Source organism: Zalophus californianus, chromosome 10 (genome assembly GCF_009762305.2).
Source record: "Zalophus californianus isolate mZalCal1 chromosome 10, mZalCal1.pri.v2, whole genome shotgun sequence".
NCBI classification, from domain to species: domain Eukaryota; kingdom Metazoa; phylum Chordata; class Mammalia; order Carnivora; family Otariidae; genus Zalophus; species Zalophus californianus.
Window position 1 is genome coordinate 29,847,360 of NC_045604.1, and position 62,163 is coordinate 29,909,522.

Below are 62,163 nucleotides of genomic sequence, written 5' to 3' on the forward strand. Positions count from 1 at the left end.
TCACACTGGGCTCTTAAGTCATATGTGGTAAAGTTTGCCATAGGTCCTCCAGGATTTGTGGTTTGGCTTTTTCAGTCTTTGATTCCTTCTATTAATTTCCTTGAAAGAGAGCTACCTACTCTTCTCACCATGGTAGTTTATCAATTTATTTCTTCCTAATTAAATTTCTTTAGTATCCTCATATAGAGATTGGTCCTTTAGGGAATAGAAAAATATAAAACATTTAGCAGAGTGTGTCTGTGTATCAGGGTGTTGGACTGTGTGGGACAGATCTTATCAAGTTCATTGTGGCTAGAATGGCCAATCCGCAGAGAAGAATGAGGATTTGAATGCAACCTTCCCTGCAGGCGCTCACTAATGTTCTTCTATTACCTTCCTTCTGTGAAATGGGTTCTAACCAAGAGATTTATAGATTGTAAGTAAATTAACATTCCATGAATGGGGGGTTGGGGGAGAGAATGAAGCCCCAATTTATATCTATGTAGTGAGCTCATTCGGTCTTCTTAGCATTCATTATATGGATTCATTCAACAAATAGTACCTAATACAGTACCCCCCCCAACCATCTGAAAGTTTGTTTTATGTCACTTTGCTTTTACGAAAGACCTACATTAGTACTTGTTACTAACTGAAATAAATCTGAAGAGTATTTCCACTTTTACAAAATGGCAATTGCTTCTTTGCTTTAGGCTGTTTGAGCCTAAGAAAGGTTTCATAGGAACACACTATTTTCAGGTAGCAGGGGAAACTTCTACCTTTCCGGCACTGTTTGAGGCCCTGGTGTTATAGCAGTGAACAAAAAGTAATGTCTCTCCCATTAGAGTGTTATAGCTAGTATCTTTATTTTTTTAAAAGATTTGATTTATTTGAGAGAGAAAGAGAGAGAGAGAGTGAGTGCACAAACAGGAGGAGCGGCAGGTAGAGGGAGAAGCAGACTCTCCACTGAGCAGGGAGCCTGACATGGGACTCGATCCCACAGCCCCAGGATCATAACCTGAGCCAAAGGCAGACACTTAACTGACTGAGCCACCCAGGTGCCCCCCTAGCTAGTATCTTTAAAGCTGGTTTCTGAGTAGGATGTGCATTTAAATAATTTCATGAACAATTACTCCAAAATGGTGCTAAAGAAAATTCAGATGTTGGGGCACATCTCATAAGCTGTCACAGGGGATCACAACTTCCCATAAATTCCTGGGCTGGATCGACCAGTCATTGGATATGACTTCTTTCCCACTTCTCCAGTGCTTTACTTGATATAAACAAAGCCCATCACATTTTAATATTCATCATATACTTCCCGGAACACCTATATTACTCATGTTTCTGAGAACAAACTTTTAAATCTGAGTTGAAAGGTAATCAAGATGTGAAAATATTCATATTCTTTGACTTGGTAATCCCAGCCTGAGAATTTGTTTTAGACTCTAGTAAGATGTATCTGTAGTGTTGTTTCTGATGGTGTCCCGCAAACAAAAGAGAAATGCCTAATATCCCAGAGAAGGAGGATTAAAAAAAAAAAAAAACGCAGAATTTTATCAGGTGGTATATTTAACCACTGAAAATTATAAATAGGAAGTGTCTGGTAACATGGAAATACATAAAGCAAAAAGGACAAAATTCTAAATAGCATGTATATTATGAATGCAATTTAAAATTATGTTCATGTAGGGGCACCTGGCTGGCTCAGTCAGAGGAACATGTGTCTCTTGATCTTAGGGTCATGAGTTTGAGCCCCACATTGGGTGTAGAGATAACTTAAATAAAACTTAAAAAAAAATAATGTTCATGTATTGATAAGGAATGAAGTATTTGATGTGGTGCAATGGCAGTTTTATGCCATTAATCCTTTTTTTCTTTATACTGATTTCCATTAATGTTGCTATAATATTTGTACAAATGTAAAACAGCTGAGTTAATAACATCCATGCTATACCTGGTTTAGGAATGATTATTGATGCAGGCAAACATTGTGTTATATTGAACCCAGTGTATGGGAAGGTGGTGAAAACAAGTAAAACAGCTGAAAGTCAATATTGGACTTTTATGCTTTCTAAATTTTTAGCGAGGCTTTGAATTACCATGATGATGCCATGAAATATCAATCTGTACCATGTCTGAACATATCTCAAGAAGGTTGATCCTAGTGTGTATTTGTCTACGTTGTTAGAGTCGCATTTTCAACAAATGTTTTGACTGGAATCAACACAATCTTTTAACTCTAAGATTACTCAAGGTAGAGCTTGTACCATACACATGATGTACCCAAGGAACCGGACTATATTGTAAAGCCATAGAATAAGTCAGGGAATGCAAAATAAATGCACTGCAGTTAGTTAAACTAGAATTGAACCCCAGTAAAGTTAGAGAGGTCTAGATTTAATTTCATACTTACTGCTGATAAGGAAAGTTCCTGTTAGGTGAAATCTTTTCCTATAATGAAAACTAGACTATCCTAAAATTATAGGTTAAGGCAAAATGAAGAAATTAAAATGTCTTTGTCTGATAGAGCATCTACAAATTTACTGTTGAATTCGTGAATTGAGTATTTTTACTATACTACTGATAATTAAGCATGGCAGGGAATGTATAGTTGCTTGTTAAGTTGAATGGGCTTGCAGTGTTGTAGCTGGAATCTTGTTTTTAATACTTTCATTCTTAAAAAATTATTTTTGGTAATATAAGCCCCTCCTTAAATTTGAGAGTGGTTTAAACTTTGAACTGTCAAGATCTTTCTTAGAATCTGTCTGGAATGGGAAGACTTGTATCATTTATCCATAGATAATATGTCAGTTACTCAGAAAGCCTTTTTACCAAATCTTATTTAAAAATAGAATTCCATATTGTCATATAGCAGCCTAGTGTAGTGGTCTGAAAATACTTTTACATAGGCCTTCCTGTAGCCAGTGATAAGCTATTGACCTCACCCTTGGGTCTAGTATTCACTTACTCACTCATTCATTCATTCTTAAGAATTTGAGTATCTGCTAGGTACCAGGCACTGTATCAGGTGCTGGAATACACTGATAAACTAAGAGAGTCAAGGTTCTTACTCTCCTGGAAGTAACATTCTAGTGAAGTAAGCAGAGAATAGCAAACAAGATAAGTGGATTGTTGTAAGTGCTACCAAGGAAGGACACAGGATGGTGAGCTAGAGTAGAACAGGGATGGGGTGCACTTTAGATTGCATCCCTGGGAAGAGTTAAGATGAATTTTGGACTGTATTTCTTTTCCTAACACTCCTAGAAACAGCCTCTGAGCCCATTAAGTCAATTTGACCAAGAAACTTCTGAAACTCCAAAATGATCAAGTCTATAGAGACAGTCTCTAGAATAGCTCCAATTTGGTATTATTAATTCTTCCAGCCATGTTTTACATGTAGGATCTATGCTTAAATTTTAACACCCAGTTTTTAAATGTGGTAGGTAGCCAACACATTCATTTTTAAGCAGGATCCCTTTAATGACTTAAGGCAAGTATGCATGCCTCTATACTTTCACATTACAAATTTTATTTTGATGAACTTTGTTCCTTTATTTGTGCATTCATACATTTATTCAACAAATACTGAGAACCTAGTAGGTCCTGGAGATACTGCAGTAAACAAAATAAATAGTGATCACTGCTCTCATTAAATTATAGCATCTGGTTATGCCACTTGATTCCTTTTCTTTTTCTTTCTAACTTTATACTAATATACTGTTAATATCACTGCTTAACATAAGACCACATTTGGAGGACAATCTTTATGTGATATAAATAGATCTATTTCATGTTCTGCTGTTCTTAACACTTAAACATTATTATTATCAGTGATTTTTATTCCTTGGGATGTGGGTAATTTAACTTTTATTAAGGTAATTTTGCTATGTTAGATACTCAACTCTTTTGGCCATTAGAGTGCTTTTCTTTGTTTAGGAGCATATAACTACTTGTCCCTGACTGATTGTGCAGTCAGGACATAGCTAGTGTCAAGATCCAACTTTAAACACTGTGAGATAAATCATTTCCACATTCTTGCTTAAGTGGCCATTTTAGTGTAGAGAAGCACATTTTCTGTTGAAAGCCAACGTGAGTGTCTCCTTGACCCAAGGTCTCAACAGTTTTTGAACAACATAGGTGTGTGATGGTTTAGAAAGAGCTTGATAGATAAAAACAAATCCTGCAAAATTTAAATTTTTCCCTTCGAAGAATTAGTGACAGAAGCATTCATTTGAAACAGTATAATTATGTGTGTGTGTGTGTGTGTGTGTGTGTGTGTGTATAGAGATATATATGAAAATGGGGTCTATTTTCATTTCTTATTATTTACTGACATACTAAAATGACTGACTTCACTAAGCATTAGCTTAGCAACAGCTTACTTGTCTAGACAGATTTCTGAGTTCATATGAACAATTATCTCAAGACAGTGAAAATCTGTAGAATTTAGTAGGTGGTTTTTGTTTTTGTTCCTTTTTAATGCTTTATATAACAAGCAAAAACTCTGTCTCATTTCATGTGTGAACATTAATAACCAGTATCTGCATGAACTCAGAGGTCTAGTAATCAAAGTTAAGGCTCATTCCCCACTTGACTTGTGGGGGGATGAACTCCTTTTGGTAGCAGACCAGAAACAAGAGGAGAGCTCCCACCTCTCCATTTACCTGTGAAGAGCTGTAGGTATGTCCAGGTTCACTGGGTATGAAAAATCTGATTTAGAGGAATAAACATGAAAACAAAGTCCTCACAGCTGTGTACTTTCCTACCTTTGGGTCTAGGATCCAAAGTCCAGTCTAAAAAGGGCTTACTTGCCTTCCAGAGCCCAGGGATAGTTGCAAGGGGGTGGACCCAGAGGTTTTCACAAACTGGGTCCCCTACAGAAGTGGTAGGAGTTTGGGATGCTGAACTCCACAACCGGTTTCTTTAAGACAGGGAGCTTCCCAGGGGTGGAGCCATGTACCTGTTCAGTCTGACTGTATCCTGGACTCCGGTGAATCCGGTTTGACTTTGGAAAAGTTAGGGGGTTGAGGCAATACTGATGTGAGTATTCTGTCAGCTGTCGAATTTTGGGCAAGTACCCTGCCCCCAATTTTTAAAGGACAAATATTTGAAATGAGCTGTATATATTTTTTAAAGTATTTATGTGCGGTGTGAAGCATTTTACATAACTTTTTTTTCTTTTGAAGTTTATCAAAACAGTAAATCAACATTACCAAAAAGTTAAGGGAAAAGGGGGGTAAAAAATAACCCATAATCCTGCCTTCTGTTTTTCCTACATGAAAATAGATTTGAAAATGGTCTCAAACATAATGCACATACAATTTGTATTCTGCTTTTTAATCTAATAATGTCCTCAGCATTTTCCCAGATTGTTAAGTCTTCAGAATTCATTTTTAATGGCTGTGTAATATTTCATTAGGAAGATGTACCATAATTAACATTTTTCCTATCATTGGGTATTTAGGTTGATTCTGATTTTGTAGTGAACATCTTTAGGGGGTGGGGAACATTTCTTAAGATCAGTTCCAGCAATAAGATTACTGTGTCAAAGGGAATAGACATTTTTATGAGTCCTGATACACATTGTTAAACTGCTTTACAAAAGGCTTGACCTTCTTCTTTGCACAACTTCAAAGGTGAATCATCAGCCATGAGCCAGTGCTTACATTTTTGGACAGTTAATTATTATTTCCATATTAGGCAGGGAGAGTTCTGTGCACATCTGAACTTCTTCTAATTGCTTTCATTACATAGAGCTGACTTGTTGAGAAAAATGTCCTGGCTCTGAGACGTTCCAGACAACAGAGCCATCACTTTTGAAAAGTTTGGAGCAATCCCAATTTTGTAATCAGTTCCCAGGGTTGTTCATATTTCTTTTGGCAGAGATGTCTGTCGCTGTGGTCAAGTGCAGCTGAATGGGTGAAGTCACAGGGCAAGCTGATCAAGGTGCCTATTTTAGTGTTCAGTTGGCAGCCTGTGGCCAGGTGTCTGGGTATTTTGAGAGAAGTAATTTTGAAAAGTAATTTGCAATTCATAACTGTGAATAGCCTCAGAAGAGTCATATGCAAGTCTTCTCTGGAAATTCTCCCCCCTCTCCTTCCCTATACCGATTGGAAGATAATCCTTGGGTTTGGGTGGAGACACATAAGTGCAGGGAAGTCAGGATGCGTTAGTCCTGGCCACACATCTCATGGTGACTGTGCTCTGCACGGACTACTTGACCTGGGTTTCCCCTCAGACAGGCAAGAATGTTGGAAGCAGGAGTCCCAAAGTCCCTGAAATGTTTTAGGTTCTCTGTCCAGTGGATGACTCCAATGGTATCTTCACTTTTATAGCCAAAGATGTAATTTCCCTATTCACTGGTGCTTCTGTCAGACAACAATGGGAAAGAACAGGATGTGAAACATAAACCAACGTTAATATTTAGACATTTCCACTAAAAGATTGCATGGCATATATAATTGGAACTAATGGCTATAACTATTTTAACTACCTATGGCTTGAAATTACTTAGACCATTCCTGTTCCTCATTAATATGTTAAACAGAAAACCAGGAAAAAAAATAGCACTCACTCTCGCCCAGCAGGTTAAGAGGAAGTTGATCCAATCTGTGGAACTGGTCTTGAATTTACTGACCATTACTTTATTTGCTGACTGTAAAAATTTTAGCATAAAAAATAGCACTCTCAGCAGCAACATTTTCAAACACGAAGGCCAACAATATTTTATTTAGCATAGCATTTTTAAAATCTAAAGGCAATTTGATAAGAAAAACTTTGGCCCTTTAGGGAGGAATAAAGGGTGCAGTCACTTTCTGTTAGCTATACTGAATTATTTTTCATTTAGTCTCTTGTAATAGTAGTCATTCTTATTTTCTCCCAGGAAGGCACAGACTCAGAAGAGAGATTTAATCATGAAGCTTGGTGGTCGTTTTAATGTAGCTGCTCTTAGAAGGCTTTTCTGTGGACTATGGAAACTCCATCATGAGAAGCAAGGTGAAGGTCACTCTCCCTGAGCTGGAGCAGTTTGCTCAACTTCTCTGTTCTGTACTAGTAAAATGGGTTGTGTAGATTCGAGCTAATATAGTAAAATCACGGAGCGTCTCTCTTGCCTGTGAGGATACTATATTTAGAGAGGAACCCAATTCTCAACCCCTCCCCAGGGAATAGCTGCAGGAGAGGGCTGGATCTCAGGCCTGAAGAGCTGAGACTGTTTGGAAGTAGCTTTTAGCATCATAAAGCCATCCACATTCTTTCATCAAATTCAGCATTTTTTTTAATGCCTTTTATGAACCAAGTACAGTTTCAGGTATTAGGGGTACTGCTGTGAACAAAACAGAAAGAGGCCTTGCCCTGCTGGGGCAGACAGACGATAAATAAGTAAACAAACAGGATTCATCAGATGGAGATAAGTGCTATAAAAAAAAAAAAGAAAGAAAAAAAGCGGAGTACAGAGATAAGATAGTGATAGGGTGGGAGGGATGCTGTTTTGGATAGGGCTTTCAGGTCAAAGAAGATCACCAGAAGACAGTGGAGGAGTGTCCTGAAAGAAATAAGGGAGCTCCGAGCTTGTGATATGAATCCTGTTCTGTCCCAGACAGAACAGTCTGAGCAAAGGCCCTGAGGCAGCAGCATGCATGCTTCGTATGTTCCACCTAAAGAGGCCAGTGTTGTGGCCAGAGTGGAGTGAACAAGGAAGAGAATGGGATTAAGGACTAAGACCACAGAGCTGGGTAGGGTGGCCAGATCACGCAAGGCCTTGTAAATTAAAATAAGGGCATTCTTTGGCTTATATTTTGAATAAAATGGGAAGTCATAGAGATTTTTGAGCAGAGAAGTGACAGCACCCGACTTTAAAGGAGACTTTATAGTGTGAAGCAGAGTCAGGAAATGGAGGATAGGGTGGATGGGGAAGAGAGCAGATAGAACTGTGTTTTCCAATGCGGTAGCCACTAGCCACAGGTGGCTATTTTAGTGTAAATTTGTTAAAAATTTTTTTAAAAAATACAAATTCATATTCTTAATTGCACCACCCACATTTCAAGTGCTCAATAGCCACATGTAGCTAGTGGTTACTGTATTGGACAGTGAGATAAAAATAATTTCCATCTTCACAGAAAGTTCCATTGGGTAGTGCAGATGGAATCTTAGAGGCCTTTGTAGGGTCTTTGGCTTTTATTCTGGGTAAATGGAAAGCTATTGGAGGGTTTTAAGCAGAGGCGGATGTGCTCTGAGTTATGATTTCAAAAGATCACCAGGGTTGCTAGATTGAAAATAGACTATAAAAGGGGCAGTGGTGAAAGCTGGGAGACCATTAATCGTCTAGTTGAGAGATGATTGTGTCTTGGTTGAAGTGGTAGCAGTGGTGATTGTGAGAAATGGTTGGATTTTGAATATAGCTTGAAGGCAGAATCAGTAGGCTTTTCCGATGAAATTGATGTGTGATTTGAGAAGAAATTGATAAAATTGTTGGAGGTGATGATGACGGGACAGAATATAAGGCACAAATGGAAGGACTGAACACATAAAGGAAAAGTCCCATTCATCACGAACCAGGGACAATGGCGGGCTGTGGCTGGAAGACTGAGGTCTAGAGACCCCTCATCTGAGTAATAGAAGATGAAGAGGTAAAAGGGAGAGACAGGTGTGCTGGGGAGTACAAGGATGGTGAAGATTTCAAATAGTTGTTGGAAAGGACCCATTTGAAGTTGGTGACCATGAAATGGTCTACCCCTTTGATTTCCTCTAACAGAGTTTGCTCCCACGCAAGGAAAGGGGGAAGAGGTGACTGGGTCAACATCATTCAGGGCTGATGTTTTCCTGGATGGATTTGTAGGAAATGCAGAGGGGAAGGGAGTTTAAGTGAACAGGGACAGGGGTATTATAACATGGAATCTAAATGGATAAAGAGAAAAGTGAAAAAAGCCAAGGGCTGATGAATTGGGAGGAAGCAGAGGGATCAGTAGACCGGAGGCACTAATATTTCTAAGGACAGCTGCAGCATAGACCAAGCAAGTTGGAAGGAGAGATGCTTACTCCAACACTGAATGCCGGAGTCAGTAATTTTGCAGGTGGAGCTGTTTCAGGTGACGACAAGGTCGGGCCTTTGGAGTTGATGCAGCGGTATCTTCATTCTGGGCTGACTTGCTAAGTCCCAGAACGCCATAAAAGATGATCTCACTGCAGATCCCATGTAAGGAGGTTTGGTAACCAAAAGCCCAAGAGCATGGGTTTGGTGCCTACCCCACAGTTCCAGGCCTGTCGAAAACTGGCTGTGTAACCACTCACCTTGAGGAAATGAACTTCATGGTCCCTTCCATCTCTAATCTGTGACTCTATGGCCTCATTATAATTGCAGTCTCTTTCCAAACACTGACCTTCAAGAGGGACCCTGGGGGATTTGCCTATTAAGAATATGCAACTTTGCAAATATTTATCTGCTGTTTCTTGGAATATTAAACTCTTGGAAAGCTGCTTTGTGGATCACAGGGTGGAATCTTGACCATGTGGTCATCAGAGCTGGTGTGAGAGGAATTCTATACCAGCCACATCTGAGGCTCCGTGTCCTTCAGGCCCTGCTCTCTCCAATGCTCTTCACCTAACAAGCATTTCTAGTTCTCTTTCTCTCTTTTAAAATGTATTTAAATAAACTCTATGTCCAATGTGGAGCTTGAACTCACCACCCTGATTGAGAGTCCTATGTTCTACCAACTGAGCCAGCCAGGCACCCCATATTTTTGTCTTTTAATTTTCTTAGTGCCTTATAGGGGAGCTCCTTCAGCAGGAATGGTAGAAGCTGGTTGCTCTCAGAATCGGATGCAATGGTATGACCTGTAAATTCCTATGAACATTTGAACATTTTATTGATATTTATTCAGGAGAGATTCCAAAAGGCCAAACTGGGCACCCCCCCCCCCCCATCACTCTTCCCTCTCTAGGGCCAAGAGAGTGTTAAGAACAATCTAAGGTAAATTTTTAACAAGATGGTCTAGCTTGGGCTTTGTAGGCTTGACTAATGAAGTAAGTGGTAGTTTTTAGCTAAAATAACCTCATTGTTTGGACAAGTTTTCTCCTTTGAGTTTTCTAGGGTCATTAGAATGATCTAACTACCTTACCTGCTATTTGAACTGGCTGAGCCTCTGGAGGGACAGAAAACAAAAGAAGGGTGTAGAAATGCAAATAGATAGCTCTAAATTCCAGTCCCAGTCTGCCAAAATAAAGCTAAAGCTGACATGGAGGGTCTCCACAGAGGTCTGTGGAAAGGCTCTAGAAAAATCTCACAAGATGAATTTCTTTTCATGGATTGGAGTCCTTTGGTAGGTAAGAAAAACAAAAACAAAATAAAAACAAACAAAGGATTTCATACTTGGAAGTTGCTCAGTGCTAGTTGAATGGCTAATTGTTTCTTGTTTTCTCCACCCCCCCCTTTTTTTTCTGCCTGAATAGATAATCCTTACAAAACATCCATTCATTCTACAAGTGAAAATTTCAGGAATACTCGACACTGGCCTTGGCAAGACTAATGGACCGAGATTGAGTGATGGATTTGTGTGTGTTGTGGCTGACGTGTGTTTTGGTGTTTTGTATGCTAGTTTAAGAATATTTTAGCATTAGAAGATTTATGACATTTTAATTAATGAATACGATGAAGGCTTAAACTTGTAGATGAAATTATAAGATACAATATTTTTGTAGCTTATTTTTGAGCACAAACTTGATTGTTTTTGTTGCTTTAAGAAAGGACCTGCTGATAATGTTAGCTTTCTTTTCTGTTTCAGTGTGACCACTTTAACTGATATGTAAGCCATTACTTTTTAAGGGAAATAAAATGAGGCAATACAGCCTAGTGAAAAGGACACACAGTATCAGATTCTTAATTGCTAAATTAAATTTGGGCTCTTACTTGATTTCTGCTATGAACTGGCTGCACGACTTTGAATAAGTTATTAAGTTCCCCTTTAAAAAATATAAAATTGGAATGAGAAATATGTGATAGTGAAAAATATTTGTGAAAGTGTTTTAAAGTCCCATGAAGAAAGCACAATCAGAAACCACAGTTGGGTTGGCTATTTCACTGAAAATAATCTGATCTTGTCAGTAAACCTAAATTTTAGTAAGATTGGTTTATTTTTTTTAAGCCATTTAATTTCAGATGCTTAGGAACTCTTCAATTTGTTAATGGAAAGAAACGCTGTATACACCGGATGGCTACACAGCAACTTTATTCTGGTAAAATAATCTCTTAAATCCTTGTATACACAGTCACTAACTGTTGGCTTTATAAGGTCAGTGCAAGCATACCAGCCCTGTGGCTGTTAGGAGCTCAGCGCGTCCAAGATAGCACTAACTCGAACAAACACACAAAACAGCAAATAGTTTAAACAGTGCCAGCTGATTTGTGTGTAACCCAGTCTGAACAGAGGATTCTAAAAAAACTCACCAGCAAAGTTACATTAGTTATGGAGATTGTTAGGTTGTATCAGTGACAGTTAGCTATGCCTTATTAAAAAGCAAAGGTTAGAAAGTGGAATCTTGAATTCAGATACTCTTAAACTATTAAGGACTACAAGCGGCAGGCCAACTTTTACTTCTGACTGCTGACTACTTTTGAAGGAGAAAGCTTTGGAAACTGACATTCCAGTTCCCAGGTCCTCAAAGAAGCATAGTCTAGTGAAGAAGTAAAATTCTGCTGGGGTTAGCAGAAGCCTCGTGGCTTGCCTCGTGGTTTTAGGAACTAGGGATGCCAGGCTCCCAGGTTCTGAGTTCCAATATTGATTCTGTCCCTGAGTCACCCATACCAGTCACCCACTGTCTTATGTTTCCTTCTTTAGAGAAGAGCTAAGACTATTGACTTTTTTTTTTTTTTAAGATTTTATTTTTAAGTAATCCCTACACCCAATGTGGCTCGAACTCATAACCCTGAGATCAAGAGTCACACGCTCCACCAACTGAGCCAGCCGGGCGCCCCAGACTATATTGACTTTTTCAGAGGTTGCAAAACACATTAAAAAAGGATAGGAAGGCACTAAACAAACATGTAATTATGAAATATTAGAGGGGGTGCATTTTAATAAAGGTAAGTACATTCTATTTTTTAAAGATTTTATTTATTTGAGAGAGAGAGAGAGCGAGCGAGAATGAGTGGGGAAGGGGCAGAGGGAGAGGGAGAAGCAGACTCCCCGCTGAGCAGGGAGCCCGACTAGGGGCTCAATCCCAGGACCTGAGGATCCCAGAACCATGACCTGAGCAGAAGGCAGACTTAACCAACTGAGCCACCCAGGCACACCCCCCCTTTTTTAAATGTTTTATTTTATTTATTTTTAAGATTTTTTTTAATCATTTGAGAGAGACAGAGAGAGAGCATGAGCAGAGGGGAGAGGCAGAGGGAGAAGCAAGCAGACTCCAGGCTGAGCGGGGAGCCTGATGACAAGGGGCTCCATCCCAAGACCTGGAGATCATGACCTGAGCCGAAGACAGCCGCTTAACCATCTGAGCCACCCAGGAGCCCCTTTAAGATTTTATTATTTTTTATTTTTAAAGATTTTTATGTATTTGAGAGAGAGCGAGAGATTGAGAGAATGACTGGAGGGAGGGGCAGAGGGAGACGCAGGCTCCCCGCTGAGCAGGAAGCCGGACGTGGGACTCGATCCCAGGACGCTGGAATCATGACCTGAGCCGAAGGCAGACGCTTAACCATCTGAGCCACCCAGTGCCCTAACATTTTAAGTAATCTCTATACCAAGGTGGGGCTTGAACTGACAACCCTGAGATCAAGAGCCGCACACTCCACTGACTGAGCCAGCAAGGCGCCCCTACAAAGGTAAGTGTATTCTTTGGATAATTGGAAGGGGATATTCTTTGTGTAAGAGTAGAGAGTTTGATTTCAGAATAGAGTTTTATGTTTGAAATCTCTTATTCGAACATTGAGAATTTGGGTCCTTGTTGGCTCAATCTATGTTGCTTATTGAGAGGGAACTGTTAACAAGTAGCCTTACTGGAGTGGTTAATTGCTTATCAGAGATCAGACCCCCAGGCTTTCTAGAAAGGTATATTTAAATTTAGTAACCTGACTTTCAAAGAGGGAGACTAACAAGTACAAGGCACTGTGCATGGGCTTCCACACGTTATAAACAAACGTACAGAGTGAGTTCTCTAGAGACCTTAAAAAAGTTGTTTGTTTTGAAGGAAATTGATTGAAACACCCATTTTATTCCTCACTTTCCCAGGACTGTTCAGCACCAGGTTGGGTTTTGAATTCTTTCTTCTTGTTGGACATCACTTAGATTCCTTATTAACACAGCAAACCTTTCAGAGATGGAACTCAGTGTTTGTTAGTTTTTCCTAATGGTGCCTCTCATCATTAAAAAAATGGGTGTAGTTTTTAACTCTTCATCCTTTCAGTCTTCTTTAGACTCTCTACCAACCTAGCCAGTCCTGAATTCCTTTCAGTTTTTCCTTCTGTGTCTAGCATCCCTCTTCTGATTCCCATTAAAAACCGGACTATATTCCCACCATCCAGAATGAACAGTTATTATTATTTTTGTCCTGTTTCATTTTTTTAATGACATAAAACATTGGAGATAAGGTCAAGTTTCCTTTGAATACTAATTCCAGTTCCATTTTCTCCTATCCTCACCTCACAGAGCCCCTGTTCAGTTTGATATGTGCTTTAAAAATATTTTATATATTAACAGGTACACATAATAAATAGGTAGTATTGTTTTATGAGTTTAAATATCTATAAATGGTTCCATGTATACCTGTTGTTCTATGATTTGCTTACTTTCCTGGACATTCTTTTGATAGCTATCCATGTATCCATACATATATATGTATAGACCAGATAGATATATATACATCCTCATTATTTTTAATTTCCTGGTATTTTATGGTACAAATAATACCATATTTTATTAATGAGTCCATTAGTGGATATGGGTTTTAAAATTTTCACTAACGTAAACAATGCTTACATTATTTTTACCTATGTCAGATACAGGTATTAATTTCTTAGACTAGGTGCCCTGCCCAATTTCTCTTTTAAGAAATATCACCAAATTGATTTGCAGCTGTTTGAAAACTGTTCCCCAAATACTCTCAACACTTTTCAGACTTTTTTTTTTTTTAAGCCCCACAATCCCAAGATTAAGACCTGAGCTGAGCTGAGATCAAGAGTCAGATGCTCAACTGACTGAGCCACCCAGGCGCCCCGAGACTTAATTTTTTTTAATTTATTTAAAACAATTTTTTTGGCAGGGAGACTGGGTGGCTCAGTCATTAAGCGTCTGCCTTCGGCTCAGGTCATGATCCCAGGGTCCTGGGATGGAGCCCCGCGCATTGGGCTCCCTGCTATGCGGGAAGCCTGCTTCTCCCTCTCCCATTCCCCCTGCTTGTGTTCCCTCTCTTGCTGTCTCTCTGTCAAAAAATAAATAATAAAAAAATTTTTTTAAACAATTTTTTTTCTTGTGATAAGAACTCTTAAGATCTCTTAAGCAACTTTGAAATATGCAATACAGTATTGTTAACTATTGTCACTATGCTGTACATCCCTATCAGGCTTCTTAATATTTGCCAATTTTAGTGGTAACAAATGGTTTTCTCTTGGGTTTTCAAGTTTCATTTCAGTTCATTATATTCACAGTCCTTCCCTAAGGACAGCTCTTTTCCGAGCACCCTCCAGGTCAAACACTTCAGAGGCTCTCCACTATCTACTCAATCCAAGCTGTAGCTGACCACGGCCAAGTCCTGTGCAAGCAGCCTGTCTAGCTTCGTCTCTCTGTGTCTGGCTGCACCAAAATGAGCTACTCACCATTTTCTCAAATTCGGCTTTTATTTTCTGCCTCAGCAACTTGATCACTCTCTTCTGCGTTACTTTATTGATTCAATAAATATTTAGTAAGTTCTTGACTTCCTGCCAGGTGCTGAGAATGTAAGAGTGAACAAGAAAGACAATATCTAGGCACTCATGGAGTTTACCATTTTTAGTAGAGGATGGGGTGGGGCAGAAGGAAACCGGTAAAAATATAAACAAGCTAATTTTTCATAGTTGTAGGTACTATAAAGAAATTAAAGGGGCGCCTGGGTGGCTCAGTCAGTTAAGCATCTGCCTTCAGGCTCAGGTCATGATCCCAGGGTCCTGGGATCCAGTCCCGAGTTGGGCTCCCTGCTCCCCCGGGGTGGGGGCGGGGCGGTCAGCTGCTCCCTCTTCCTCTGCCCCTTCCCCTGTTTGTGCTCTCCCCCTCCCTCAAATAAGTAAATAAAATCTTAAAAAAAAAAACCAGAAAGTAAAATGGAATGCTAATTTGACTTTCTGTGGTGTTGTGTATATGGGGGTGGGGGGTGGTCCAGGGGATGTGGGCATATCCAGGTAGGAGCCTTAGAAGGGCAGGTGCTCAGGGAAGGCTTTGCAGAAGAGGTTATATTCCTCCTGAGAACAGCTGGAGCCTTTGTGCAGGAATGGCCTGGGTGTCCTGACGAACAGAGCTGCCCTTGGGATTGGGCAGTCGGGGCTAGGAGAGTGGTAAATGCGGTAGGAGACACAGGCAGGCAGAGCTGTTCCTCTCAGGGCCTTGCTGGTGATCTCTTCAACTGTGGTTTGCCACTTATTTATTTATTTAGTAAACTCTACCCCCAACGTGGGGCTCAAACTCATGACACGGAGATCTAGAGTCACATGCTCTATCAACTTAGCCAGCCAGGTGCCCCTGGAATTTGCACTTTAAAGCCATGATCAGATCTTTTTATAACCATCCCTGAGCCTGCCAGCTGACCACGATCTTTCTGGTCCACCATGGCAAGTGGTGGTGCCTCTTAGGACACTATACGTGGCACTTTGGGACCTTGGGATCGTTTCTTCCTTTCATCCGTCATTTTGTTTCTACCTTGCAAGGGACAATATTTTATTTTATTTTAAGATTTTTTTTTTTTTAAGTATCTCTACACCCAACATGGAGCTCGAATTTGCAACCCCGAGATCCAGAGTCACAGGTTCCACTGACTGAGCCAGCCAGGCGCCCAACAATACTCTCTTTGAGAATGAGTAAAGTAGAGGGAGAAAAGGTACAATACAGAAGAAGCCTGTCCCTTCTGACTGAGTCACTTTGGAATGAACTGAGTTTCAGTAAAATAAACTTAGTGTATCCAAGCTAATTTTCTCAGTGGCAAATAAAATTAACTTAATTTTCTTTAATAATTGGTAAGACCGGTTGTAGTTCCCAAAGTGACAATTTTTTTTACTCCACCCAGGTTTTTTCTCAGAATAACAATTAGTTATTGCTATTAACAATTAATAATCATGAACAGTCTTGGTTCTTTTACCTTTTTAAAAAGTCATCTTTATACCCACCATGGGGCTCAAACTCATGACCGCAAGATTAAGAGTTGCATGCTCTACCGACAGAGCCAGCCAGGTACCCACCCAGCAATCTTGTTTTTGTTGCTGTGCCCACTCTGAGCTTTAGCTTTTTATGAAGAAGTGATGGTGTGTTATGTGCAATGGGGACCCTTCTCCAGCACCACCCGCTGCTGAGGGTAACATTGTGTGCTAGAGACTGTGATACGTGTATTCATGTGGTTATATCCCTTTATCTTCAGTATAATCTTTGAGTTGTGTGTTAGATTTATTTTCTAGATTAAAAAAAACAGGTTCGTAGAGGTCATTTTTGGACCCCAGCTTATAGAATTAGCAAATAGCGAGCTGACATTTAAATTTGGGGCTTCTGACCACTTCTGTGTGAAGCTGCCATGCTTTAAATAATAATATAGCAAACACCAACCACTTGCTATTTCCAGACACAACCTTAACTAACCACTGTGCTCTTAACTACTGTGATGTGCTGTTCATCTCTTCTTCCTTCTTTAACTCTTATTTTCTGTGAGCATGTATCAGACAGTGAGAAGCAATTTTAGCAGTAGGTAAGAGATGGGCTCTGTCTGGAGCTAGATCGCCTGGGTCAAGGGCTTCTCTACAAGCTTCCTGGCTATGTGGGCAAATTACTTCACCTCTCTGTGGTTTGCTTTCCTTATTTTTAAGGGGGGGGGGGGTGGATAATAACCATATTATCTCGTTGGGTTATTGCAAGGATTCACTGGATAATTCACATAAAGGGCTTAGAAGGAGCCTCCTGACCCCTGGAGCTAGCGTGGGCCTCCCCGAGGCACCCCACACCTCTGCCCTATGCACCCTGCCTACTTCCCTCCGCCTGGTCTTCCCACATCAGATGGACCGCCCTGTTTCCCTGAAGGCAATGCGAGCTCTTGGTGGGTGGGTCTGCTTTTTCAAATCTTAGGCTCCAGGGCAGTGCCTGGCCTGTAGTCGGCTCTCAGTGTGTATTTGTTGAATGGCCCCGTGTTTCTGATAAACCTGAACTCCAGCTTCCATGTTGAACAAAATAATTGCTACTCTGGTTTCCTGTCAATGCCCTGTGAATTAGTGTTCCCTGAAACTCCATTTCCAGGGCTTCAAATATCTCAAATGACTCATGAATCGGTTCTTCTTGTTCTGACCATTTTTAAAAAATCTGTTAGGGGCGCCTGGGTGGCTCAGTCGTTAAGCGTCTGCCTTCGGCTCAGGTCATGATCCCAGGGTCCTGGGATTGAGCCCCGCATCCGGCTCCCTGCTCAGCTGGAGGCCTGCTTCTCCCTCTCCCACTCCCCCTGCTTGTGTTCCCTCTCTTGCTGTGTCTCTCTCTGTCAAATACATAAATAAAATCTTTAAAAAACAAAAAAAAATCTGTTATCCCCAGCTAACTATTAATAAAAGAAAAGCCTGTATGCATCCCAAACTCAACATGTTCAAAACCAAACTCACTGCCTTTTCTTTCAAGCACAGCTCCTCTTCTGGGGTCCGTAGCTGGGTTGAGGATGTGTGTGCCTTACCCCCCCCCCCCCCGCCCACTTAGAGACCTTGGAGACCTCCTGTGCTCTTCCCTCTTCCCTCTCTTCCCCTCAGTGTGCAGCCAGCCACCTAAGTGGCTGCCCAAAACCTGCCCAGGAGCCACTGCCAGAGGTCTGGGGCCAGTATTCAGCCACCTGACTCCAAAGCTTGCACCCTGAACCTGAGGACTTTCTCCAGTAAGGTCCCTCCTTTGACCTCAGGATCACGGCTTTAGTTTGGACTGGATCTGTTCCAGCATGAACAGCCTCCCACCTGTGCCTCACAGGCAGCTCCTTCTCCACCCCGTGGCAAGCATTATCTTTCCAAAAACAAATTCAGTCCTACAACTTTGCTGCATTCAAACCACTGGTGGGTGGGGGAGCGCCTGGGTGGTTCAGTCAGTTAGGTGTCTCACCCTTGTTTTCGGCTCAGGTCATGACCTCAGGGTCCTGGGATAGAGCCCCCCATTGTCGGGCTCCCTTGCTCAGCAGGGAGTCTGCTTGTCTCCCTCTCTCTCAAATAAATAAATAAATAAATCTTAAAAAAACAAAAACAAACACTGGTGGTTCCCTTTGCATGTTTTAAAGTCTAAACTTCTCAAGTAGCATAAAATCGCCTTCTTGGTCTTTCCCTAGCTTCCCTCCTCCTCCATTGCCTCTACCCTCAGCAATACCTTAGCCTCAAGGTCTCCTGCTAGACCAGGCAGGTTCTGCACCTGCTGCTCTGGGTCTAGAACACCCTTTCTCCCCTTTGCTTAGCGAAGTCTTTTTTATCCTTCAACATTTAGCTCATAAGCCACATCCTCTGTGAAGACTTTCAAAGAGAGCCCCAGACAGCCCCTCCCACCAGTGTACCTCACAGAGCCTTCTGAGCCCATAACTTTGGTGAACACATTTCTCAATCAAAAGTGCAGATGTGACAGTTCACACAGCAAAGCATGTGCTCCTGGAGACAATGGGACAGATAATTGAACAAAATCCAGAAGAACCTCATAGAGATTACTCCTTTTTTCTCTCCACTACCCTGTGAGAGGGCCAGGGAGGACCCTTCCATGGCAGGGAGCTGTTCATACCTCTTTGTATCTGCCCAGTGCCTGGCGCGATGCCCGACTCAATCAGTGTTTGGCTGAATGTACCAAGATTATACCAGGCCTGAGTTTCTTTAAGATTTGAACAGATCCAAATCTCATGTGTAAATTCCCCCGAATAACCAACCAACCAAACCAAACCAGTAAAAGCCATCATTTCTATCTTGGCTTGATCATTAGAACCACTTACTTCTCCCAGCTTCCACGTCCTTATCTATGAGTTAGGGATAGTAGCAGCTACTTCTAGGCATTGCTGTGAAGATTATGTGAGCGAATTGAAGGAAATTAGCAAGCATGGGGACTGGCTAAGGAGTCTTCATTTCAGGCACAAAGATATGTGTAGCTCATCACTATAAACAGGAACTGGGAGGCAAGGTCATGTCCTAAAATAACTTTTTTAAAGTTAGGATTACATTGGGAATTTTAAAAGGTAAGACAATTTAGAATATTACTAATATTTACTAACAGCTTTAGCCTACGAAGATGCATCCTCCTAAATTTTAAGGTACCCTTTGACTTTTCGCCCATCAGTTTACAGTTGGGCTGGGGGAGGTGTGATTCACCATTTGTCACTCTGCACCTTTGTTTATCTGCTTTGTCTGATCCCAAACCTAGCCATGCAAAGGAATCGCTTGGGTGAATGTTTTTACAGATTCCTGGGCCCCACCCCACACACCTACTGAATCATAATTGGGGGCAGGAAGGGGACTGCAAATCTACATTTATAAAAACCTCCCCTTGTGGTTTGATAATCTGCAAGTTTGGGGAACTACTAATACATACACCACTAGAAAATCATAGTGTTCAAAATTCTCAATTTTTCAGCTTTATCTTCTTTATAATTAAAAAAAAATGTGTAAACTATTAGCTTTCTCAATGCCTCTTTCACCTTCACTGTGGTCTGTTCATCCTGCTGGTGGAAAAACTGGCTCCAGTTAACAATAGGAGAAAAAAAGGTGCAAACTTTACCAGCTTCCCCACCTTCTTAGCATCAGTGAGGTATTCCACCCCCCCACCCCACACCCACCCCCGTGTCCTACTGGGGCGATTTAAATGCTAATGTGTTAAGTACAACAATCTCTTTAGCAATCAGAACTGTTTTTCTGCCAATCTTATTTCTCTCTATTTTACATTTGTTGGTTTATTCATTAATTCATTCATTCACTGGCTAGAGAGGCGTATGTTTAGAATCTTCTACCTTTCAAACCTTAAAAAAAAAAAAAAGGAAAAAGAAAATTCCATCCTGGTATCTTCTTCTCTGCAGTACTTGCAAGAGGAGAGGAACTTGTCCACCCTCTAAACCTGAGATCTGCAATTTGAATGTGCTGAGTCACCTAGTCTTTGCAGGGCCAAACATTTTGCACCTAGGAAAAATACTGCAGAAAATCAAACTGTGAGCAGCTAGCTTGTATGTTGTTATTTAAATACGAATAAGGAGACTGGAAAGGGGATAATGCATAGATACATTGTAACTTATTATTAACTTTTAAACTTGTTTTCCAGAGATTTCTAATAGTCTGGTAAATCCTCTTTCTGTTTGATAATTTGTTGGTGAAATTCTTTAAATATTTCTTCCTGTTCCTAGAAAGTGAAAATGAATATAAATGGTAGAGCAGTTGTCTTACAATGTTTAGAAAAAGGAAAAAAAAAGTCTTTGCCTTTATTCTGAAGTTTTGCATAATTAAGCTTCTTGGATTAACTTTCTTTTGAAGAATTAATAATAAAAACCTAACAGTAATGAACTAGATATTGAGAGTTGTTGTCTAACTTTAGTTGAACTTTTAGGAAGTCTGTTTTCCTATTTGATCATGTAGTTGAATAGACGGTGAGGAGATGTTACTACGACTGTATTAATAGGGGAAGTGGCAGGAAGCTGCAGAGTTTCCTTAGAATCAGAAAGAAAGTTTATAGAACTCTTACTGGGAATCTGGATTATAGATAAAGATAAAACTTGGACTAATTTCTATTTAGAATTACTATCTTATTTTTATAATATAAAAGTGGTTCCCTTTAGAGTATTTGGGACTAAAGAGAATGCAAGCATTCCTTCAACAAGGATGTCAGAAATTTCTGTTTACCGGTTTTAACAAACACCCTAAGGTCATTTCACCGCATGGACACTGACTATAGAACCACTTAAGAAGATTGTCCTCCAGAGTGTTTTGAGTCATGAGTGGGGAGCAGCAGCTTGATCCCTTTTGGATGGAGCAGTGGGGACCAGCATCCCCAAACTAGCACCTGCAGAATTACAACAAAACACTGACCTCTGAGCAATCACTTCCTCTGTGCTGAGTGCTTAGTTGTATTCCCTCTATCCATCCTTACAGTCACCTAGAAAGGAGGAACTTTTATCTTTTTTAAAGATTTTATTTATTTATTTGACAGAGAGAGAGAGACAGCGAGAGAGGGAACACAAGCAGGGGGAGTGGGAGAGGGAGAAGCAGGCTTCCCGCGGAGCAGGGAGCCCGACGTGGGGCTCGATCCCAGGACCCTGGGACCATGACCTGAGCTGAAGGCAGACGCTTAATGACTGAGCCACCCAGGCGCGCGGAACTTTTATTTTAAAGCAGAAAATACTAAAACTGAAAGGCTAAGTCATTCCCACTGCACTCCTAGTCAGTGGCAGAGTGAGAATTTGAGCCCAGGAGCATGACTCTAATGCCCTGGTGTCACAGTGGAGAGTACCTCTTAGCTCATAGAAATGACTACTCACTGGCAAGGAATGTTAAATATGGAAAGAACATCATCAGTTGGTCAGAATTTTTGTTTTCTCTCAGAGAACAGTTAAGGTGGCGGGGAGTGGCGGAGTGTGATGGGAGAAAGAGAAAGAGAAGAAAGGGCAGAAAGACTGCAAGTAGCTCCACCCAAGAGCCCGGTGGGACCCAGAGCAAGATTTGAACTTAGTACACCTTCCAGCTCAAAGCTGCCTGTCCCTAGCACCTACACATAAAGATGTGGAATGTTTTCCATATCTACAATGTTTGTTTCCAGCTCAGATTGGTAGACATAATGCAGTGACTTGGCATTAAAGGAACAACAACAAAAAAAGGCCTAACTAAGCTTACTGCCTCCCACTTGGCTCTCCAGAACCGGAAGTAGGCTAACATTCCACAGGTAGCATAAGGGTCTGTGCTGGGCCAGGGCAAGTCCCGGAAGCATCTGGCATTCAGCAGAGTGGTCCGAAGAATGGGTGCAATGTAGGCCTCAGGCAGACATGGCCCTAAGCCTGGGGCAAGTGATTTGATCCCTGTGAAATCAGGATGGCTCCTTTTCTTCACAGGACCTAGCATGGGACCAGAGGAGAGACTCAGCAAAAGTGAATTTTTTTATTTTCACTTCCTCAAAATACCAGGAATAGCTAGTTCTGAGATAGAGTATCCGGGAGACCACACCTATCCCAGGTGTAGAAAGGCTCTGGGGTCAGGCGGCTGGTGAGTGCCCGCTCCGGTTAGGGCAATTCTCACGGAGAAGATGAGACGTGAGCGAAGATTTGAAGCTGCCGAGTGAGTTAGCCATGTGGGGGATCTTGGCGGAAGAGGTTTCCAGGCAGAGAAAATAGCTAAGGCAAACAGAAAATTGCCTACTGGCAAGATATAGGAATACAAAGGAATAGGGTGGCTGGAACGAGTGAGTAGGGGAAGTAATAGAAGGTGCGGTCAGAGGGGAACCTGGGTGGCTCAGTCCATTAAGCATCCGCCTCTTGGTTTCGGCTCAGGTTCTGATCTCATGAGTCATGGAACTAAGCTCCTGGTCGGGCTCTGCACTCAGTGGGAGTCTGCTTGGATATTCTATCCCTCTACCCCTTCCCCTGCTCTCACACTCTCTCTCTCAAATAAATAAATAAATAATATATATATATATACACATTTTAAAAGGTGAGGTCAGAGAAGTAAGGGAGTCCGACTGTTTGGTATTATCTTAAGGACTCTGAGTTTTATTATGAGAGAAATACGGAGCCATTGCTAAGTTTTGAGCAGAGGAGGACATGATGTGACTGAGGTTTTGAAGAGATCATTCTGATGGCTCTGCTGAGAATAGACGTGTAGGGGCAAGTTTGAAGCAGGGAAACCAGTTAGTAGCCATTGCAGTAATCCAGACAAGAGAGGATAATGGCTCTGACCAGTGTTCATGACGGTAGAGGGGATACGAAGTGATCAGATTCTGGATATATTTTTGACGGTAGAACCAATGGCTTGGGGGGGGGACATGCAGATGGAACAGAGTTGGGGGGAAGACCAAGGCTTCATATTTGTTCATGTTGAGATGTCCACCTGATATCCAAGTGGAGGTCAACAAGTGGAAAGAGAGGTGTTATCTGGTGCCACATATTTGGAAATGATCAGCGTATAAACATTTGAAAGCCTGGGGACTTAGGGAGATTCTAAAGGGAGCATTGATAGAGAAGAGGAGAGGTCCAAGGACTGAGCTTTGGGGCACCCCAACATTGAGAGTTCTGGAAGAAGAGGAGGGATCAGTTATGGAGACTTGAGACAAGGCAACCAGGGTGGCCCTTTGCAATGTGGCACTCACGAGGCAGATGGTAAGGAAAGAATTCTAGCTGAGGGAAAGGGTGAGAGCGAAGACCCAGGGCTGTGAAAACCTGATTTGGTAGTGAGGGGGAGGAGAGCAAACGGTGTTGCAGGAGGAACTCGTAGGGGAGGGATTTGGGAGAGACTACAGGTGAGGCTGGAAAATGGGCTTCCCCAACTTTTTTTTTTCTAAGACTTTATTCATTTATTTGACAGAGAGAGAGAGCATGAGCAGGGGGAACAGCAAAGAGAGAGGGAGAAGCAGGCTCCCTGCTGAGCAAGTAGCCCGATGCGGGGCTCAATCCCAGGACCCCAGGATCATGACCCGAGCCGAAGGCAGAGGCCACCCAAGTGCCCCGGCTTCCCCAACTTCTAATGGACTTGGACTGTCAACTTAAGACTTTGGCGGTTGATTTTGTGATGATGGTGGCTCGGATTCATTGAGGTCTTACTCTAATTTATCTTGTATCAGGCACTGTGCTGAGCACATCACATGCTTCTCATCATTTCGTCTTTATATCCACCCTTAAAGAAAGACTATTATTATCCTCTGTAGATGAAGAAACTGGCTCAGGGAGGTCAAAGATTTCACCCAAGGTTACCCCTGGAATAACGGCCTTAACCCAGGCAGTCCCATTCCAGAGTCCATCCTTTTAACTACTAACCTGTCCTGTCTCCTGGAGGCCTAGCCCTTCTTAACTGGGTGTTAGAAGGTCAGAGGCTTGAGAGCTTGCATCATTTCTTTGGAGAAGATCTGGCTTCACTTTGTCTCTTGGAGGAGAGGCTTTACATGCAAAAGTTCAAGATAGATCTGGGGCACCCGTGAAGGATTTCAAAAAGGGCTATGACTTGATCGTAGTAGCATATTGTAGCATCCTGATCTAGTGGCAGTGCGGTGAACAGAGTGAATGAGGGTGCCTGGGCATATGGGGAGGGAAATAGATTTGGAGCAGATTAGCTGTATGTGAAACTCTTGAGGGATCTGAGAGCTGGCCAAGCAGTGCACTGCAGGCTGAGGGTGTGCGGCTCCGTGGAGGCTGAGCTGGAGCTGTGGAGTTGAGAGCCAAAGCAGTTGAAGGGAATGAATCACAGTCTGGGTAAGGAAAGCAATTTTCAGGTGTTCATCATTCATATATAAACCCTTTTCTGAATTGGATCCCCCTGAGAACAAGTCAGCCTCCCACTTTACAGGAAAAATGCACTTCTCTTGCCTTTCTAGCATCTTACTATGAGGTGTTTGGGGGGTGTATAAAAACCTGGGGTCCAAACAAAGGGGCCATTCTCAACACTGATGCAGGTGTGAGAAAGTGAGTGACTATGCACGGGGGGTGACACTTCCTTTTACAAATCAGGTGGTTTGAGCTGTTTGCCTTCAATACTTTTGGAGGGAGACCTAAACATAATTTTTGATGATAGATTACAAAGTAATTGTAGGGCTCTGGCTTGCCTGGACGTCAAAGATTTGAATAACACTGCTGTAAGTAGAATACTTCCATTCCTTCACTTGTGTATGTTTCTCGGTGATTGCCTCAGTAAAAGGAAAGGTAGGAAGATGTAATTATACCAAACTGTTTCAGTGTAATAAAAAGGCATCCACAGACCCATGAACTGATAATTGGAAAATAAACCCAGTTCATCTCTAGTGAGGGATATATTTCCAATAAAATTTTACTTTTTATGTTTAAGAATTGTTTTTGTAATATACTTCTGGTGCTCTGATTAATTTTGTACTACTAATAATTAGAATTTGTTACACTCAGTCCAGAATTTTTGTGTATTTGGTGAATTATGGACACAGAAACTTTATTTTCATTTTTATTTCTAATTTTTAATTTAATTTTTAATTTATGTATATAGTTTGTGGGTGAGATACATGAAAAACTTATTGATAAAAAAATTTTGAAACACAGAAATAGGGGCAGCTGGGTGGCTCAGTCGATTGGGCTTCGGACTTTTGGTTTCGGCTCAGGTCATGATCTCATGGGTCATGGGATCGAGCCCGGCATAAACTCGACACTCAGCCAGAGTCCGCTTGGATATTGTCTCTCTCTGCTCCTCCCGCCACTCGCTGGCATGTGCTCTCTCTCTCGCTCTCCCCCCCTCAAATAAATAAATAAATCTTAAAAAAAAGATTTTTTAAATCTTAAAAAAATTGGGTTTAAAATCTGTGGGTAACACAAAAATTTGTACATGAATATTTATAGTAGCATTGTTCATCATAGCCTAAAAGAGAAACAACCCAAATGTCCACCATCTGATGAATAAACAAAATGTAGCATGCCCAGATAATGGAATATTATTGGATAATAAAAAAGGAATGAGTACTGACACATGCTACAACATGAATGAACCCTGAAAATGTTATGCTAAGTGAAGGAAGCCAGTAGCAGAAGACCACATATTGTATGATTCCGTTTGTATGAAATGCCCAGAACAAGCAAACCTGTAGACAAAGTAGATTAGTGGTTGCTTAGGGCTGTGGTAGCACAGCGGGGAATGAGGCGTGATTGCCAATCAGTATGAGGTTTCTTTTCGGGGTGATGAAAATGTTTTAAAATGGATTGTGGTGACAATTGCACAACTCTGTGACTATGCCAAAAACCATTAAATTGTACACTTTAAATGGATGGATTATATGATATGTGCTTGATACTTCAATAAAGCTAATTAAAAAATCTGTGGGGCAAATAGAATGCACATAGGACTTAGAAAAAAGGATGATGTACCCTTTCTGACTGCTAAAGATCTTGTGCATGCACAAAACACCCTTAATGGATTCTTTGCAACCATTTGAACTTTGGTTAAAATTTGAATGTCAAATTAGACATGGCCTAGGGTTATGGAGATTTTATTTTAGGGGATTCATGAGCAAAAAAAGTTGCAAGCCCACTCCACGAGATCTGCTAAGGAGAATGGTTAGATTAAGACAACAGGACTACAGGAGGAAAATTAGGAACACCAACATGTAAGGAAAAATGGAGGCAAAACTAAGAGGTAGGAGAACAGGGAGGACGGTTTCCAGATGGAAGGAGGGGCAGGCATCACCTGGATTGGGCCAGGGAAGGACTCAGAGCCACCCTTGGCATCCACCTGGCAATTGTGACGTCATTGACATCGGCACCCCCCCCTCTTAATAAACTAGCGCAGAGGCTGGTGGCTAGAAACACAGTTGAGAGAGGTTCGAGAAGAGAGCAAGGGGGAGGAAGTGAGGACATGACTGTGGACTGCTCTCTTAAGAAGTTAGAACACAGAGATAATGGGGCAGCAGTTTGCTAACTTTGGGGAGAAGTGGTGTAAAGGTAGTTGTTACCACTCTAAAGTGCAATCGATGTGAGCATGTTTGGGGACAAAAGGTAAGAAGCTGGTGAGTGAGAGAGTTTTAAGATGGAAGAGAGCGTCCTGCGCATCAGGCAGCTATGGCTGAGCCCCCGGGGAGGCCAGGGAACAGCTCCTGGCTTCGTTCAGCGACGGCGCCTCCCTTCTCCAGCGACCTGGGCATGTCATCACTCGGCGCTTCTGCGGGACCTCACAAAGTCCTCACTCAGGCCATGAGCCCCTATCTTCAGATACTCGGTGTCCTAAACTTCTTATCTCATTTTTAATGTTGCAGATGTTTAGGGCTCGACAGGGTAGGGGGTGGGGGATGGATCAACAGGCTTGCTCAACATTCCTTTGAATTTGACTGATTTCGGCTAAGAGTAGTTTCCAAATTTCTTGGATGGGAGTGAAAAAAAGAGGTTTAAGGTAAAAAAATTTTAACACACCTTCATTCATGTGAACTCTGCTGGAAGTTAAGAAACCAGTCCTCGGCCAAAGCTGGGGGAAATGGGTCACAGGGTGGGGGGCGGAGGAGATGCCTTTTCCTTCTATGTATGGCCTAAACCCACGCACACCAGCCGAGCCCCAGAGTGCATGGTTGAATATGCAGCATCAGACTGAAGAGGGTCATGTGAAAATTCACAGTGAACAGGGTTTTTCCCCACTGGGCGCTTCATTGTCACTCCGGTTCACTTGAGCCTGTTTCATTATTTTTACACCCTTACGAAATGCTCTCAGCAATAACTGCAACAGTTAAACAAGAAGAAAGGAAGTATTTAGTAATGTTAAGAGAGAGGTGCGGTGGGGACAATGCATCTTGTATTATTCACTGCTGCAGTGGGAAGAAAAAGACTGAGCCAAGGGAATTTCTTACATTCCTCCTGTATCTAGAGCTATACCGTCCCTGTGAAGGTCAAGGCGGACGGACACAGCGAGGTCATGGTTGGGGGGGCGCCTGACTTTCTCCTCTAAACCTCCTCGATCTTTATATAGTCTCTTTAGATGGCTCAATATTAATGCTTGGAGAACTGAGGAATATGTTAGAAGGTGGCCAGAGGACCATGTGTTTCCAGGTAGATGCACCTGAAATTCCCTGGTACTCAGTGAACAGTTTTCCAGGATACAGTTTGGTGGAAGCCTACCAGTCGTAATGGTGACAAGAATTAGCGGGAGAAATTATTTATCTCTGTTTTTGAATTCATACTTAATATTGCCATTGTGATCATTACAATTGTTTCGTGGCTGTCACCCCACCCCCCACCCCTGTGTGCTAAGAGCATTGAGAACACAAAGATAAATAGCCCACAGCCTCTCTAAAGAGCCGTTCTTATCCAGGTGTCCATGGATCTGTGTCTTTGGGTGGAATTCAGGGGCTTTGGGAACTTGAATGGAGAAAAGATCACATTTTCAGTAACCCCTAACCGCAATGCAGTATTTCCTTCAGGGAGAAATGGTGATGAAAAGCCACAGCAGGATTAGAGGTACCTGTGACTTGTCACCGGGAAGCACACGTATTTTCATATTACATGTCCTATCACAGCCATTTGCTGCTCTCTTGAAATACTACGTCTACATGTCACTACTTTGAAATAATGGCGGTTATTTGGCCTCCCACTGGATATTGTCATTTCACATGCCAGTAAAAAGGCACATGTGTTCTTACATCAAATCTAGGTTTTGCTGGTTGGTCACCCATATTTCATAATATCGTTGGCTGCATTTGCCTGTGTATTTTACCTTATTCTGAGAAGGCTCCACAAGGCTGCCAAAGGTGACTGAGGCACCAAAAATCACTGAGAACCTCTTTAACTGTACAGTTTCAAGGGGGACCTTAGAAGCCTAAACAGATAAAAATCAGTACGAAGTGGTGAGTGGCAGCTAGAGATACACCCAGGAGCTATAGGAACCCAAGGAGGGGATGGACTCAGCTTCAGAGATTCCTGAGCTGCGTCTGGAATGAAGCCTGAAGAGCAGGAGAAAGAAGCAGGTGGTCCCTTGCGGGGAGGGAACAGAATGAGTGCGGGGCCTGAAGCCACCAGGCCTCGGTGGAAGTGAGGAGTACCAAGTGTGAAATGCTTGCTTGCTGTGCCGAGTCCTGGGGGATTCATTCAAGAATGAATCGCAGTCTAGATGGTCGGTAAGCTCACCTTTTAGAACAGTTTTTATGGGCACAGGGTGGACAAGGTTCAATTTCCTTGAAAAGAATTCAGTGGTATAATACAATTTTCAAAATCAGAATTCATTGGTGTATATGGCACATACAATACATGCAGATGCGTGGTAAGTTTTGACGTGTGCTTACACTGTGGAAACGTCACCGTCAAGATAGTGCGTATCTGTCACTCCTTCCCCCTAAAGTTTCCTAGAGCCCCTCCTGCCATACAACACCCCCCGGCCCCCCAACAACTGCTTGTCTGTCATGGAGAGTCCTTCGCTTTTTCAGAATTTTGTGTGAATAGAATCATATGCAACGTACTCTTTTTGATCTGGCTTCTTTTATTCAGCATAACGCTTTTGAGATTCATCCATGCTGTTACAAATCAATAGTTCATTCCTTTTTATTGCTGAATAGTATTTATTATAGAAGTGTGAACTTTGAAAAGGGGGGGGAATCAACCCTTGTTTTCATAATACAAAGTTTAAAGAGGGAGCGAGATTTCTAATGCTTATCAAATGGGAATATGGGTTAAAAATTGAGAAATGCTGCTCTGGAGTGTGGTCAGAGCGCATTCCAGCCCAAGATTTTTTCTTACCGTCGATGTTAAGCTTGAGCACATTTGGAAATATTTTAGACCTGAAAGAAAGCATCGGGACATCAAAACAAGCACTACAGCTGAGCGGGCCTTTGCAGTCACAGGCTTGCTGATGAAAAGATTTGTGGAGACCGCCTAATGAAGTGTTCAGAAAGCATTCTGTGTGTCATCTGTTTTCCTGACAACCTCCTCATTGGGTAGGTAAGGGGCAAGAACTATTTTCCCGTGTTGCATAAATAGGAAATGAGGTATAGTGAGTTTGAGAGAATTATGACTCAAAATAGAAGTGAGTCAGGGGCAGATTGAGGACTGTACACGACCTCGCCCGATCCCCTAATCCTAGCCTTGCTGGCAGGCTGGGCCCTAGGTTTTTAAAGAAAATACAGTGATTTCACTTTCACTTTTGTTCTTGTGTGGGTTGTGATAGAATCTTTACATTGGAGGAGGTAAGGTTTGTTTTTTGGGGGTTTTTTTCTTCTTTTTTTTAAAGATTTGTTTTATTTATTTGACAGAGAGACAGGGAGAGAGGGAACACAATCAGGGGGAGTAGGAGAGGGAGAAGCAGCCTTCAAGCCAAGCTGGGAGCCCGATGCGGGGCTCGATCCCAGGACCCTGGGATCATGACCTGAGCTGAAGGCAGACGCTCAACGACTGAGCCACCCAGGCGTCCCTTCTTTCTTTTTAAAACTTTCCCCTTTCCACTTGGTAGATGCCAACATCTGTGTTGACTCCATTCAGCTGAATTCAACAACCAAATGCCTGTTTTCGGCAAGCCTCTTTCCCAGGTACCAAGCTGGATAAATCCCGGAGGTTCCTCCAGCGGGTAGGACAGAGGACCAAATGAGAATTGAATGGTGTTTCTTACCGTCTTTTGGTTCATGGAAAGTTTGAGAATCTGGTGAAAGTTATGAGTCCTCTCTCTCTCTCTCTCTCTCTCTCAAAAAAAAAAAAAAAGCACGTATGTGCACACACACACAGTTTTGCAATGATTTTAGAGTGTTTGGAGATCTCCCCCCCACCCCCAACCAAGCTTGTCCATAGAATGACCTTAGGGTGAGTATTCTGGGCATGAAATGAAATAGTAATGCCCTGAAGGAAGCACAAAGCCATAGCCACTGACTAGAAAGAGAGATTAGAGATAAGATCCAGGTGGGTCAGAGGGGCCGGTGGGGCTGGTGGGAGAGGTATTTTTTGATGGACAGGCCTGTCGAGTATTACCAGTAATACCAGGTCAGGGATCAGTCTCTGGGAGGCAGCATTCCAGCAGAGGGAAAAGTCTGAGAAAGGGAAGGGGGGCAGGAAGTAGGAAAACTCAATTCGACAAGCTGAATTTGGCAGGAGGAAGTTTACATGATGAGGAATCATCAGAATCATTAGAAACAATCATAGAAAGGCAGAGGTCATATTTTGAGTGACATTGGAAGCAAGGTGAGTACTCTCCTGCCCCTCCTCCCCCCCAGTAAAATATCTGTAATTCCTTTTATTTGTTTATGTTTTTTAGGTAGGGGTTTTGGGGTATGAGTAGTACATACTCACTGTAATGAATTAAGGAATAACAAAAATGAGAAATTCTCATGTTGTATAATCTGATCTCTCTTCATAGTTGGTATACTATGTTCTAGTTTATGAACATCCTCATTTGTCATCACTGTCCCAACTCGGACCCACCACCCTTGTTATAAAGTAAGTCCTGTAAATTTACCACAGTTTTTATAACTCTTCTCTATGTTTATGTTTACTTAAAGCACAGTAAACATTTTATACAAATATTGTTCTTATTTTTTTTTAAAGATTTTATTTCTTTATTTGAGAGAAAGAGAGAGAGTGAGCTTGAGGGAGAGCAGGAGCGGAGGGTCAGAGGCAGAGGGAGAAGCAGACTCCCCGCTGAGCAGGGAGCCTGACACAGAGCTCCATCCCAGGACCCCGGGATCATGACCTGAACTGAAGGCAGACAATTAACTGAGTGAACCACCCAGGTGCCCCATATTGTTCTTAATTAAAAAAAAAATTATTTCCTTAGGATAGATACACAGAAGAGGAATTATTGGTCAATGTGTATGACCTTCTTTGGAAGATAGTAGGCTTATATTAGTAAGCAGCTTTCTGAATGGTTATCTTGTTTTCTTCTTCTTTTTTTTCTTTCAGTATCCTTTGCTCCTTAGCCTGTTTCTTAAGTACTGGAGCTCCCCAGATCCCCACCCCTCCTGGGTCTTTTCTCACGGAATACATTCCCCTCTTGATTCTCATTCACAATAAGCATGTGTTGAATGCATATCATGTACCAAGCATTGCGTTTAGCATTATGACGTGTAATTTTCACCACAACCCTGTCACATAATGATTAATATCTTCATTTTACAGACAGGGAAACCAGAGAGGAAAGTTACTTTCCCAAGGGCATAGCCCCAAACGTTCTTGGGGAATGTCTCTCCATCCATCACCTTAAGTCTGAACCTTCAGCTTCCATGTCTCTACTGCGAGCACCCCAGCAGCACATTCCTGGTGTACATTTCCATTCGGCGTTCCCGTGGATGCCCCAGACTCAATATGTCAAAACTCAGCTTCTGGGGCACCTGGGTGGCTCAGTCAGTTGAATGTCTGGCTCTTGGTTTCGCCTCAGGTTATGATCTCATAAAAAGGTCATGGGATCAATTGTCCCATAGGGCTCCATGCTCAGCAGGGAGTCTGCTTGAAGATTCTCTCCCTCTGCCCCTCCCCACACTGGCACACATGCAGGCACATGCTCTCTTTCAAATAAAAAACCTTAAAAAAAAAAAAAAGCTCAGCTTCCAACTCTTATCTTCAAAACAGCTCCCCCATTGCATTAGTAAATCCCTAATCTACCCTTGACAATTATTTCTCTTACCTATCCCTGATCACCCCACCCTGATTTGATGCAATGAATTCAATGCTGATCACTATATCTTCCCAACCACAGGCAGATCATGATTTCAAGACATTTAGTGCAACTTAACTCCTTGGTCTCCCTGCCTCCAGTTGACTTCCCTCTCACCATTCTTGCTCCTGGCAAGTGGAGCAAACTTATCATGTCATCTCCCCACCTCAAAAACTTTCAGTGGCTCCCCTTTACCTTCAAAACACAAGTCAAGTTTCTTAGCATCACCTCTCACTGTGTGGGGTGCCATCATCCGCCCTTCTTTAGCTCCACTCTCGTCTGCCACTTTCCCATTTTTGTGCTCTGGGTTCCAATTCCAGGGAACTACTTGAAGTTATCGTGAATGGTATCCTGGCTTCCTCCTTTCTTCTTGACCCTATAGACTCCCGCCCCCCACTTCTCCTGGCTGACTCGTTTTATCTCTCAAGATCTCTCAAGATCTGGCTTCGGTGGTAGGACCAGAAGGCCTTCCATCCCTTCTCTTTACTCACCCTCCCTGCCGCCTCCAGCATGCCTGACTCCTTCATGGAGATTATCAGATTTTATTCTAATCCTCTGATTACTATTGTGTTTTTCCATTTCCTTGACTAAGAATTTTAGGAGCAGAGCCTGAGCTATTTAATCATCTTTGTATTCCCATAGACTCCATAGATGCTCAGTAAATGTTTGCTGAATAAACTGTGGTGTTTTCCCCAAGCCTCAGTGCACTTACTGGGCTTCCAGTAGCTGTTTTGTCTGTCACACAGGGTGAAGAGAATTGAGGCTTTGCAGATTTGACTTTATGAGAACGTCCCGCGAAAGTCCCTCAGTAAGAATTTGTTAGACTGTAGTGTTTTGAACTGTAAAACTCTCGCCTGTTTTAGTCAGATAGCTTTTGCTAGTAAAGCTTCCCCACCCCCAATTTAGTGGCTTAAAACAACCATATGTTTAGTTCGTGATTCTGTGGTCAGGCGATTCTGGTCTGGGCAGCTCAGCTGATTTCTTCTGGGCTCGCCGCATTTCTAGAGTCAGCCGATGGCTGAGATGGTGGCCAAATGACCAGGAAGGCTTTGCTGATGTGTCTGGCATCTGGCCAGAGAGTCTGGGTGTGTCTCCATGTTTCTTCTCTACTAGACTAGCTCAGGCTCATCCACATGGTAGTGTGAGGGCCTCAAAACCAGCAGGAGAGGAAACCCTTATAGGTGAATGAAAGCCACTGCTTGTCCTCTCTCTCTCTCTCTTTTTTTTTTTTTTCACAAATCACAGGACCAACTCCTATGCAAGGGCTGGGGAAATAGATTTTACCTTTTGATGGGAAGTGTGATATCACACTGCAAGGATATAAATGTAGGGAGGAGAATTTGTGGTCATTTTTACAAACATCTCCTTGGTCCCTGAATATATAAATTCCATAGTATCTGATAGCTACTAAGCACTTGATAAAAATCTGGGGTTTTGGATAAATTAGTGGCCACATTGATACACATATATATGGACTATAGTTATTTGGCAAATAGGGTTGAAGTCTGCCCAGGAAAAATTGAGTTCCACTTCATTTTATTTTTGGATTCTTGATATTAATGCAAATATTGCAGAGCTATTAATAAAATGTTAACATCAATACCTCAAATGCATTTTTGGAAAAGGGAGTTATTGAAGAATATTGACCTCAATGTAGAATTGAATTAATTAAAGCTGATGGCCAAAAGCCTGATATTATTGGATTAGTGCCTGGTATGGATAAAAAGCTACAGAAAAGTTTCGTTTGCATTTTAAAAATATCTTGTGTATGAAGCCACTCCATATCTTTATGCCTCATTGTCATTTCTATGTGGCAAATCTACCTACTAGAATTATTTCATGTTTCTAAAGTTGTTTTCTTTTTTGGTCAGGTTACAATTCTAGCTGCCTAACATGACTCCAGGCATACCACGTTTTATTGTACTTTGCTGGGCTGTGTTTTGCAGATACTGTGGTTTTTTTTTTTTTTTTTTTTTTTTTTTTACAAATTGAAGGTTCAAGACTTCAGTGGGGGAAGTAACTGCAGATGTGAAAATTAGCAAGAGAACTGGAATTAGAAATGGAGCCGGAAGATGTGACTGAATTGTTGCGATGTCATGATAAAATGTGAACGGATGAGGAGTTGTTTCTTAAGAATGAGCAAAGAAAGTAGTTTTTTGAGATGGAATCTACTCCTGGTGAATATGCTCTGAAGATTGTTGAAATGACAACAAAGGATTTAGAATTTACATGAACTTAGTTGATAAAACAGCGACAGGGTTTGAGAGGATGGGCTCCGATTTTGAAAGAAATTTTACTGTGGGTGAAATGCAGTCAAACAGCATCACGTGCTACACAGAGAAATCATTCATGAATGGAGGAGTCTATCGATGTGGCAAACTTTATTGTTGTCTTGTTTTAAGAAATTGCTACAGCCACCCCACCTTCAGCAACCCCCACCCAGATCACTCAGCAGCCATCCACACTGAGGCAAGACCCTCCACCAGCAAAAGGATTATGACTCTCCAAAAGCTCAGATGATGGTGAGCATTTTTTAGTGAAGTATTTTTTAATTAAGGTTGTACATTTTTTTAGACATAAAGCTGTTGCATACTTAATAGACCATTATATAGTGTACACATAGCTTTTATATGTACTGGGAAACAAAAAATATATATTTGACTCACTTTATTTGTCATATTGGCTTTATTGCATGCTCTAGAACCAAACAGTCATACCTCTGAGGTATGCCTGTATTTTCCAGATGAGCAAGCTAGATTTGGGCTACAAAACAGTGGCAGAAATAAGGAGTAAGGTGAATGGTGTTTGTTATTCTTGCATGCAAGCGTCCATCCATCCCACTAACACTGATGAAGCACCACTTAGCCATCAGTCATTGCAATAGGAAGAAGAATCAAACAAAATTCCCTGCCTCCAGAAGTTCAAAGTTGATGCTGGGAGAGAGATACATGAGTACAGTTTCAGAGACATGTACTAATAGAGTCTTACCTATTATGCCATGGAGCCTAGGTTTTTGGGGTTTTTTTGTCTCTGGAGTAGAATTTAGTGATTCATCACTTGCATATAACACCCAAAACATTGGTTCTTAATATAGGAATGACACAGCTAGCAAGAAACTCCAGTATTTTTATCAAGGACATCTACCCAGGTATTACTCCTGGCGACTTTTTTTAAAAGATTTTATTTATTTGTTTGTTTATTTGAGAGAGAGAGAGAGTGCAAGCGGGGGGAAGGAGCAGAGGGAGAGGGACAAGCAGACTTCATGCTGAGCATAGAGCCTGACTCGGGACTTGATCCCACGACTCTGAGAGCATGACCTGAGCCAAAATCAAGAGTTGTAGGCTTAACCACTGAGCCACCCAGGCCTCCTACTCCTGGAGATTGTTGTTCATTAGGTCTTAGTGGGGCCGTGGCATTTACATTTTGAAAATACACAAGTGGTCTGGTTGGGGGGACTCATACTTAAGAAAAATGGTTTATAAAATGTTAGTGTACAGTTTAGGTATGAGAATGTGTTTTAATTAAGTTTGGAGAGGAAGAGTGCCCACATCTTTTACTTCTTAGAATAGACCAGTGTCATCAATGAGTGGACATCATTATTACAAGGCAATGTATACTCTAGAAAATGTGTAAAATGTATAATGGTACAAAAAGAAAAAAAAAAGATTAGCGATAACCCTCCGAGCCAGGGACAACCACTATTAACACTTTCAAGAAAATTCTTGTACTTGTTTCCTGAAAACATACCACAAATGATCATGCTTTTATGAACTGCTATTTTTTCATTTATCTTTTTTTAAAAAAATAATTATTTGGTTAAATAATCTCTATACCCAACATGGGGCTCGAACTTACGGCCCCAAGATCAAGAGTTGCATGTTCTTCTGACTGAGCCAGCCAGGTGCCCCTGCTTTTCTCATTTAATATATTGTGATCATATTTTCAAGTTGTTAACTAATCTTTTATGGTATTTTGAGCAGTCCAAAAGTATCTGTTGTACATGCTTTAAATTACATTATTTCACTAATATCCCATTCTTGGTGCTGGGGATTGGCAGATGACATGGATATTGTCCCTTAGGAGTTTACTGTCTAGAAGAATCAGTCAACTTATCTTGGCAAATCCGGATCTGCAGAATCCAGGATGTCCCTCAATTTGAAGAATCCAGATCTGCAGAATGTCCCTCGATTTGGCTTCCTCATGAGTAGATTCAGCTCATGCATTTCTGTTGAGAAACTGTGCAGGTAAGGTTGGGTATACCACTTCACATGACGTACGTGCAAGGCCTGATCACTTGGTTCAGAAGCATTTTATCAAGTTTCTTTACCACAAAGGTACCTGTCCCCTTTGTAATGAATAAGTAGTCTGTTGGAAGATACACAGAGTCTGTGTGAATATCCTTTATTCCAGTGGCCTTTGACACCATGGTTTTAGCCTGAGTCCATTGTTTCAGTGGTGGCTGCAGAATGGTGCTTTTCCAGTAGATCATTTTATCTACATTTATTTGTGGGCAGGCTGTGACTTCATATAGCCAAGCAAAGATAATTCAGGAATTATCCGAACCTGCAAAACATTACCTTATTTGGAAAAGGGGTCTTTGCTGATACAATTAAGTTAAGGATCTTGAGATGAGGAGATTATTCGGGTGGATCCTGAATTCAATGACAAGTGCCTTTTTGGCAGAGGGAGATTCGAGACAGGAGAACACACAGACAAGGAGGGAATGTGTCCACTGAGGCAGAGACTGGACTGAAGCAGTCACTAGGCAAGAAATGCCAAGGAATGCTGACAACCACCAGAGTGGAAAGAGGCAAAGAATGGATTCTCCCCTGAAACTTCTGTAGAAAGTACTGCCTGCTGACACCTTGGTTTTGGACTTCTGGCCTCCAGAGCTATGAAAGAATAATTTTTTTTTTTTTTTTTAAGCCACTTGATTTGAGGCATTGTGTTATGGCAGCTACAGGAAACTAACACAAAGATAAAAAGGATTGTCTTTGCCTCTCTGACATGGTCTATTTCATTACTCTGTTCATTGCCTCTATATCAAGAACCTAACCTGAAATGATCTTGTTCATTATTTGGACCTCTTGCTTTTGAACATGTGCTTCCGAAGGGCAGGGATTTTGCTTGTTCCCCTTCCCTGCTGTCTCCTCAGCAGCACTTGGCGTAGTCTTTGGCAAATAGTAGATACTCAAGACCTATTTTGTTGTCTCCCTATTTCCTCATCTACTTGTCTTACATTTCCTAAAGCTGGGGGTGTCAAACTAGCTCAAGGGTCAAATCTGGCTGTCGTCTGTTTCTAGAGGATTTGTGAACCAAGAATGATGTTTATATTTTTGGATGGTTGAAAAAATCAAAAGAAGAATACTTTGTGACATGCAAATTATATACACTTCAGATTTCTGTATATGAATATAAAGTTTTATTGGAACACGGTCACATCCACTCATCGACATATTATCTACGGCTGCTTTCAAAACTGCACTGCAGAGTTGAGTTGTTGCAACAGAGTTCATGTAGATTGCAAAGCCTAACATATTTACCATCTGGCTCTTTACAGGAAAAGTTTGCCCAACCCTGTCCTAAAGGATGAACAGAAATCACTTGGATACTGATAGTCTCTCTGCCTCTTTACCCTCAATTGTTCATGTGCATGTTTAACTCTCATATTGGCATATGGCAAGAAAGCAGGGTGGGTAGAAAATGTGGGTGCTTTCCTTTCTTTGTCATGGCATTTTTGGTAACTCCCTCAGGTTAAACCACGTGCCCTGCATCTCAGACTGATTGTTTTCTACCAAAGGGACTTGAGAATCCTAACAGACCAGAAACTGGATGAAGGACAAAAAGACTGATAAATGTGCTTTCTGCTGGTGTGGGGATAGCATTACTTTGCAAAATTCAAACATCTCGATAAGCCAGGCTGTTTCTTGACTCAAACCATGGTTGTCCAGAATATCAGGGGCCATAAATTTAGCAGAACTGACCAGGCCCGCAATGCCTGAGGTGTCTGTGGAATGTTAATCATGTTACTAGGAAAAGGGAGTGGTCAAATACGGACGGGGAATGTCGAGTTAAACAAAGTGGGGCAGGATTCTTGACAGTAGACTTCTGTGACTCTCCAAGGTGGGATATTGTTCAAAGCAATGACTAGACTTGGGCCACATGCCAATGACCACCTCATCGGACAGGTGTTCCAGGGGAACTTGTTTGGGTAACGATGCCTTAGGCCTTGCTTTTTCTCTTTCCAGTTTAAACAATCCCAGTAATTCAGTGACTACAGAAAAGTCTTTATCTTGTGTCCTTTTACTGCTACTTCTAAGCTAGGGAGAAAAAAAAGGGTTAGCACCTTGTATCCAGATACAGAAAAACTTTGTTAAAAGGGATGTTGAAATTAATAATACAAAATTAGATTAAATGGTCTTGAGAGCCTTTCAGTTATTCAACAGTGATGTCTCAGTTAAAATCAAAGTAAATCTGAACCTTTCTCAAGTGTTAATATTTTTTACATATTTCAATTTGCCCCAACCTTTATATATTTCTTAAACACTGAGCGAGACCTTGGAATGTAAAGCATGCTTGAGTTCAAATGACATATGCAATACCCATTTGTATGACTAAGATGTAGGAATTGTAGCCTTTGCAGTCTGGTAAAGTCAACATGGAAATATGTGGAATTTTCTCGTAGTTTTCAGGAAATAAGGTGTCATTGTTAGGATAGTTTCCTGTCATAAAAAATTCTGTAATTCGGTTTTAAAATAGCAGCCTTAGATGTTGTTTTTGACTCAGAAATCTATAGGAAATCTAAAATTGAATGTTTGTGTGTATGTGTATGTGTAAAAGGATTTTGCATATTTTCCACAGACAAGAAACAAGATGTTTCTATTCCTGGTCATGCACAATTGTAATGACGTAAGTATTTACAACATGCACATATGAAGGCAACCTGACATTGAAAGTAGGGAAGCTCTGTGTTGATTTTGGCATTGGGCTACACGTACAGAGAGCCATCCCTCTCATACTGCCATTCCCACAGCTCCCAGTCCCGAGAGCTGGTCACCCCAGCTGGCTCACAGTAATCATCTGTGGCCGTCAAACAATTTTTTACCTGAAGCTTCTTTGGCTTGGACCCTGTTACAAGCTTCCACTTAAAAACAGAGCTAAAACATTTCTGGTTGGATGGAACAATGACTTATTTTTATGAGCAAAGAGTAGTTTGTCTTTAGTTCCTTCACATAAAGTATCAGGAAAAGAGTCTTTTCATTGTGATGAAAGCAGTTAAATATTGAACACTAAAAACCTCATTAGAGAGTTCTTGGAAAAAACAAAAAGAAAGCCAGCTGGGGAGGAAGTGCTGTTGACTGCAGGAAGAAGAGCCAGAGGTGGGTGCGTTAGGAAGGGGGGGGGCTGGTGCTAGTGCTCCCCCAGAGCGGCCACTTCATGAACCCACGTTCTCAGGTTCTCACAGCCCAGTCAGCTTCTCTTCTCTCTTCCTTTTAAAAATTGTGGTACAAGGTCTATGACAAAATTCATCAGTATAACCATTTTATTTTTTATTATTTTTTCTTAAGTTTTATTTATTTAAGTATTCTCTACACCCAGCGTGGGACTGGGATTAAGAACCCTGAGATGGAGTCACATACTCCTGTGACCGAGACAGCCAGGCGCCCCTCAATTTAACCATTTTATTATTGTATTGTATTGTTTTTAAAGATTTATTTACTTGAGAGAGAGAGCACGCACAAGCACTGAGCTGGGAGCCCGAGGCAGGGCTTGATCTCAGCACCCTGAGATCAGGACCTGAGCCGAAATCAAGAGTCTGATGTTCAACTGACGGAGCCACCCAGGTGCCCCTCAATTTAATCATTTTCAAGTGTACAATTCAACAACATTTAGTACATTCACCATGCTACGCGACCACTGCCATTCTCTCATTACAGAGCATTTTCATCACCCCCAAAGGCCCCCTGTACCACCATTCTCTCCTTCCTGTAGCCCTTGCTTCCTGTCTCTACAGATTTGTTTATTCTGGTCATTTCATACAAATGGTATCACACAGCATGTGGCCTTTTGTGTGTGGCTTCCTTCACTCGGCATCGTGTTTTCAAGGTTCATGCATGTTGTACCAGGTGGCAACTCTTCGTTCCTTTTTATGGCTGGATACTATTCCACTGCACGAATGTGCCACATCTCAGTTAGTTATCCATTCATCCATTAATGGACTTTTGAATTGTTTCCACCTTTGGGCTGTTGTGCATCATGCTGCTATGAATGTTCATGTACAAGTTATTAATTAAAAACCTGTTTTCAATTCTTTTGGGTATATACCTGGGAGTGAAATTGCCGGGTCACATGGTAGTTCTATGTTTAACTTATTGAGAAACTGCCAAACTGTTTTTGTCTTGCCTTCTAAATGCTTTTCTAAAAATAAAAATTCACCACAAAATTGATATTCCAAGCTCAATTACTGTACAGTTTAAAGAATGCCTATATATATTTTTTTAAGATTTTATTTATTTATTTGACAGAGAGTGAGAGAGGACAAGCAGGGGGAACAGTAGAGGGAGAGGGAGAAGCAGGCTCCCCGTCAAGCAGGGAGCCCAATACGGGGCTTGATCCCAGGACCCTGGGATCATGACCTGAGCCAAAGGCAAACACTTAACCATCTGAGCGACCCAGGTGCCCCCAAGAATGCCTATATTTCTAGGATAAATATTAAGCATCTAAGGATTTTCTTTGTGTACAAAATTGCCTCAGAATACTTGGCTAAATGAGCAAGCAAGCACAACCCACTTATATTTATTTACTTCCTGCCATAGTTGGCTTTTTCCTAAAACATTCAGCCTTTTACAAAATTCAGTATCTCTTAAGAGGATGGTTATAAATAGATTATAATGTCACTGTCCACTTTGGCTTTTATACTTTTTTTTTTTTTCTGGGTCAGATGGAAGCTTTCTAATCTCTTTTGTGATTTGTTTAAATGTAGAGTAATCCAAGGGCAAATCTGAGTTAGCTACTCTCTCTCTCTTTTTTTTAAATGTTACTTTTGCTTCAATTTCATGGTTGCCCAGAGCAGGATAAAAAAAAAAAAAAAAAGTAAAGTGGTTACAGATAATGCTGATAATTTCCCAATATCAAATTGTCTGGTGACCATCATTGTCCCAGCATAAAGTGAACCTAATGAAGAATGGGGCATTAGGCTGCCACAGACACAGCTCCACAAGAGAGTTGTAGCCCGTTCCTGGATAGGCAGCTCCCCAGCCCTCAGCCTCCACCCCCCAGTGGCCCAACCTCCCCCAAATATTTAACAATCAATATGGCTCAGGTATCAACCAGTCTGCACAGAGGTCATGGACCATTATATGATGCGGGAAGTTCTGGAAGCCCCCTGTGGGCCAAGCTTAATGCTATAGTTGCTGGAACTTGAGACTGTCTCGGGGTACTGGTGTTGGGGTTTAGAGGCAGTGGCCCTGGGAGGGAGTTAGGATAGTAGCTATTTACCAGCTGATATAGAAGTATTTTAGTATTTTAATAGGCCAGTAATGCTGTATTGCTAATCAAGGATTCTGTTACTAGAAGCTATGATTATATTCCTTCCTCCCTACCGTCCTTCACCAGAAATCTCTGTCTTCCCCTACTGTCTTTCCCAAAAAAATGGTTACCACTTTTCCTACTAGAGAAGGCATTATTCTGTCTACTTACCTCAGCTTCTGACAATGAAGAGATAACCATTCTAACCGAATCGGTCTAGGAAGGTTACTGTCCTGACCAGCAATTCCTTGTACTTTGAGGAATTCCTTCCTTGATTTGTTTTACTTGGTATGACCACAGTCTTTTTTTTTTTTTTTTTTTTACTAAACTCTCAGTTTCGCTTGACATTTGTCTTGTTTAATAACCATCGATGTTTTTTCAATGCCTAGATATAACCACGCACACACCCACCCTCACCAAGAAAAAAAACCACACACACAACCTTAGAATGGCATTCTAGGCCTCAACCTCATTTCCAATTTCTTTTTCAATTACAATTGCTTTTATATACCCTTCTTCCCATCCATAGACATGCGTTTTCTCCCCCAGATATAACTGTTCATCACTGTCTCCATCTCTGGATTCCCTCCATGTCATCATTTATTAAAATCCTATCATGCGGGGCTCCTGGGTGGCTCAGCCGGTTAAGCGTCTGCCTTTGGCTCAGGTCACGATCCCAAGATCCTGGGATCAAGCCCCGCATCGGGCTCCCTGCTCAGTAGGGGACCTGCTTCTCCCCCTCCCTCTGCCACTCCCCTTGCTTGTGCTTTCTCGCTCTCTCTCACTCTATCTCTCAAATAAATAAAATCTTAAAAAAATAAAATAAAATAAAATACAATAAAATCATATCATGCTTGCTGATTATTCATGCAGGGTCATATCCTTTCCTTTTTTAGAAACTTAGAGAAGGGGTATGTGACCCAAATTGAGCAGCCAGCCTTTTTTCAGGGTTGAGGTAGGCCCCTGCAGAGAGACTCTGACCATCAGCTCCAAGGCTGCCTGAACCCGGAGCTTTTGTGGCCATGGAAAGACTATCTGAGAACAAACCTGACATGGGAGCGGGGCCAAGAGATCAAGGGATGGGAGAATGTGCCCTGATAGGCATCAGCTGAGCCCTGGCCTCACTTCTTGGACTTCTCTGCTGGTGGGGACAACAAATTACCTTTTTTGCTTAATTTGTCACGAGAGTGAGGCGGCATATCTTCCAAGGCATGGGTCATATGCCAACACCTCTGTGCTCTTCTTCAGCTCAAATAATCACCTGTCTCCCCTGCCTCTTCTCTCCCCTGCCTCTTGATTTGTGCTGTTTGTGTGCATGATTCATCCTGCTAGAAAGTTAGGGCCCTCAGGAGGACAGACCCCTGGAGGTTCAAGACCAGGCTGTGTAGCATTAATTAGGGGGAGTGGGTGGTGAGGCACTGAGTACGGGTTGCTCTTTTGTGCGATGAGGCAGGGAGAGAGAGGAAAAGCTGGTAGGATCGGGGAGGCTCTGGAGGCCTCAAGAGAGCTCGGGAAACCTCAAGAAGAAAAACATTCAGCCCTGGGTATGAGCATTCATGTTTATAAATGAAAGGAGCCGGGGAAGAGGGAGGAGGAGGGTCTGAAAGCAAGAGGGCTAATTGCCAGAAAGCAGGCACAGGATCAGCAGGAGGGCTGGGATGAAGAATGAGAAGGAAGGGTATTTATTCAGAAACACAAGCGGGAGAAAACAGAATGTATTAAGATATGGTGACATTTTAACACGGAGAGGAGTTGAAGGAGTACATGCTTTGTGATTTTAATCTCAGCAAAGCAGCAAATCATCAATTTATTGGACGTATTGTTTAAATGCTTTAAGTTAAGATTGCTTTCCTTAAACCTACCTTGAGGATTAAACAGCCATGCCCTCATTTTCCCTCTAAGGGGGGGTCACCTCTTCCTAACTTCCTAAAGGGTGTTCCTTGTCCAAAGTCTTCCCAGTGTCCAGGATGCCAAGGGCCAATTGTATCTCATCACTTCAGTTCTTGAAACAGTGCAAATGCTTCCCAGAAGTTTTAGAACAAACTTTCTAGTCTTTAGTGTAGCACATAAGACCTTATATTCTGTCGGAGCCTAGTACATGGGGACGTATGTGACAGACTTCGTAGGCCATGCTTACCTGTTCAGACCATCTTCAAACACTTCTAACCTGCCCTCCCAACCCCCTTGTCCTGACTCACATGTGACACTTCCACAATGCTGAAGTTGCTTGGTATTTCTTGCCAGAACTTGTGTTCTTTCATCCCTCTAGATCTTTCTACATAGTGCTTCAGCTTCATTCAGTAACATCGGTTGAGGACGAAAGAGGTGCCTGAGGCTGTAAGCTTACCCCAATTGGTTTACCAGGCAAACTCCTCTGCTGAACATCCTCTCAAGCCACTCTTTCCTGGGAAGCTTTTCTGGAACCCTTTAGAGAGGAGCCAAGAACCATTGATTATACAGTTAAATCATATCATATATGAATATAACTTAATTTACTTATGTAATTCAGCTCTACATTTTTCCTACAGCAGGGACTCAAAGTTTCGTCTGGTAGTCAACTACAAAATATGTTACATATTCTTTTTTTTTTTTTTTTAAGTAAACTCAACCCCCAACATGGGCTCAAACTCACAACCTGAGATCAAGAGTCACACACTACCAACTGAGCCAGCCAGGTGCCCCAATATACTCTTTTTTGATATTATGGACATTTCTGTATATATATCAGTGTAGAGGGTTATATGTATGAACCTTGTATGTTACGGGTAATTCAAGGGATTTCCCAGGGAACAATTTTGTGTATACCTTAGTTTCACCTTCTCACTGACTTTAGACCTTACACCTTACTAAGATTAAGTTAAGGTATGAGGTGACCATTGCATAAATTATACTTGAAAATGTCTTAAGAAGGCCTTGGATTGGCTTTTGTTCTAGTGCTTTAGTTGAGCATGAGATGAAGCAGTTGGCTTGTGTTCGGGGCCTGGAGTGTCTTGAAACACTAGACTCTGGCTGGTGTTCACCATTGCAGAGGCATCTGTGGAATGAGATGTCCAAGGAAACCACAGAGTAATGTTCACTACAGGCCACGCCCTCCTTTTGTGGAATGGCCTGGGCTATTTATAATGTTTTATTTCTCTCTTAAAAGAAACTTACTGGATGACTATACCTGAATTCACTTAAGTCAAACACGGAAATGATGTGACCCCACTGTACTGGTCTGAGTTCATGAGAGAATTCTAGTCGGGGAATGTGTTTGGGGGAACAATCTGTGTGTAGGTAGTAGCTGAAATTATGTGTCTGGATGTGTTTAACAAGGGGGGCTTAGTCAGAGGTAAGAGTAGGCAGCCAAGGGAAGAGCCTAGGTGAATGCTGATGTTTATGGGGCAGGAGGAGGGGTGTCCAAAAAGGAAGTTAGAAAGGTAGGAGACTAGATAGTGACTTGGAGGCCAAGGGAAGGAGTTTCAAGAAACAGAGAGTGGGGAAAGATGTCTGATGCTATAGGAGAGGGCACTCCCCTATCTTAATTAAGTCAGGTCAGGTTAGAAGGTGTCCTTTGGATTTAACAACTTCTCCAAAGTTGCCTTTGCTACGACTCGGTTGAGAGGCTCCATGAGGGTCGAGGTCAGATTGCAGGGCGGGGAGGTGGGAATGGGACACTCGCATTTCAGTAATATTGGCTTGGAGGGTTGGGGGCAAGTGTGGGAAGTTTACTGAAGAGGGGTGAAGGCTAAGAGAATGTTTTAAAATTCAATAGAATGGAAATTCTTGAGGCTGTTTTATGCTGAAGAGAAGAGGCAGTTGAAAAGAAGAGATTAAAGATACATACAAGGGCATGGCCGGAGGATCTGGGAGGGGATGCTCTGAAGGCCAGATCCAATATTTGACCTTGGACAAGAGGAAGGGGAGGAAGAGGAAAAGCAAGCTTTCTGCAAGCCAGGAGTATGCCTGATTTGTGTCCTTGCCCCATGTGCATGGTGCCTGGCGCACAGCAAGGCTTGGAGGGAAGGTAGGGAGATGCAGATAACGCTGGGCTGCAGGCTGGGGGGCCGGGCATGGGGTGGGATCAAGAATCAAGAGTTCTGGCCCTTGCCTGGTTTCCAAGGGGGGGTGGGGAAGACCATCTGTTGAAGGTGTCAGGGGAAGTGGCGGAATTTGGAAAGGGAGCTATGGGTTGGGAGGACCCATGGAAACAGGTGGAAGAGGAGAAGGAAGAAACCGCCATGGTGCAGGGAAGGCCCACTGACGTCAGGGACCTTGACATTAGAGGCCAAATCTGTGGGATCGTGGAGTTTTCTCCATCAGCATGCAGCTGCTCGTAGGCAGGAGCCAACAGGGCTGGGCTGATCAGGGTAAGTAAGCTAGGTGTCAGGAGGGGAGGGGACGCAGCTCAGTTTTCTAGCTTTGGCTTTCTATTTCTCTACCTGAAATTTTTTTTTCCAGATGATAAATGTGATACATGCTCATTGTAGAAAACTTGGAAGATACAGGAGCAACTAAAAAATCACCCATCATCCTACCTCCCAGGGATAACTACTGTAAACATATAGAATTTTTCCAGTCTGTGTATTTTTTTGTATAAAATACGATAATATTCTTTATGTAACTCTGTCTTTAATATTAAATTGTGACTATTTTTACATGACGTTAACCATCCGTTGAGAGCACACTTAGTGGCATCACTGCATTTTATGGCTGTTTGGTAATGTCTTTACTCACATTCTCCTCTCTTCTTTGCTCTAGCTTCTCCCCTCCCTGTGGGTTGGCACCATCCCCTGGAGTGTAATTTGGGCTTTGGGATCCTCCACACGTGGGCCTCTTGGTGCCAGTCTGGGTTCCTCCCTTCCTGTAGATTGGCAGGAACTAGATTTGGTTGGAACACCCCTCCCTCCCACCTCCTCCCTCTTCAGGCTCACACTGAGATGCTCCTGAGCCTGGGACAGCCACCTTGTCCTGTCTCTCCTTCCACGGTGTGTCTTCCACCCTCCCCATATGTCCTGCTGAATGTGACAGCACTTTCTGATGTCCTGGATCAGGACCTCTGAGTACATAGCAGTAGCTTAAACTAGAAACAGGTGTTTTATTTTGAACGAACCCAGATTTATTCCATGTTTTAAAAAAGTGCACTTTTGTCCTGATTCTAGAAAGAAATAATTGCTCATTATGAAATAATTGGAAAATACAGAAGAGCCTAAGGAGGAGAATAAAGAAGCAACAATTCCACTACCCAGAGATAATCACTGTTACAAGTTTGGTGTATTTCCTTCCTGTTTTTAATATATGTGTATGAGTTTGCATATATAGGAGTTGATATAATGGGGAGAGGAATATATATATATATATATGTTATATAGAGATGTATATACATTATATATGTACATATATTTACATATATTATATACACACATATTTACATATTATGTACACATATATATTTACACATATATACATACATTATATATTTACATATATATTATATATGCATATATGTATTTACATATATTTTATAGATACATAATATATATACATACATAATATATACGACAGGTGCCACAATCTTATCAGCTGTAATTATGTATGCCCTGTTACCTTTGCCACGTTCTATTGGTTAGAAGCAACTCACAAGTTGTGCTTATTCTCAAACGGAGAGGATTATGCATGACCCCAGCAGGTGGGCTCATGGTGACCAGGGTCTATCTGCCATAGTAGGAATGGTCAGCTCCTCTTGCCATGTTTCAGATGAAGCGGACTCTACTCCCTGAACTTGGCCAAGCCAATCTTTCACATTCCTTTTCCTGGCCACACTGATTGGATCAAGGTTGGGCACTCAACCTGGGTCAAGCAAGCTGGGGCCCATGTGATGCAAACACGCAGTAAATGGAATGTTGAACCATCAGTAAAGCAGACCCACCCTTCCACCGGACAGGGAAGGGAGGGTCCTGGGAAGGGAGCCAATTCAGAAACAGTGGAGCTGGGACATAACTGTGCTTTCTGGTTTGTCTAGGACAGCCCCAGTTTAGACCTGTTGTCCCAGTATAATTATTACCAGCACCCCACTTTTGCTCTGTATAGTGTCAGGTTTGGAGAGTAAATTATGTGATTACCCTAGCTTTGAATTACCTTTCAGATTCACTTGGAAAGTCTTGGGGAAGCCCATCTCCAAGAATAGCCTGTCGTGCCCTGAAACCGAAGTTCAGAGGGACAACTGCTGGGAGAGGCGTGTGCCGTGTATAATTATTAAGATTCTGTGTGTAGAAAAAGCAGGGATTCTGACTGAAAATATGCCCAATTTCATCATAAAAGAATTATAGGCATTGACCTGCCATTTAGCTGCTTCTAACATGGGCACCATACCTCGTGTTCTTGGAATGGAAGTAGCAGGCATTCAAGTACTGATGAAGTCACTGGTTCAGTCAAGACCTCTAGCTCTGCTAGTGAGTGAGAAAGGGGTCAGGGAATTCAAATCCAGAGCCCTGTTCAGAAGCAGCAGACAAGAGGAAGTGGAGAGCAAGCATTAGGTGCACACCACTGGATGTGCAATCTTGAGGGAGGGAGGTGCGTAGACATCTTGGATGCCTTTCAGATTCTTCCTTCCTGTCCTTCAGAACTTGGACTGAAAATTACATGGGAGGGGAGGAGGGAGGAGGGATGGTATAGTTTCGTGTCTAATGAGCACCAGCTCTGGAAACAAATTACCTTGGGTTTGAATAGTGGCTCTGACCATACACAGTTGTGTGTGCTTGGACGAGTTACTGTGCCTCAATTTCATCATCCCAAAGTAGTTGCATTATATACTAAACTGTGAGGATTATTATCATTTTAAAGAAAGAGGGAGCGGGGGAGGGGCAGAGGGAAAGGGAGAGAGAATCTTAAGCAGGCGCCATGCCCAGTGAGGATCCTGATGTGGAGTTCGATCCCAGGACCCTGAGATCATGACCAGAGCCGAAATCAAGGATCGGATGCCTAACCAACTGAGCCACCCAGGCATTCCTAAACTGTGGGGATTAAATGACCTAATGCATGTGATGTGACTAGCATACCCCCCTTGAACATAGTACACTCTTAGTCAAGATAAGCTTCCATTAATAACATTTGCCGGCATCCTCTGTAACACGTATTTTAGATATATTACCCAATTTCATGCAATGGACCAAATATGTCCTTCATTTTATAATTGAGGAGACTGAGACTCAGAGATGATATAATTTGCCTTGTTGGTTAGTGAGAGGTATAGTAGCACTTATGTTCATGTAGGTCTTTGACGCTGTATTTGATGTATTTGGTCCACTGCACCAGGCTGCCTGGTCTGTACCATCCCTGTATCCCCAGAGCCTAGAACACCGCCTGGCACACAAGTGCCCAATGAATATTAGTGGCTGGCTGCGTGAATGCCTTATGTCTCCTCACCGTGACGGTTCCTTTGTTCTCTTTGCTGGGTAGTGGAGTATTTGGCTCACACTGTACTCCACTCCACTCATTAGTATGCTGCTTCTTGTCTTAAAGCCTTTGTTTGTGTGTAGCCAATCCCTCAGCCAGACCGGGAGTTTTCAGAAGGCCAGGGTTGCCTTGCATTCGCTAAGGCAGGAACTAAGGTCCAGCGTGTTAGAGCCCACTAGCACTTTGCAGAAAGATTGTTTTGAACATCCAAGGATAGAGTTTCCTGACTTTTTTTCCTTTAAAGATTCAGATATCAAATGCACACTGGGCTAGCGGATCCTTCTTAAGTAAGATCAAATGTGTGAAAGTCTTCTCACACGGGCAGCTCAGCCCAAAACGAATCATTTGGCATGCTTAAGCCACGGTTGCTACTTTTGTTTTTGGAGGCTGCGTCGTTCAAAGGAAAGAGCACTGGACTTGGGGTTTGGGTCACTTAACTTTTTCGGCCTCTGCTTCTGCACTTATAAAACTGGAATGATAGTGCATGCCTGCACCTAACTCAAAGCTTGGTAAAGTCAGAAGAGACAACGTGTCTTAAGGACCTTATTACTGTGGAGTACCGGTAAAATAAAAAAGGACCCTCTATAGGGTTGTTAGTGAAAAACAGGAGTTGGTACAGAGCCAGAATTGTCAATTTTAATGTACAGAGTTTCAAAAGATTATGTACGATAAAATTATAGGTTTTTTAAAAAAGATTTTATTTATTTATTTATTATTTATTTATTTAGAGAGGGAGAGTGCACAAGCAGGGGGAGGAGCAGAGGGAGAGAGAGAAAGAGAGAATCTCAAGCGACTCCGCACTGAGCATCTGATCTGGTCACGGTGCTTGACCCCACGACCCTAAGATCATCACCTGAGTTGAAACCAAGGGTCAGATGCTTAACCAACTGAGCCACCCAGGTGCCCCCAAATTATAGTTTTGTTATCTCTGGGTGATGAGTTTCTGGGTAATTTTGTCTTCTCAGTTTTGCCTATGTGCATTTCCTAATTTTGCCATTATGAACTTTTTTCTCTATTTTTGGCTTGGTTGAGTTGTTTTAAAAAATCATTCTGTACAATCGATGTATCTAAGTGACAACATAGTTAATATACGATAACACCATTATTATCATTGTTTTTTTCCTGTGTCAGTCTGATAGGTGGTTTGGTTACTTCTCCAGCCTGGCTTCTGGTGTGGCTCATGGTGGGACATCAAGCCTGTGGGAAAATAAGGTCCTGTGAGCTCTAGCCCTCTCCAGACTCCTAAGTTTGTATCAAGAGAGATGATTATAATAAAATAAATTTGTGGGGCGCCCAGCTGGTTCAGTTGGAAGAGCATGTGACTCTTGATCTCGGGGTTGTGAATTCAAGCCCCACGTTGGGTATAGAGATTACTTAAAAATAAAGTCTTTAGGGGTGCATGGGTGGCTCAGTCGGTTAAGTGTTTGCCTTCTGCTCAGGTCACGATCCCTCTCCCTCTGTCGCTCCCCCTGCTTGTGCTCTCTGTGTCAAATAATAAAATCTTTAAAAAAATAAATAAAATAAATTTGTAAGTTCACTTTAAGCATAGATAAATACATTACACAGAACTACAACAGATTTAGAGGAAAAACAATGTGATCTGTGGTCTTTTGGTCTTAACATCTCTGGGGAATTCTTCATGCTCTTCTGAATTTGGCCCTCTCCATTTATGCTTAGGATTTAAAAGATGTCACTTTGGGGTGTCTGGGTGGCTCAGTTGGTTAAGTGTCTGCCTTCGGCTCAGGTCATGATCCCAGGGTCCTGGGATTGAGCCCCAGCTGGGGCTCCCTGCTCAGCAGGAAGCCTGCTTCTCCCACTGCCCCTTCCCCCTGCTTGTGCTTTCTCTCTCTCTGTCTTGCAAAGGAATAGAATAATAATAATTTTGAAAAATTATGTTCTCTCTTGCATGATTTTTAGTGGACATCTAACATTTTCTATCATAAGTTTAAATAAATTTTAAAAATGTATGATAAGTCCCTTAAGTTGCTTAAGGGTTCTCCACCAGAGACAGTTTTGCCCCCTCAGGAGACATTCTAGCAATGTCTGGTGGTCACAACTATGTGTGTGTGCATGTGTGTGTGTGTGTGTGTAGACCAGGGATGCTGCTCAACATCCCATAATGCAACCCATAACAAAGAATTATCTAGCCCAAAATGTCAACAGTGCTGAGGTTGAGAAACTTTGGTTTGAATGTATGCAAATTAATATAAATACCAGGGGATTTTATACTTACTAGCATCCATTTAAAAAACACATAAACTCTTCTATAACATTTTTCCTTTTCTTTCTCAAAATTTTATTTCCATTATCTTTTCCCCAAAGAATTTTATCCTAATGAAATACTGTTCTATTTGAAAGCCTTACAATACCATACAATTTTCTGCTACAAGACTACATATATGTGAATTGAATTATTTTCAAACATCCTATGACCATAGTTCTAAAGGTTCATATTTTCCTTCCTGAATATTGAGTAGCATTAGAAATTGATCAAACACCAAAAATATATTATAACATTTGATAGGTGAGTTTTAGATGCAGAAACCTTTTGGTTGAAATGCTTCTCTTCATGGGATGATTTAGGGAGGCAACGTCAGGGGTCTGATAACCAGTTTTTGGTGACATGGAGATTTCCTGCCTAGGGGGAGGGTGAGAGTCTAGGATGGGAGAGAGGTGGCCTTTGAAGTGAGGTTGGAGAGTTGGAGTTGTGAATGGTGGTAGAAAATCAGAATTGACATGATCAGTTCTCAGGTGGATCAGTTTTAGGAAAGAAAACATATGGACACTGAGGATTTTGAAATAGATTTCCTCAAAATTATCTATGCCCGCATACCCTCTTGGAAGGTCTTCCTACAAACACAGAGGTGTTTGTACATCGGTTGGATTTAACTCACTCTGGCTCTCCAAGTGACTTAGCAACTCTTTTCTTTTAATGATCAGACTTTGCTCATACAGCTAATGCATGTTAAAGAAAGCTAGGCTAGTGTATATTATAAATACTTTATAAGTCAAGCAAGTACAATTTCTCACAGGAGGCATAATTATCGTGGAGGTGGATTAGCCTCGTAGCTGAGAATGCCAGTTCTAGAATCAGACCCGATGTTTGTTACTATTCTCCATCATCACCAGCTGTGTAACCTGGAGGCAAATTATTACTAGGTCTGGTCCACAGCTTGCTCACCTGGAAAGTGGAACTAAAGATAGATTTCTCACTGGGTTGTTGTGAGATTTAAATGAGGTCATGCATGCAAAGCACTTAGTACAGTGCCCTGTAGATATGAAGCACCGGGCAAATAACAGTTTTTGTTGTCTTTAGATACGACAGCGCTCTCCTCAAGGAATGAACTCTACAGAGGCAATGGGATCATTATTTGAGTCTTACTTCTTAGATCATGGAGCTTATTGGCACCCTACTGCCGTGATTCTCTGGACAGCATTAGATCTTTGAGATCCCGATGGACCATGAGTCTCGCAAGCCTGAGGCTCTGGAGCTGCAACCAGGCTTCCCACACTAGCGGTGTACTTGTTTTCAGACTCACCAAGACCAACGTAAACTCTCTAAGAACCCCAACTGGAAGCATGGACCCCTGGATGCCTGAAGTTATCTTTAATATTCTCAGAACACCATCTAGGAGTCGCATGATGTAGATGAACGACATGCAGGGTCCCCTACAGGGTCACTTACAAAAAACCTGTGTGAAGGCATGACTCCAAGTAACAATACCAAAGTACCTTAATCCTTGTATCGACAACTGTTCTATTGGGTTACACAGTTTTAATCCCAGAGGAGTTGTCTCTTGACATTAAACTGTCCAAACAGTATTTATATCTGCGGCTGCCCTGCAAGATCACTTAACCCTGCACAGCCGTTTAAAAGTAGTTAATGACAGACCCGGCATGACTTGCCCCTTATGAATGATCACATAAGTTCGACCTGTGCTGTCATGGTTTATGGAGGAAGGCAGTTTGTCCATAGCCTGCTTCAACCACAGCAGGTAATTTGAAATGAAATGAGACAGTTTCTACAAGCAGATTGATTTGGGAATCTTGCCTGTTCTTCCCTTTGACCCTTGACAAGTTGACACTACAAAGATTGTGACTTTAAAAAATGATTGGGTGCAAATACATTTAGGTAGATGATTTACTGTGTGCCGAAGCAAGGCCAGTGCCTTTCGGGTGTAACTGTGAGGAAAGGTAATTGTCAACTTTAACAACTCGTGTTTTATGTTTCTGTATTTTATTAATTATCCTACCAGCAGATCTACTAATAACCCTTAATCAAGTGCTTTAGATTCCTGGTGACAGTCTAGGTACCCAATCTCAAGATTAAGAGATACGGTATTGATGATAAACTTATTCAAAGTACTGATTCAGTGTGTTGTTTTGGTCGAAAACCCCAGCTTTGCACGTAAGAGTAAGAAATCGAGTTCTCTTTCATGGATCTCACTTCTTTCCCTCCTTCTTTCTTTTTGTAAATATGGTTAATCGTGTGCAGGAGGAAACACTGTGATTAAAAGGCTGATAGGTTTCATTTTTGATACTCAAAGAGTTACCAGAAATATCAAAAAAGAAAATCCCAGCTATGCATTACGAAATGCTTTTTTCCCCTAATCTTTTGTAATCACATTAGATTTTCACAATGAATCGTATGTGATATTTAAACATAGTTTATGTATTATTTACTTATTTTAGATTTCTGTATCTTGTTTTTTCCCAAAATTTTTATTTAAATTCTAGTTAGTTAACATTCAGTGTAATATTGGTTGCAGGAGCAGAACACTTACACGTAACACCCAGTGCTCATTGTGACAAGGGCCGTCCTTTATACCCATCCCCCACCTAACCCATCTCCCACCCACCTCCCTCCATTTTCATATTATTTTGACTGTATTCTTCTGATGCAGTCTTTTTTTTCTCTCAGATGGGATGTTCTGTCACCAATAATGTTACCATACACAGAACTGAGATGTCAACTGTTTTCCAAACAACATTAAAAAACCACCATCAGGAAGATTATTTTTAAAAGGTGGTTATTTCAGTTCACAATTATGCACTATTTATGCCTGCATGATTTTAAATGAACTTTGCAATAGAACTGCTGATTTACCAACGTTTGGATTTGTGTTGAAGTGCCCACGCTTCTTAACAATTTGCCATAGAACTTGGGCTCTTCTCCACAGCTTTTGTGTTTCTCTCTATTCTAACCACTTTGTTTGAAATATAATTTTGAAGATGCTAGTAAAAAGTATAACAAATTCCCTATTGGTCTCTGTTTAAATTATTTACTACCCTTTTGAGCCATATCTTCATTGAACTATGTTAAAAGTATTTTGCTGGAATGTTTCTTTATGTTGTCCATCGGGTTTAATAGACGTGCCATTTAATAAGCTCTCCACCTGTAAGGATAGACTATTTGACCTCTGTGCCCTGCCACTGGTAGACATAGTATAAGATTGCTTTGTGAAATAAAGCTGTCGGTAACATCAACAAAATAAAAAATGATCGTATTCCAATACTCTCTGCTGAGTACTATGACAGCACTGAAATATGGAATAAAATTGAAAGTAGATTAGTTTTGGGTCTTAAGTCATGTTTTGACAAGAAATAAGAGAGGAGAACATATCTTTGAACTTTTAGTTTTAAAGTTTTTTAATGAAAATATTTATCATTTTGTAAGGTTCCTTCTTTCTTTATCGCATCTAGGCTATATAGCCTTAAAACAATCCGTTCTCTTATTGTGAGGGATGTAAATACTGTTCTCTCTTTATATTAAATACCATAAAGGAGACTCGCACGGTGTGAGATGGCTTGGCACCTGTAAGTTAAGGAATGTCATGCTAATAAAAAAGCTTATTGAGGAGGTTGGAAAATCAGTCATTAATAAGCTACATATTTTGAAGGTATGTAAAGCATGTAAATACTGTAGACAAGCGGCTGCTTTTGCTGTATTTTTTATTCGCCTTTTGGAGTGGTTTGAATCTGAAGAGGAAGAATAAATATGTCAGGGTGCCGGAAGCCTTGCTGGTGAACGCTTTCAACCTAAAGGAATTTGAAAATTGAGGCGACATGCCCGATTGTGAAGTCATTTCTTTCACCTTCTGTGGTTATGTATTAATTAGAAGAAATCACAACTAATACATGGTGTTGATCGTCAGCAGAGGGTGTGGGCTGAGTACAGCAACCCTCCCCTCCCGGAATTTGCAAACATCCTGTGTCGCCAGATGTGAGATTGTGAAGCTCTTAAAAGCACAGTGCCTACTTGCCCTTCATTCCAAATACAGAATGATTGCAGAGAGTGCAGGTTAACTAGCGCTCCCTGTTCATCTCAGAATAAACTTTTCTCTTTTCACATTCTTTCCCTTTAAAACCCAGGATGCAAAAGCTGCCTCGCTTTCTCCAGCATGCACAGTACAATACAAAATCAGGGCGAGGCTCACATCAGGGAGCCTTCTAACCATGGCTTCTTTTTAAAAAGATTTCAATGAGCTTTTTTTCCCTTGACAAATGTGATTGACATAGTAGCATAGGGCTACAACTGGTCAGACTCTTCTGGGATTCTCTTTTTAGTCACGAAAAAGGTTGTTGTCCTCATTTTAGTTTCTGTCATCAGAAATTTTAAAAGTAAATTGAGGGGCGTCCGGGTGGCTTAGTCGGTTAAGTGGCTGCCTTCAGCTCAGGTCATGATCCTAGGGTCCCGGGATGAGTCCCATATCGGGCTCGTTGCCCGGTGGGGAGCCTGCTTCTCCCTCTCCCACTGACCATCACCCTCGGGCTCTCTCTCTCTCTTACTCTCTCTCGAAATAAATAAATAAAATCTTAAAAAAATTTTTTAAGTAAATTGAAAAAGTAAAAATTGTATTGGCTAAAAGGTTTTTTTATTTTTTAATTTTATTTATTCATTTGAGAGAGAGAGAGAGTACAAGCAGAGGGGCGGGCAGAGGAAGAGGAAGAAACAGACCCCCCCTGAGCAGGGAACCCAAAGTGGGGCTCAGGAGACCCTGGGATCATGACCTGAGCCAAAGGCAGATGCTTAACCATCTGAGCCACCCAGGTGTCCCTTGGCTAAAAGTTCTGAAGCAGTTTTTTTTTTTTAAGATTTTATTTATTTATTTGACAGAGAGAGACACAGCGAGAGAGGGAACACAAGCAGGGGGAGTGGAAGAGGGAGAAGCAGGCTTCCTGTGGAGCAGGGAGCCTGATGCGGGGCTCGATCCCAGGACACTGGGACCATGACCTGAGCTGAAGGCAGCCGCTTAACGACTGAGCCACCCTTAAATAATCTCTCCTGAGACATTTTAAAGCTGCAACAAAGAAAAAAATTTTCAATTTAGATGAATATGAATAGATGTTTCTTAGCAGTTGTGGTATATGCCAATCCTCATGGAGGTCCTGTAATATCACCCCTTAATTTGTTCCATGACGTGGTTTTAACCTTGACTTGGCTAAATAATATCTTTAAACAGGACAGTGAAATACTGTGGTCATTACATTGGTGTCATTTGTCATCATCGGTCTAAGCTCAACTCCTGAGAATGAATGTTGTTAAGTATTAACTATATAGGTATCAGCAATTCAAACCAAATTTCCACATGTGTTTCACTCATGGTTTTTCTGTCAAATATTGAGATCCAAGAGGGGCCCTGGACATCCTGGGAAGGGTCAGAGAGTGTGCCACACACTTCTAGAGGGCTGGGTAGCCACACCCTGGGAAACGTGTCCTAGGCCTGTGAAGGTCACCGGAAAAAGAACAAGGCTGGGAAAGAAGGTGACTGTAGGTAACAAAAATTAGAGGTGAGAAAAAGGAGGTGAGGTGAGAGGAAAGGTAACAAAAATTAGAGATAAGATCAATTTTAGTACTCTGGAAGATAGGAGAGAAGGGAAGAATGGATGGAAAATTTACAAGTTAACAGCACACAGAGGGTAAAGGATCTGGAGGTCGTTCCATTGTGCAGAGCTACCTTTTGGAATAGATGAGGGGACAGTTTCCACGGTGGCATTCTCTCTGATGAAGAAGCGTGCACTTGAATGTCAGCCTGGGGTTCAGATATTAATTATGCTGGAGAATAGCTGTGGTACCTTTAACAAAGGACACGAACTTTCTTAGCATCAAGTTTTTAGTCTGTCAGATGAAGCTAAGATGGAGGTAGCTGGGCTTGTAGGTGAATTAAAAATGAAATAACCTACTCACAGGTAGATAGGCAGCATGGTGGCTGGCACACGGCCCCCAGGGGGGCCTCCTCTTCCATCTTCCCAATTCTAAACTAAGGATGTCAACCTCTTTTTCCCTTCACATTGCATGAACCTGATGAGGTCCATTCCACTTTTGTGAATGGAAGTGTTCTAGAAGTTTATTTACCTTCAGTAAACCAAAAATTCTTTTTTTTTTTTTAAGATTTTATTTATTTGACAGAGAGAGACACAGCGAGAGAGGGAACACAAGCAGGGGGAGTGGGAGAGGGAGAAGCAAACTCCCCACCGAGCAGGGAGCCCGATGTGGGCCTCGAACCCAGGACCCTGGGATCATGACGTGAGCCGAAGGCAGACACTTAACGACTGAGCCACCCAGGCGCCCCAGTAAACCAAAAATTCTTATTGCAATTTCAGCTACTCCTGTTACCTAGTTTAAGAAATCCAGACTAGAGTCTTAAGGTCGATGACTTTTAGAGGTGTTGTGTGTCATGGTTATGTAACATTTCAACCTTGTCATGACCTCCAAGGGCAGAAACAGCCAGCAAGTTTAAAGGTCTACTAAGGAAAGGCAGATGACTCTGATGAAAATAAAAGGAGAAATACAATTTTAGATGGGGTAGACAAGGATTTTGTTGGAAAGGAGTTTGTTGTTTATCTCAAGATCAATAAAAAGAATTTAAGTGTTTTCACTGGGGAGAGGGAGACATGATTTGAGTTTCATATAATCTTCTTGCTCCAACATGGAAGATGGGTTTGAAATGGACTGGACATGGATGTGGGGACCATTGCAGGGTCCCAGGTAAGATATGATGCAGCTTAAATCAGGGTGTGACAGTGGGTGTGGGGAGGTGAACAGACCCCACAGATACTTTTAAGAAGCAACATCAACTAAGCTTGGTAAGGGATTAGAAAGGAGATGAGGAATGACCCTCCGGGTCTTGGTTTTTGGAGCTAGATGATGGTGCGGCCATCCCCTGAGATAGGAACACTGGCAGGAGACCATGGTGGTTTCATTCTGGACAAATTGAGCTTGGAGTCTTTGTTACCACCTTTTTTAGAGATACAAAGAATAAAGTCAAAATGTAAATATCTTCCGATGAAATGTTACAAGAACTGATGCCATGTTCAACATGGCAACAACTGTTCTCTTATGACACTGAGTTTTATATGAGCGAGTTCATTTTATTCCTTGTAGAGCACCACTTTATGTTTATGAACAAATGCATTTAAAATCATCTTTTGGAACAAAGCCTGTTACTAAAGAGAGGACTACTCTGCTATGAGTATAATTGCTTCTAAAATGTCTACTTGTAGACAGACTTGTATAAGCCATCATTAATTCTTTGTATAATTAATGTATAAAATGCAGAGTTTCTATTAATGGAAAAGAAACTCAAGCATCACACTGATATATCAATAACATGCATTTGTAATCACATACTGTAGATAACTGTAAAAGCTACATTTTATTACATTAATAAAACCTAAGAACTCCTGAAGCGACCGGGAGATGGGCAGCATCCCCACTATTAGGGCTCCCTGCTTCAGCAGTCAGGAGTCTGTCAAATTGCCGTGAGCTGGTTAGTAACGCTTGAAGTGCATTGGGGAATCTTCTCCCCCCATAAAATAATGAGCATTTATTTTTCAAGATAAAAAATTGCATGTTGGTGGAATAGCATGCTATGTGAGAGTAACAATGCAAAGATAAAAATCAAACCCAGTGAGAACAAAAAGTGGAATGGGAGAACTTCTTGTTCCTCTAGATGGACTGAGCGATCAGGTTCTGCCACCACAGATGTGAAAAACAGCTTTACGGCCTAAGTATGCTGCAGAGACAAGGGGAACTCATAAAGGGAGTGTTAATTTCACGGAGGGAAAGTGTATAGGGTTCTGAGTGTTCCGGGTTAATACCTTGGTCACACTGACAGGTAAGAAAACCAGTGTGTTGGACTGACTGGCCCAATCGATATCTCTTTAGGTGTCTGCCAATCACTCCATTAGGGAGCAAGACTGGGTAGATTAGTTCCAGCAGCTTCTCAGATGCGCTAAGGACTCGGCCAGTCTCTCTTCCCTAGGTAGGAAATGGGACAATGGCTTCATTTTGAGAAGGATCGGGGAGGCCTCCAGATCTGGAGGGCACTGGGAAATGTTCAAAACAACTGAGAGGCAGCTGACTACTCGGCAACTTGTGCGGCAGAAATATTCATAGAAACACAGAAGACATTTCTAAAAACTAAATAAATAAATAGACTACATGCACCAGACTACATCATCTGATCCAAAACTCAGCTGGGGGAGGATTTAAGATATCAACATTGGAGTGCCAAAAGCATAATGTTTCTGTTGGCTATAGCCCCCAAAATTCCCAGCGAGTCCTTCCCATTGATTAACTTTGAAATGGAATCCAAACATCCTCGGCTGCAGGGAAAAGTTTATTTATTTTTTTTCTTTTTCACACTACCTACCAGTTTTGACCTAAAAATCATTTGATGTCAAATTTTTTCTTCTGAATCTTGCGTTCTAATCATCCTCTCAGAGTGCTCACTTTCTCCCATTTTACAGAATTTTTGTCCTGGCACAAAAAAAATGAGTTGCTCTACTGAATGTGTAGTCTAGAAAGGGATACACGGATGGGCTTCAGGTTGTCCAGATTTGTCTACAAAAGTTTTTTGCATATGTGCTTTTTCCAGGGAGGGGAGTCCAGGGATTTTGTAATATGCTCCAAAGGGTCTGTGAGTGCCCCTCCCAGCATTTAAGAAGCATTTAACTGACCCTAACAGAAAGACAACATGCAACAGAGTTCTCCTACCCTCTTCCTGTGATGTGTTTCCTCATAAGGCCAAGAGGTGGCAGCATAAACACCAGCCTGTAGCTGTCCCATTTTCCTGACCAGACAGAACTTTCAAGGGTAAAATGTAAGGATGTGAAAGCCCATCAGTAACCTTGTTTTGGCTTGGACAGATTGTGGGGATGTGTCCCCTCAAACCACCCTGGCCTTTAAGGTCACATAACATTGAAAGACATCATGTAGTATCCTTTTGTTCGAGTCCCATGCCAGAAAGGCACACAACTTGATCATTGATTGAATCAAAAGCACATACTTTAAATAGAATATACTCTCCCCACCTGTGATTAGTACTTTATTTTACTCCATAGTGTCATTGTTTATATACTATACAAACTGCCTTAAGAAATTACTGGGGTACCTTGCAAGCTCAATTAGTGGAGTATGCCACCCTTGATCATGAGTTCGAGCTCCACGTCGGGTGTAGAGATTATTTTAAAAATAAATAAAAAATTTTTTAAAAAAAGAAATTACTTTGTGTGAACGGAAACATAGTTTCTTTGAGCCAACACCAAAAGATCACTTTCAGTTCTTCTACTCCATGGGGGGTTGAAAATAACAGAAAAGGGGGAAGTTGTCTGACACATGCAGATTCTGATTTTTATTTTGATAATTATCACTTTCATTTTCTGTGAAAGTATGAGAAGCACGATGTTTGCTACAAATTCTTAACCAGAGGCACACTGGATAATTTCTCTACTTTAAACATATCTAGTCGATTCAAATATAAGCATTTTAAGTAGCAGATTCTGGGTGCTAATGTGGCTGATTACAGTGAAATTTCTCAGGGTAGAGCCATGTGTTTATGTTATGCAATCCTAGTAATTCTTAGTGATGAAATTAAGCTTGTGTTTCTATCTTCAACAAGTCAAGCATCAGACCTTAAAAAGCAATCATTTGATGGGCTTAGATGAAATATATTTTGCCTATTATTTCTATTGCCTCAAAAAGTTTCCATAAAATTCATAATTATTAGGCAACAGAGAGCAGATATGCCCAGTTCCAGGCTGTTTTGTGTGAGAGAAGATGACAGAAAGGGCCTGGTGGCATTTGACAAATATCAACAGACATAATGCAAATTTTGTGGGTGGAATAGAACTTAAGAAATATTTGCCAGCCTGTGTTGATTCATTTTTCACAGTCCAGTTTAAACTGTGAGTCTCCCTTGAAATAGAAAATAATCTCCTGCAGTTAAACAAGAACTAAGTGTTCAGGGTATAAGTCCAGCTTCTCTCAGAAAATAAGTGATTTTGAAAGGGCCATTAGTTGGTCAATTAATTAATCAATTGATTAGTTTTTATGGAGCATCTATTTTTTTGCCTAGTTTTCTACTAAGTGTTGTGAAGATTACAAGACAAATGTAATGCATAATTTCTTAGTTATATTCATGTTACCTTTTGTGCCTCAATATGTGAATGTGGGGAGGACAGTGCTATTTGGGATCCATGGATCCGTAGGGGTATAAAAGGGCACTTTGTTAAGTGTTTTAATGTAAATGCTTCTCTTTCACTTTCTGGAGAATATCTGATTGAGAAGGACTAGATGCAACCCCTTTCATTTGTATGTTCCCCACTTCCTATTAGCCCAAGTGCTTGACACACCTGGAGGTCCTTTTTTTTTTTTAAAGACTTCTTTATTTGGGGCACCTGGGTGGCTCGGTCGGTTGAGCCACTGCCTTCAGCCGGTGTCATGATCCCGGGGGGCCCCGGGATGGAGCCTGGCATTGGGC

At 41.7% G+C, this 62,163-nt stretch overlaps 1 long non-coding RNA gene across 1 annotated transcript; it reads left to right on the forward strand.

Annotated features, from left to right (window-relative positions):
* The first annotated feature begins 29,602 nt into the window (after nt 1–29,602).
* LOC113933560 lies at nt 29,603–54,933 on the forward strand. Its single transcript, XR_003523390.2, has 5 exons — nt 29,603–29,738; nt 31,145–31,224; nt 34,309–34,959; nt 36,518–36,681; nt 52,716–54,933. It is a non-coding gene; the product is annotated as an uncharacterized LOC113933560 (long non-coding RNA).
* The last annotated feature ends 7,230 nt before the right edge of the window (nt 54,934–62,163 follow it).